This window comes from Medicago truncatula, chromosome 1 (assembly GCF_003473485.1).
Source record: "Medicago truncatula cultivar Jemalong A17 chromosome 1, MtrunA17r5.0-ANR, whole genome shotgun sequence".
NCBI classification, from domain to species: Eukaryota; Viridiplantae; Streptophyta; class Magnoliopsida; order Fabales; family Fabaceae; genus Medicago; species Medicago truncatula.
Window position 1 is genome coordinate 47,291,324 of NC_053042.1, and position 72,089 is coordinate 47,363,412.

At 32.5% G+C, this 72,089-nt stretch overlaps 4 protein-coding genes across 4 annotated transcripts in view; all 4 read right to left on the bottom strand.

The window, feature by feature from the left end:
* Positions 1-8,558: 8,558 nt before the first annotated feature.
* On the bottom strand, positions 8,559-15,335 carry LOC25484991 (tRNA nucleotidyltransferase cca2). The gene is made up of 15 exons (XM_013614089.3): positions 14,893-15,335; positions 14,655-14,785; positions 13,792-13,909; positions 13,391-13,446; positions 12,835-12,884; positions 12,654-12,752; positions 12,420-12,529; positions 12,172-12,299; positions 12,010-12,076; positions 11,778-11,861; positions 11,085-11,147; positions 10,828-10,969; positions 10,336-10,476; positions 9,028-9,122; positions 8,559-8,932 (listed from the first exon to the last, which is right to left on the bottom strand). Exons 1-15 carry the CDS (start codon positions 15,199-15,201, stop codon positions 8,828-8,830), a joined length of 1,698 nt encoding a protein of 565 aa, XP_013469543.1. The 5' UTR covers positions 15,202-15,335; the 3' UTR covers positions 8,559-8,827.
* A 646-nt stretch (positions 15,336-15,981) lies between these two features.
* Positions 15,982-19,459, bottom strand: LOC25484992 (alpha-(1,4)-fucosyltransferase). The gene is made up of 3 exons (XM_013614090.3): positions 18,769-19,459; positions 16,931-17,104; positions 15,982-16,844 (listed from the first exon to the last, which is right to left on the bottom strand). Exons 1-3 carry the CDS (start codon positions 19,264-19,266, stop codon positions 16,278-16,280), a joined length of 1,239 nt encoding a protein of 412 aa, XP_013469544.1. The 5' UTR covers positions 19,267-19,459; the 3' UTR covers positions 15,982-16,277.
* Positions 19,460-27,716: 8,257 nt separating this feature from the next.
* LOC25484994 (sucrose transport protein) lies at positions 27,717-30,893 on the bottom strand. Its single transcript, XM_013614092.3, has 4 exons — positions 29,554-30,893; positions 28,575-28,638; positions 28,435-28,478; positions 27,717-28,311 (listed from the first exon to the last, which is right to left on the bottom strand). Exons 1-4 carry the CDS (start codon positions 30,841-30,843, stop codon positions 28,132-28,134), a joined length of 1,578 nt encoding a protein of 525 aa, XP_013469546.1. The 5' UTR covers positions 30,844-30,893; the 3' UTR covers positions 27,717-28,131.
* A 32,366-nt stretch (positions 30,894-63,259) lies between these two features.
* Positions 63,260-72,089, bottom strand: part of LOC25484997 (protein PSK SIMULATOR 1) — a 9,727-nt gene continuing 897 nt past the window's right edge. Inside the window, exons 2-13 of the mRNA XM_024785796.2 lie at positions 71,992-72,089; positions 69,767-70,092; positions 69,532-69,624; positions 69,348-69,438; positions 69,039-69,132; positions 67,618-67,715; positions 67,207-67,276; positions 66,020-66,114; positions 65,382-65,498; positions 64,554-64,630; positions 64,214-64,258; positions 63,260-64,136 (exon numbers count right to left, since the gene is read on the bottom strand). The exon at positions 71,992-72,089 is cut by the window's right edge and continues 439 nt beyond it. Coding sequence (XP_024641564.1) covers positions 63,629-64,136; positions 64,214-64,258; positions 64,554-64,630; positions 65,382-65,498; positions 66,020-66,114; positions 67,207-67,276; positions 67,618-67,715; positions 69,039-69,132; positions 69,348-69,438; positions 69,532-69,624; positions 69,767-70,092; positions 71,992-72,089 — 1,712 coding nt within the window. The 3' untranslated portion in view covers positions 63,260-63,628. The remainder of the gene's footprint in view (positions 64,137-64,213; positions 64,259-64,553; positions 64,631-65,381; positions 65,499-66,019; positions 66,115-67,206; positions 67,277-67,617; positions 67,716-69,038; positions 69,133-69,347; positions 69,439-69,531; positions 69,625-69,766; positions 70,093-71,991) is intronic.

Genomic DNA, 72,089 nt, shown 5'->3' on the forward strand with positions numbered 1-72,089 from the left:
AAGCTTAACGTCATCTAGAACTTCTGACATGGCAATGGATGACGTGGATGAAGGAAAATTTGTAATAATTTCTTCACCTCATTGGATGAATATGAGAAAAAGAGTGATAGCTAAATTTTACCACATTAAGTTTGATTTTTCTTAATATAACTCCAAAATCTGAGAAAAATTCACGACTGTTGTCTAAACTAGAGAATTATTACTATGTGAAATTTTTTACAACGTATAGACTTCTCTCACTCTCACCTAATGCCCCAATACAACCACACTCTCACAAATCAAATATTTATCAAGTCAGATATAAGTTTAAAGTGCTACTAAGTGGTGTTTAATTAGCTAATATTTTTTTAGGGTTAATAGGTCTTTACCCCCTGTAATATAGGGCACTTTTGGTTTTGCCCCCTTTAAAAAAAAAATTAGATTTCGTCCTTGTAAAATGAAGATTCTTCACGATTGACCCCTAAGCCCATTGACTCAGCAGAATCTCTGAGATGGCAGTTACGTGGCTTTTTCTTTTTATTTTTCATTTTTTTTTTTGCTTGGCACGCGTAAAAAATAGTTTACACGTCATTTATATTTAAAAAAATAAAATAAATAAAAAACGATAATATTTTTTTTGAAAAAATCTGAAAAATAATATTCAAAATTTGAAAAAATTAAAATTATTTTTTTAAATTAAAAAAATCGATAAAAATCTTTTTTTGTCAAAATTTAAAAAACATTCAGATTCTTTTAGAAATAAAAAAGTATTTTAATTTTTTCTAAAAAAAGATTCTGGAAAATATTAAATTTTTAAAAATCTGGATATAAATGTTTTTAAATTCCAATTATATAATCTGAAGAAAAAAAATTCTATTTTAATTAAATTTTTAAAATTTTAACTTCAGATTTTTATTGAAAATTTCAGATTTTTTTTTATAAAATCTAGAAATATTGTTCCAGAATTTAAATCAAAATCAAAATCTTAATTTCCGTTTTTTTTCAAAAAATTTAAATTTAGAAATGAATTCAGATTTTTTTCGACAGTTTGATTTCTGAATTTTTATGAAATACTTTTCAAAAATAAAAAAAAATCAAATTGTTTTCGGAATTAGGAATATTTAAAAAAAATTATGGGACTTAATTTTCAAAATAAAAAAATTAGACAATATTATATTTTTCGAAGTTTTTTTATTTTATTTTATATTTGGATATTTTAGAATCTTTTTCATAATTATTTTATATTTTTTTGAAATATATTAAATTTGAGATTTTTTTAAGAATTTTTTTATAAACTAAAAGAATTAGTTTTTTCCTAATTAATTCATTTTTTTATAATTTTTCAAAATTATCTTGAAATATTGTTCCAGAATTTAAATCAAAATCAAAATCTTAATTTCAGTTTTTTTTTCAAAAAATTTAATATTCTGAAAAATAGTATATATTTTTCTGAAAAGAAAAATTCTAGAAAAAAAATTATTTTGAAAAAGGTTGTCAGGACAGTTCATCAAAACTCATAATTGAGAGAATACAAAATATTATGGAATGATTGCAACTTAAAAAGATAGCTAACCAACAAAATTAAAAATCATGTCATGGCATCTCATGTATCAGTTTACTTTTTACACATCAATAAATCTGGAGCAAGATGCATTATAAAGCATAATTCCAACTATAGCATAAATCTGGCACATCATACAGTATACACAATTTAACTGAATAATTGAGCCTATACACAATTTAACTGAATCATTGAGCCTATACACTATTTAACAGCATAATGGGCCATGCTGAAAAAACACCAACAACATCACCAAAAACAGGCGCTGATCAGCCATGCTGCAGTTGCTGAAAAGAGGAAAAGAACGAAGGGATTTTTTGAATCTTTTTAGGGTTTGCTTTGAGAATCAGGAGGGGAGGGGAGGGATTTTAATGGAGGGAAGAGGAGTGGAAATATTGTTACAAGTATTAATAAAAGAACGAAGGGATTTTTTGAATCCTTTTAGGGTTTGCTTCGATAATTAGGAGGTGAGGGGAGGGATTTTAATGGAGGGAGAAGGAGTGGATATATTGTTACAAGTAGTAATAAAAGTTGTTACGGAAAAATTGTTAATAATATGAAATAAAAGTTGTTACAAGGATAATATAACCTAGTAATAATAATAATAAAAGTTGTTACAAAATAATACAATCTTTTTCGAAAAGACAAGATAATACAATCTATAACCTAATAATAATAATAATAATAATAATAATAATAATAATAATAATAGTTTTAAGGATAATATATAATATAATAATAAAAAATAATATTAAATGTTGTTATAAGGATAATATAGAATTTAAATTAATCTAAGGATAACTTTGGCATCACAATAAAATTTTCTCCCCTTCCCTTCTAAAAATTGAACCAAACACTTCAAATTAAAAATCTCACCTTCCCTCCCTTCCCCTCTAAAACTCTCGAACGTCCAAACTGACCCTTGAACGTTTTTTCCTTTTGGATGGATGAAATATTCAAATTTAGGGTTAAGTAACGATGATTGGGCAAGGAAGACCTAATAATGAACATTTTTTAAATTTTAGTTCAGATTCTTCATATTAATAATAGGTTTTGGATTTGTTGAAATGCAGAGCTTTCAATTTGATAGAAAATAGTGGAAAATTTTGTTACATGATTTCTGCTAGATTTCTCACCATTTTTTGGGATAATCATATTCAGCATTGGAACTGTATTTCTATGCCCGATTCCAGGTTTGCTCTTAATTTTTTCTATTTGTTATTATTGTGTTCATTAACTTGAGAAGTAATAACCGGTAAATATATTATAATTAACTTGGGTCTTGTTAACCGGTGAGACACTAGTTAAGCGACTACAAGTAGAAAGAAATTCAAGTTTTACATTGAAAATAACATTTTTTTTGATTTTCAAAAAGTAGAATACACAATTTTCAAGACAATATTTCCTTTTATAATTCCTTAACCAATGCCGCCCCGGTTAACATTTACCTTAACTTAATTAACTCTTATTGAAAGTTATTTGCACCTTTTTGAATTCTACGTTGGAACTATTATAAGGATGAACTATTTTTTTTTGTAACATTTTATAAGGATGAACTATGAGTGAAAATACTTGGGAGGAAAATATTAAAATTGATCAAACTATTAGCTTGTGAGACTTGTGTGTGTTGTATCTCACTTTACACAACACTTATGAACCCTTCCAAAAATAATTCTCAATTCCTGTATTCTTTTCTCAGCGACTTTTGTGTTGAACAGGTTCCCTGGAGTTGCTAAGCATCATCCTGTGTGGTGGCGTGAAATTCGTGGGATGATGTTCAACACCAAATTAGTTCTTTTGCAAATTGGTTCACCAAAATTCATCGATTATTTGGAGGAAACGGTAAACCATAGAGGAAAAAAAAATCATCTCTAATATATTTGAGCATAACCCAAATATGGGTTAAATATGTTTTTGGTCCCTATAAATATGTCAACTTTTCGTTTTAGTCCCTCTAAAATTTTCCTTCAACTTTTAGTCCCCATAAAATTTTCAATCACTACTTTTGGTCCCTATTTTTAATTTAATTTTTGTACTTTTGGTCCCCATAAAATCTTCAATTTTTGTCTTACAAAAATATAATAAAAAATCTACCACTTTGAATAAAGCTATTACTTTTTTTATTTAATCACAATAGTCTCTCGGATTTCAATTATAAAAAAAAATATCTAAGTTCAAAAATTCACTTATATGCAATTAGTTTTGTCGAATGTTTCTAAAAAAATTTAAAATTATGAAAAGTACCATCTATTGGAACTTGTTTCATGAGAATAAAAAAATATTAAAAATAAAACTTCATGAATTAAAATGTATATTAGGATAAATAACATTAAATAGAGACAAAGTAAGTTATATATTTTTTTTTAATTTTAAGATAATAAAAGGTAGTCGTTTATTTTTTATATCTAAGATTGGAGAGAGTCCCTAAAAAAATATTGGAGAGAGTATTTCTCTCGGAAGCAAATCATCTCTAGTGAGAAAAATTTGAGAAAACAATTTTATTTAATCTCCTCTCTTCATTTTTTTTAATTAGAGATCAAGGGTCACAAATTAAAACAATCTAACCTAATTTCGTTATGTTTTAGTGTAGTTATGATTTCGAATTCATCATTTCCCCTTTTTTTCCAAGCAAACACTTCCTCCTTCTTAATGTTCCTAACTGAAATCCACAAACTAAAACCTCCATCAAACATGGGGAAGAAAAAGGTAGGAGATCTATGTCAACCCACTCGATATCATGCAAGTTCTTCAACTCCTCAATGGTGATCCTAAGAGTAATAAGGTTAAAAAAGTCTTCTGGTATGCTAATGTGGGATAGACCAGGCAACTAAAAATAAAGGTAATTGTTTTACCATTTATTAGAAAATGTATTTACTAAAAGGATTGCAGAAAAAAAATCTCCTTCATCAAAATAAGCATACATTTTCTTTAGTTCTTTTTGTCTCCATAATTTAACGGTTAAATTTGATTTTAGTTGATTGAAAAGAATTTTGTAACATCGTTTTCCAATCTCTAAAGAAACAAATAAAATGGTTCAATTAAATGAATAAATATGTACATTTTAATGGTATTAAATAATCAAGTTGATAGTTATAAATACTTACCTAGGAACAACTTAACTTTTGCCAACAAAATTGTCAGATTCGCCTTTTTAAATTTACCAGAAGATAGAAAAAAGAGTATGTTCAAACTGATATCTCTTAAAAATTAATTGACAAATAATTAAAATAATAATTAAATATCATAATGTATTATATATTAAAAATAAAAACAAATCGATTTCACCCATTCGAATTCAATTCAATGTTCTTGTAATGTATCTTTGTATTCTCCTTCAATATCCACCACAATTGGTTTAATTTCTTTCATTCTTCAAGGCTTACTTAAGTAAAAATTATTTTATTGAATCCTTATTATTTTTAGTGTGGGGAGAGTGCGGAAGCTAGGAAAGTCAATTGGGTTAAGTGAGATAAGGTGTGTCTTGGTCGAAATAGTTGTTGCTTGAGGGTTCGTATAATGCAGAATTTTAACTTATCTTTGTTACGTGAATAGTTTTGGAGGCTAATATGGATCAATGAGTTTGCATTTTAAAGTTTTACTTCTTAGAATAGGTTGGGTGAGTTCATGTGAAGAGATGGGACAATTAGGCGTATGTGTGGTAAAATTACTTCCATGGTGTTAAAATAGGGGCGGAGATGGTGATTAGAAATTGGTTTGATGACAACTTGATGATAGTGGAGAGTAATGAGAAAAATACTTTTTTTTTTTTGCAATGATTCGTGGTTGTAGAGTGGTCCTTTGTGTGATATATTTAGAAGAACTTTTGAGTTATATCAAAATGAGCAATGATATTTGAACAACCATTTGCTAACAACTTTCATGACAACCTCATTTTTCTCTCTTTTCATTGGTCAAAAACAATGGAGAGAGAAAAAGGATGAGAGAATAAGAATATAATGTGTATGAGAGATAAAGTTGTTTAAAAGTAGTCAAAAAATGGTTGTACAAATATCATTTCTCTATCAAAATAACTCTATGTCATTTAAGGAGATACGTAGGTTAGGGTTGGATGGGGTAGAGACGATGTCATAGAATTTTTCTTGAATGAGGTGTAGGGGATATATTGTTGTTATTTGTTGGACAGCATTATTTTTAAGGCTAACGTTTTTGATAAGTTTCTTTAAAGTTGATCATGGTAAAAGGTACCCTAACAAAGGCGTATATCATCTGATGATGCATGTGGAACATGATGAACCTATGGCTCTAAAAAATCTCATTAGGAACAAAGTAGCTCTTCTAAATGTCTCTCTCTTTTCGTGGAGGCTCTTGAATATCTGAATTCTAACAGATGACAACTTAGCTTGATGGAGTATTTAAAATATGGACTCATTTTTAGGTTATGGCATATGTGAAAAAGAGGAAAAATATATTTTTTATTTTTAGTGTGAATTCTTTGGTAGCATATGACATAATATTCTAAAGTGTTTATAATTATTGTGTTCTTTTCATTAATTATTGTGATGGTACTCTTCATTTCAGTGGTTCTCAATTGTTTCCAAAAAAAGTTCGTTTTAGTTTTCAGTTGATTTTGCTGACTTGCATTTGGATTATTTGGAAAGACAAAAATTCTTACATTTTTGTCACAAGAACCAGTTTATGGTGTTGTTAGATAAATTTGCATTTCTCGTTTACTGGATACAAAATGCTAAGAAATCATGTATGTATTTTGAGTTGAAATGTTGGTGGAATAATCTTTCTACTTGTCTTGGTTATTCTACCTCATGATTTGGTTCTTTTGAATCTATTCATCTTGAACTTTGTATTTTCCTTTATTGGGCACATTTTGTGCTTGAAGGGTTTTTAATATAATTGATTTGAGGTCTTCATACAAACAAAATTCACCCCAGTCAAGACACCAACTACATCAATATATAATTTATTTCATGTTGTTAGAAAGGGATGGGGGTTTGAAATTAGTTTGATGATAAAAATATGATTCAAATTACATTTCATGTCGTAAGAATCACTGAAACCATCATATGCAGTGTAAACGAATACATGTTTGTAGGGACCTAAGAAGATTTAAATATTTTGACTTTTGTGTTAATTGTAAAATTCAGTTTGTATTCGTTGTGTAATGGTCTATACGAACCACTGTTGCAAGCAAAATCAAATGAGGAAATCCTGAACATCATTCCCTTTTGGAGCTGCTCCTTGAACTTGTAGATCAATGTTCTTCGTATAAACGCACTTATTCGATCACCCTAGATAACAAAGATTAAAACACAATACTTTAAACAAAAAATACAAACAAACAACAAAAACGGTATGAAAAAAGTACCTTTTGATCCAATAGAACCAACTCCATAGAAAATGGTAGTTTTTTATTTTTGCAGTCTTGAACAAACCAAACACGAACAACCCTCACAACCAATGTCCACGATTATTTTCTTGGCGAAACATCAGAGATGAAGTCGTATTTCGTAGACATTTTTCTTTGCAATAGAATTTTTTTACATAAATTACTTAGAATATAGATATCAGAGAACCAGAGAACAGAAAAAGAAGAACTATATTTTGTGATTGTTGTGTACTCGTACCCATAAGCGCTACTATTTATATAGAAAAATATTATCATAACGGTTAATATCTATTAATTATTAATTTGACCGTTTTAAAATTAATATAATCAACGTATTTAATATTATAAAATGTGCATTAAACGATTAGATTCTATTTCATGTAACCTACAAAAAATTAACTTCATAACATTTGAAATTTAATAATATCTTATTAATATTAAGTAATATAATTTTGTAACGAATAAAAATTAATTATATAACCTTAAAAATTAATTACTACAATTAAATTTTTAATTAGTAGGTTACTGTCATAGTGTAACGGACCAAAATTCAAAATATAATTTATTCAAGTTATTTATTATAATTTTGTAACCTACCAAATTTTTAATGTATCATATAAATGTTAATCGAATAATAATTATATTAATAATCATTTGATTGAACGTACAAATTTTTAATGTAACATATAAATTTTAATCGAACCAATTATTATAATAATAATTATTTGATTGTAACTAACTATGTATTTTATGTACAATTTAATGATTAATAAAAAACAGTTTTTAATGATAATTATAATTATTAAGCTTGTATTAAAAATTAGGAGAAATTTTTGGAACAAATGCCAAGTGGGATTATGATGATGTGGACATCTTTAGAGGAGAGGATTTTGGAATAGGCTATTTCTAAAAACTCTAAATTGTTAGTATAAAGATTTGATTTAAAAAAAAAAAAAAATCTTATTAGTTTATCTTGTTAAAAAAACGACCAAACTGCACATGATTCTATTATTAATCTTTAGGTGGGATCAAATTTCTATTGGCAACATAGTCTTATGGACATGAAAATAACGGTTGAATCTCGAGACTAGACCCTAATTATCTCTATTTCCTAACGTCAATCACATTCCAGATTGTCGTTTTGAGGGCATTTATTCATCGCCATACAAACGTATGAAGATGAAATCAAGTTTTGGGGTCTGGGAATTGAATCATCAATACGTCAATTCAAATTACATTATGTGAATATACAAATGGCCAATTGATTCCTGAATTTTGATTAGAAATATCTATCTTCATGTTCCAATTAAGTTATAGATAACGATCAATCGTTTAGCAAAATTATAAGATCATGGTTGCAAATATTGTTAAATAAAAACAGGCCATGATATCTACTAGTATCATCCTTTCTTCTGCAACATTTAATGAAAAATTAATTAATTTATTGTTTCCCGATGGAAATTTACATCCCAAGTGTGTAAAGTTGCTAGTGGCGCAATTTCAAGCCAGCTTGTGTGCAAAGTTTTCCGAATATCATCACAAACTTCCTCAATCCAAAATGTTGCAGCGTGTTAAGAGGGTTGTTTTTAACTTGTTTTTACACCTTTCGGATTATAAAATCCAAAATGTTGCAAGACGCTCAAGAAGCTAATAGGGTGGGATAAGAAACTCGCAACAAAGTCAAAATGGTGACAGAAGCAGTTCCTTTTTCTTTTTTCTTTTTTTAATACAATGTTATTTTTCCCTAGTTACTAGTTAGTGGCTCTCTACTTACCGTATGGTTGGTTACAGTGAGAAGTTAATCAGAAAATTTATCAATTTTTCTCTACTTGCATTTCATAGAAGCACCCCATTGCTCAGTGGGTCGAAATTACTAGCAAAATTCACTGTCCTCTTTACCATATTTTTGCTTGCATCAGTGTGCCTCACTCCAACTTTACTCGCTTGGAATTGGCTTCTTCCAACCATTCAATGCATTTCTCTGCAGTTCCGGATGGATTGGCAAGTTGCCAAGCCATTGTTTTGTCCAGCTGCAAGTGAAAATGAAACAGAATATGAAAACGTTAAATTTGAAGGCAGATGAACACCACTTTGGAGAGATGATGTAGTAAGCAGAATGACTTACCCACTCCTTAACAAGCGGCCCTCCTTTAAGCTGTAGAACCTTCATAACATCTTTGCCATTGATCAATGGTTTTACATCCCATACTTTCTCAAGGCCTGTTATCCACCAAAACATGTTAATAAAAAAATAATGATGCCAAATAACGACATTGAAATCACCAAAACACACATCTCTCGTCAAAGACACTAACATTTGTGTCACTTTTTCTTTCGCTTTTTTCAACCTCGCAGATGGAAACTGATACCAAACAGAGATTTAATAATAATAACCTCCTTTCGTTGATGATAAAATAGGATTCCACAATAGGTTCCCAAGAAATTCAAGAGTCTTGGGTCTCTCCCTTCCAAGAATTTTAGAGTTTGGTATCTTCTAACCAATATCCAGTCGCAATTAATTGCCTACTGATTATTCCTTCAGTTTTCCAAATAACGTAACTGCATGTCTAATGACTGTGGCCTAATAATTTTTTTTTTTAATGGCAAATGTTAGTATGATTATTGTTATGCTAGTATTTTTCTCCCTTTGTCAGAAAAGGCTGGTGGCTATTGGTTTACTTTTGATTTCGTTTTTCCTATTCCTCATTCATTTAGTCCAAAACTACACTTATTACCGAAAGAACATCGGTTGATTAACATTCAACTAGAAATGAACTGCCCCTAATTCAGAAATCAAATGCCTGCAGCACTTGACAGCAATGTCAAGTTACAGAAATAAAAAGCTCCCAGTGACTTTTCACCATAACCTATTCATTGAATCACTCTTATTTTAGTGAAATTCTTGACGTGACTGCACTGCAAGTGCAAACACGGCTTTCCTACACTAGAGGAAAGCATCCCAATAAAAAGTAAAAATAAGGAAGAAAAAAAGAAGCATATTGACAAAGTTAAGATACAGCAGAAAATAGAAATACATGCTGAAATTGAAATACTCCTCAAACAAGGTAGTTGGCATAAATGAGGCTAATAAAACAAGGAGAAAATGTAGTATAATTTGAGAAATTTTAAGTAACAATTTGAGAAATGTAGTATAATTTGAGAAATTACTACAAACATTACGGAAACGAAAGCTCCTTGTAACTTTTCAGCATTGACAGCAATGACTCAGTTAAGCTCTCTTTTTGAGTGTAAAAATAAGGAAGAAAAGAAACATATTGATTAAGTTAAGATACAACAGGAAGAAGAAAAAAAATGCACGTTGAAATACTCTGCAAACAGGATAATTGACACAAATAAGGCTAATAAAACAAGAAAAAAATGAAGTAAAATTTAAGAAATTGCTACAAACATATAACTACTACAAAAGTCTCACCTAATTTGGTTATAGAATTCTCCACGGCATTAAACAGATCTCTTTGTTTTCCCAACTGATCCTCAGAGTCAATAGGATGTAATATAATGGATATCAACAGTGCAACTCGCCAAAAATCTTTAAGCTCTCTTAAGAGAAAACCTAAAATAATAAAATATAAATCTCAGCCATATCAGAAACGATTCATAATGCTCAATAGCTAAGCAACTTCTAATAGAAACAGATTCCGAAGAGCAGGTATCTTATCCCAGTCATTGGAAAAATGTGACTGCAAAATGAAATAAGGGAAATGTGGCTTGTGGTTACACTCCACTAAAAACCAACAAATTAATTGAAACTACAGCATATAGAATCATGATAAACTACTGTCTACCGCATAATGTGTCAATATGGAAAGAGTATAACTGAAAATTAAGGTCAACAATAGCTTAACTACAAGAAGCAGCCCGTGCTGATATATAATACCAAGGTAAACACGCAAAAACACTTCACCTGTTATTACTCGGGCTCTAGAAGAGACAGGGACATCAAAGTCTCTCATCCAATCAAGATTTGAAGCTTGAATATCCTCACCAGATGCGAGATAAGGAATCAACGACAAGAATTTATACGACAAACGGTGTAAGTCAAGAACCTGGGTTTTTACAATAAACAACATAAATATCAACCAAAGCAATGCCGAAACTATTTACGTTCTGCGTGTTATAATGTATCTGTTGAAATTAAACAAAGACTCAGAGGAAACTGACCGTTTCTGCATCCTTAGTTTTTCGCTTGAGAGACTCGCGAATGATATGGTTGACAACAGGAACCTATAATTCAGAGTTAGAAATTAGGCTATTGAACTTACATACATGTCATTAGACATGATGACCACAAGACTACACATGGCACACAGTGGTTTCCATTATCAAGTCAAGGGTGCAATTGAGCCAAGAATCCACGACAAAACAATATAATTGAATGAGAAAAACAGGTGTAAGTGAACCAAAATTGTTTTATTTGATCGCATTAGCTTTCTCAATTCAGGTTTCAAATTCAAAAACTTAATAGAATCTGACCGAAAACTTTGCACCATATATAAACAATCTTAAAATGTTCCTTATAGATAGAAAGTGTGGTGAATGATGGGTCATTATGGGTAATTTGAAATGACATTTTTTTCTTTACCTTTCAGAAATAATAAAGCATGTCTTCTCCCTATCAAACAATTACACACACAATTTTCTTTTAAACTGCTACTTAAAATTACACATCTGCCCCGCTTGTATCAATGTAATTTTTTTTCTTCCTAGAATAGGTGCTCACAATAGGAGGCCTACTGCTAACATATTGTTTACCAAGATTACCCTTCATAAGACAGAATTAATTGATTCTTAATGTATTTTCACTTTGATATTGCAAAACCTAAATAGTAATACATAGAAAAATGAGTTGTGTACCTTCTTAGCCTTCTTCTCACTATAAGTGGTATTTCTGAGTGGAAGAAACAAAGCAGCATAGAGTGAGAGTCTTCTTTGTTCAGCCTAAATACACATAAATTGTGTATCAGCCAGCACATAATAATCAAACAAGCCTATAGTGGCGCAGGAACAACCGTACAATTTTGTACTTTAAGAATTGATGTAAAAAAATGAGTATTTAGTAAAAATGAAAGCTTAACTCGTTACTTACTGTAAAGGTTGACTCTCCAAGTAAATGGATAAGGTTTGATGCATTATCCAAGTAAGAAATGCAAAGCCTGGATAAAGTGATTATTCATTAATTCACAAATAATGGGATTTGCAATAACTCTGCACCTTTCAACACATTAATGAATTTATGTACAACATATACCTTTCACACCCATCCGAAATGACAGGTTCATGCTCAGCAGGAAGAGTAAAGACAGTCCAGAATAGTGTAAGCTCACAAATATAAGTCATTGCTTTGACAGGTTGATTTCCAGACATCATTAAATCAACCTACAGACAAAGACATAAACATGAGAACATAAATGGCCAAATTTTCAGTTCAAACATAATAAGTCCCCATCAAAGTTAACAATAAGAGAGAAAAAAAAAGGGGGAATAATTAGAATGCACCTCTGTTCCGACGCGCTCTCTGCTAATTTTAGCAGCTAGAGCATTTTTCACATCATCACACGCAGCAGCTCCTTTTAAATCTTCATCTAGAGTAAAATCAAATCTAGCACCTAAAAGTAATAAATTGTGTCTCTTCAATATAGCAGGAAAATAAGCTCAAACTTCACGTAAAGCATAGACAAAAGGTTCATAGCATGTACAAAAATTTACAAGTCATGAAAAATTAAAACCTACCGAATCGAATGGCTCGAAGAACTCGCAATGGATCATCAAGAAAGGTGGCCTTTGGGGGTAAAGGGGTCACTATCTTTCCAGACTTAAGGTCTGAGATTCCTGCAAAGTACCAAAGAAGTTATTAGATGAACAAACAAGTAGCTCTTAAAATACTTGTTTAGGTAATAAAATCCACTCTGACCTCTGTTAGTCAAATCTTCAACTGCGCCGGTGTTGATATTATAGAATAAACTGCCAGACAAATAAATTAATTTATGAAACTATCATCTAAATTCCGAGAATGAAAGTGAATATTGAAGCACACTTAAGTCAACAAGTAGAACAAAAAAAATAACTTTTCCATTTGGGCAAGGTGAACTCTGCATGATTAGAGAGCACTATAATTTCCTATCGTATATATGTCAAAAAAAAATCATTTGAACATAAATCTTTCTTAATGGCTTGACCTATAGTTTTTCTAAGTCTTCGAAATAATTGAACTAATCTCCATGCTCCATCTGATCTATTTGGGGCTTCAACGAGCCTTCGCTACTCATGCCTCAATCAAGTAAGATGAGATTCGGCCATATTTCTTAATTGTATTGAACCATGTACATAAACACTTAAAATGTATCGCATCATGTACATAAACACCGAAAATGTTAACGACGTTTATGTTTTAATTTCACCTAGTTTTGTATTTATTTATTTATCTTATCTTATCTGACAATGCTTTAAATAAAAGTACAGAAAGATACCTGTTAATTGTTAAATCCCTCCTATATGCATCCTGTTCAGCTGTGCCAAATGTTTGCTGTTAAACAGGAAGTAAACTTATTCTGTAGAATTTGACAAGGATATAGGAAAACAAGAGAAGACCAAATATGCCAAAATGAAGCGAGAAAACATGTTCATATGTGCATAAAATTAGCTTAAATTAAATACCCAGAAAAACTACAAAACACATAGGAAACTTGCCTTAAAAATAATCAAACTTCTTGGTTCTTAAGCATGTAATCAAAATTTTATAAAAGAAAACATGCAATTAAATATCAGAAACAATACAAGCTATCTTTGAAGAAAACAGAAATATCTTATATGACCAAAATGAACCGAAAAAACAATCAAACTAATAAAAGGAGACTGGACAAATATATACCTTAGAAGGAATGCGGCTATTCTCGGCGTATTCCTCGCTCCTTAGGTTGACAAAATCAATCCACATATCAGACAAGCGCATCCTGGCTGTTTCCAAATGTTTGGACTGGTCAGGGTTGCTGCAAAAAGAATAATTAGACAATGTTCTATGAAAAGAATGTAAAAAAATGCAACCAAACATAAAACATATGAATGTGCGTTTCAGTTGCCAAGTTTTTTGAAAAGGAAAGTATGTCCACAACACTAATTAAAGGGACAGTTTTGAAAGGAAAAATAAGAATAAGAAGAAAAAAAATTAAACTAAATGGTATGACATTAAAATTACACACTAGATGGCTGCTGGAACAAGCACTGCAACAAAACAAAAAACCTGGATTCATGAAAAGAATAACTTCATTTCATTCATGTTCTTCATTGATCAGAATTATAACTTTACTGTAAACAAAATTTGAAAACCCAAGCACTGTGACTCAACCAGTATTAGCTATCAAAATCTTAAATTAGTTGGTTCATTAACAACAATACAATACTCATCAAATTTAAATAATGAAAATTAAACTCAACTTTCATATAAATTTTAATGTCGATGCTGCCCCCTATTCTTTGTCATGGATATCAAAACAAGAACTTCCTACTTCCTATTAGGTATTTTGCTATGGCAAGGAAAATAAGTCAATTTGACAAATTACAAAGAGTGAGCAATACCAGTAAACCACCAAATTAGTCCCTAACTTCATACGCGATCTCAAATAGGTCTCTGATTATGGATATTTCAAAAAGGTCCTTGACTGTAAAATTTGAGATACTAATTTGGTGGTTTACTCAAGAAACAATGTTGTTGCAAAATTGATGAATGAAAGGTACCTCTCAATAACACAAACACTTGGCGCATCTTCCTTAATGAACAACAAATAATCTCTGACTTTTTCCACAAACTCAGTACCCATCATATCATCAAGAGCAATATCAATGTCATAACAATCTTTTCCCAAAAGCTACAAACAAAATCAAACACAAAATAACCAATTAACATTTCAAGAACGTAGCAGTAAACAATTAATTAGTGCAAAGAATGATTCGAACAATTGAAATTTGCACAAACCTTATCTCGAACCCAGCCACCGGCGATACGGAGCTGAGTTTGGAGTTGAAAGTGACGGAGAGTGGCGAGAAGCCTATCGAAGATGCTCTTCTCGATGGTAGTGAGTTCGATTGTGTCGCGAACGTGGTGCTGCGTCGACATTGGTGCGCATGCAGAAGTGCGAAATGACGGTGTTTTGGTAAGGAGAAGGGTTTTGGCGGGACGGGGAGCGTGAAGAGGAAGAAGATGAACGGTAGGTGTTTGTGAAAATGCGGCACTCGTAGTGAGTCTGGGAATCGCGAAAAGGGTGGTTTTCAAAATCAGTCTCATGGGTTGAGTCCTTATTTATTGCGTTGTGTTTGCGTTACGGTTGTTAAATCAGATTGTTTCAACTTGGGTCGGGTCAAGTGGGAGCCGGCTCAGAGTCAGAGGGGTGGGTCAAGTGTACTATTGGTGGGTGTCGTCGAGCTGCTTGTGTCGTGTCTTTGGGAATGAGTCGGGTTATTATTGATCTAGTAATTTTATTTTATTAATTTACTAACGGATAACATTACATTCACATTCAATTCCGATAAATAAGGAACAATTGAGTTATTTGTTTATTTTATTTGCAAAAATTGAAGGCCATTTTTCAAAATCAAACCTTATGCTACGAAACAACAATGTCACGTGAGAAACCAACAAGCGGTTATTTCATGGTTAACAGGTTGACAACGAGCGGCAGGTTGATGGTGGCAAATGATGGGAACTTGGGGGGGATATGAAGGCAAAGAACTATCATTATTTTTAGTTGGTTACACGACTTGACCTAAAACATCTTATTCATACAACGAACTAGGTTCATCCAAAGGCAAGTGACTTTCGCGCATCAAAATCAGACAATCCAAATCCGTTTACCTATATATATCCCATACTCATCACAGATTTTATAGGCATGTGCAGATTTTGTGGTCAACTCCAAGTATAAATCACATGTATAACACGGGTAGTAGTTTTGGACCTCTTGACTCTGAGTATAATAAAATCCATGATCATACTAAAATGAATCCGTAGGAGATGCTATTAGACTCGTATTAGTTCGTTTATGTTCAAATCTCAAGGAACCAATGATTGGCGTTAAACAGGAATGACACATTCTATGTTGTGTGTTCAACTATGATATCTTGACAATGGTGTCTACTGTCTATATATAAAGTCCCCTTTGCAGGTTGACATACATATGCACGCATTTCTTAAAATTACTTCACCAAGAATTAACTAGTGTTATGTCATCCACAATTTGTAATCAGATAAAAGCACCCCAAAAAAAACTAATGGAATGACCCTATAAAGAAGTGTGCCTCTATACAAAGTTATAAACTCAATTTCTCTAATCTCTGTAAAGCAGGGCTATCAATTCACCCTAGCTAGCTTCTTGCATTTCTTCCACCTTTTCTGCTAACAGCCTCGCATAACCGGCATGGCAACGTGTCAAGGCTCATAGCTCGTGTTTTCGCATAGTTACCCATTACACCGCACCGTCTCCATGCATGGTATTCTGCATAAGCTACCGGGTCATTAGCTACCGCCTTCACGTATGAAGCCAGTTCTTCCACTGATTTGAATTTTCTACCATCTATTATAGAATGAGGAGGAACAAAATCCATGACATTTGGTGCACCAAAATAGATAGGAACTGCACCCGAGTCCAACGCGTAAAATAACTTCTCTGTCACATAACTCTCGGTGAAAGTGTTCTCAATTGCAAGAACAAACTTGTAGTGAGACATCGCACAATGTAAATGATCCCACCATTTTGGTTTAGCATTTTCATCGTTTTCACACTCAGGAAAGAACGAAAGAGCCATGTTCTGACCACCAACATTGTTTAGGCACTTGCCAAATGAATGATGCGGCAGCAAGCCAAGAAGTTTCTTGGCAAGTTCATTTCTTTGAGGAAGACACCGCGACGAAGACCAATAAACAAGAACATCCTACAGATGATAAATTGGGTTAGGTTACTATGAGTCCCTCTTTCTTTACCTTTCATTTAACATCCCATTAATGAACTATTACTTACACTGCTTTTCGTATTAGAGACATGATAATTTCGGCCGTTGTGAAACAGAGCACCGGCATAGGTTGACTGTACATCATCTTCAGCATGGTAGCTAATGTATATATCCTCTCGACCTGATCTTTTTCGGCCAGCTTCAAGATCCATGTATGCACGAAGAGGTTCTCCCACATGTCTCTGAAATAAAAAAGAAAAAATCATAAAAAGTGGGTCAAATCCAACACTACAGCGCATATTACCGGCTAAAAACTCTTGAAAGCCTGACATACATTTTGCACGACAACCATGCAAGAGAAGCATTTGAGAAGGGTAGGCAATAACAGCTTATTTGAGAAGGGTAGACAATGACAGCTTATTTAAGTACAAAACAAAGAAGGGTGGACCATCCAAAAGGTGTTTACAGAGTTCTACTAAAACGTCCCTGACATTATTGAAGAAAAATTGAAAATGAGAAAAAACGTTTGTTTAAGCTAACAATTTCAGTACTTACCGACTTGATATTGAAAGAATGTTACTAACCATGTTTAAAAGGCTTATCCTAGTACATACCTTGAACCATATGATACAATGCAGATATATGCCACATTCATACAACCAACTGAACCTTTTCGTGTTACATATAAATTATGTTTTTTTCCAACAGTTTGTATGTTCAGGGGTCAGAATTACGTTCTGTGATTAATTAATTTGATAGTGATTGAGCCTAGAGGAATCTAAGCTATAGACTTTCTAAAATTGGATTCTCTGACAATGAAAAATAGAAACAGAACCGGCGCATAGTTTAACAAATAAAAGAAAAATGGACCCAACCACAGTCAAAATGGCCATAAAGCTCATAACCTTTTGAAATGAACAAAGGGACATCATCAGCAACAGAACTTTCTGTCATTTTTTATTGGTGAAGTAACAAAGAAATTTGTTTTTCTCCTAAGCCGTGGAATGGATTACAGCAAAGATGTAAACATGAAGGAACGATAATGAAAATTGCGGTCATTTGGCCGAATAAATCCCTCATATAAAAATGGATTGTTGTTGTTATATTTCACTGTTCTTATCTATCAAGAATTCCCAAATAAAATACACTTCAGTTCCACTACATGACCAGCAAAACATTCTAGAATAACTACAATTAATCAGGATAAAGAAATGCTACTACAGATCCTACCCTAGCAAATAGTCCTGGTTATGAAATAATTATACCAGATATCTGATATCTGCATTACATGCTAATACAAGTTTATTGGATCGTGGAATTCTAATAAAAGGCACTCGAGCACAATTTTTGAAGCTTTACTCAAACTCAAATGCAAGATCCATTAGCCCAATCTTCACACAAAAATCATCCAATAGTTCCAGGTAAAACTGCCTGTGAAATATGTCATCACTTAGCAAATATTCTGCTGCCCATCAATCTAGGAAGGCATGACTAATGGGAGATTTTCCACATAGCAATGTCATCAACTAAGATTAGTTTCTCAGCATTTGCTGAAAAGGATAATTCTCCTCATTATCCAACCTCGAGCCTTCAACTAAGATCACTAGCGCCAGAAACAAACTAAAAATGAATAATTAAATGAAACTCTAACTACCTATTGTTTCAACCATGCAAACTCAAACAATAAATGAACATTTATCGAACATGAAAAGAATCAATTGCAAAGCATGGATCATAAACCAAACTCTCAGTAATGGCAGACTAGATTCAATCATCTAAACAATCAATCAAAGCTTTCCAAAACACCCATGGCAAAATCAAGCATACCAAAATGTTTAACTTCAAACGCATTAACATTTCCAACAAATCCAACAGACTAAAGAAACACTTAAATAATAAAATCTACCTGAATCGGAGGCGTAGATGATTCAAACATCAAAGCATCAGGCTTATCAGCAAGAACATTGGATTTAGTCCACAAACAACTCAACCCACAACGACAAGAATACAAATTATCCAAATTATCAGGAATCCACGTCCACCCTTTAACCAATACACTAACATGGTTCATTTTAAAACCCTTACAAACTTTATCCCCACCAAATTCTTGCAAAGAAACAATCTTTGACTGATTCAACAAAACCCCGTTTGTTTTTTCTCTGAATTTCGCACAACCCACTTGCGAGTCCCATTTTCTGAAGGAAGAAACCAGATCGGTGAAGGGTTTGGAGGAGGTATTTGTAGAAGGGAGCGTGAAGGAATCGTGGATGGGACCCGGGAGAGAGGGTGAAATAGAAGGGAATTGGAGGAAACCGGTGAGGAAGAGGAGGAAGAAGGTGAAGGCTATCATGATTGTGATGGTGATTGTGTTGAAGGGTTTGGGTGGCTGTGGCATTACAAGCATGCTGGTGGAAGGATGAAGGTTTGGTTTGGTGGGGGTTCTATGTCTTTATTTTAGAGAGAGAAAGTAGCGAGAGAGTGTACATTGGAATGGTGAAATGAGAAAGGAAACACGAAACTGTTTGTCTTTGGTCTTACGTTTTCATTTTGGTTGATTTTGGACTTGGTTTGTCTCCTCTAGCTTCTACTCTAGTATGGTGAAGTCCAAAATGTTCCCAAGGGTAGGCAAGCCTACAAGTCTTGGATCTGGATTCCTTGCTTTAGATGTTCTACGCAGTTACATGGTGTAGTGTATCTAAGTCGGGGGTTTCAGATCGGATGGTTCATATTTTAAATACGGTTTCAGACAGTAAGACAATCTCAACTATCGATCTGAAATCGAACAGATTAAATTGGTTACAACATCATGTTGTAATGCGGGATATCCAATTCTGTAAGTCTCTTACTCTATTACATTATCAATAATCAATAAAGTAAACAGATCAATGATTTGTATTATTTTTCCATAAAAAAAATTCACATCTAATTTCGAAAAATAATTATATAAATGGTTTACGCGATTGAGTAGAGTTGACCAAGATGAAACAACTATCGTTGAGATTGATGCTGGAGAGGATACATGCGAGCACTTTATGCTAAAATTAGTATGAGAGTAAAGAGTGTGAGGTACTTAAATGATAACAATCGTGTGTCCTGTGTTGGTGGTAAAGATCTGAAGGAAGCCTTTTATAGGCTTTGGCAAGGAGTAGCTCTGGAGTTGGTGATGGTTCGTTGTTACAATCACCGTTTTATCAATGTTGGATTCTGACGACTGTTATTAGTGATTGTGGCATTACATAATAGTTGAATATAATGTATAATCGTTGAGCTATTTTATAGAGGTTGCAGTTGGGTGTCTTTGACTTTGGTGTCTTTGGTGTCCTTGTTTCTATTTCTCTCTTAACCATTCGTTCTCTCTCATTTAAATAATTTATTCATCATTCTTTCTCATCTAAAATGAACTAAAGGCATCCAAAGACACCAAAGCTAAAGGCACCCAAATATTTTCCATTTTATAGGACGTTGGGCATGCAAGATTGTTTTGTGTTCCTTAAAAAAAAAAGGTTGTTTTGCGTGTCTGGCTTGTGTACGCAGGCCTTGAATAACCTGGATTGTGGGTCTTGAGTATGTTCGGGTCAAATGATTAATACATGTTAAAAATATGATTCATTAGGTTGAATAGACAATCTTAATAAATACTCCATCCGTCCTAATTTAAAAGCAAAAAACATTAATTCACACTTATTAAGAAAACTAACACTTAGTGATTTGAGGTATAATTTTTTGTGTTCTCCTTGAAATAAGTTTCATGGAAAGATGTAAAAATAATTTTCATTGGTTAAAAATTATGAAGAAAATAAAAAGGAGAACAAATTGAATGCAATTTGCATTTAATTTTACATTGGAAAAGATGATTTGTTTGAAAAAACATAATAATGACATAAAAGTTGATTTTTTTCCTTATATTTTGAGACAAAGAATATGAGATTTTTTTGCTTATATTTTAAGACGGAGGGAGTATAAGAAAGTGTAAAAACTCCTTAATCATCAAGGATTTTATAGATGATTAAGGTGGCACACTGCCACATAAGTTTATTATGATAGTATTTATGTGAGATCCATGTAGAAAGTCATATGTTCGTGTCACGTTATAGAATCTATCAACAAAAGTGGACATATGAACTATTTTGAGTGATGCTTTACAATTGTATGATGTATTATCAGACTCATAAAATTTAGATGATATTTTAATATAAGCCTTTTAATATATGTTCACATTTTCAAAGGTCACTTTGTTTATTGACTTGCTACCGGTTACAACCATAGATATATTCTTTTTTTTTTAAAGAACCATAGATATATTCTTATTTACTTAATATATATGCTAATATATTGATAACTTGTTTGTATAATAGCCCTTCTCAAAGATGTTGATGTTTCTAATGCAATCATGAAACAGCCAAATCCCATGCTTGTGTGGAGGATACTTTGCTAGCTGGAATGGTTGAATAGATAGTTAAGTCTCATGATAACATAAGAACTAATATTATTGTTCACATATGTAAACACAAATTACAATAGATAAGTTATTTAGTGGAGCTCTAAGAATACTCTAAAATGAATAAGGTAAAGGATATAATGTGTAGGCTAGAATGAATATGAGTTATTTAGTGGAGCTCTAAGAATACTCTAAAATGAATAAGGTAAAGGATATAATGTGTAGGCTAGAATGAATGAACCCCTCTTGCTTTCCAAGTGCCATCTTTTATAGTCATCACTTTCTTGATCTAATGGGCCTTTCTATGGATGTCAAGGCCCATTAGCAGAATTGGCTACTATTTCTCTATGAATCTCATCCGTACATGACACATGGCGTTGGAGCACGTGCAACTTATGTCACTTGTCCGTGCAGGACGCGTGGCACACCATGAAACACTTCTTATGAGGACCACAACTTTCAACTTGGACAGTAACGTGAGGAAGAAGTGGAGCTCTAGTTGACATGAAGAGTAGAGCTGAGCTAGGCATGCTAAAGGGTCGAGTTGAGCTGGGCATGCTGAAGGGTCGAGCTGCGCTGAGCATGCTGAAGAGTCCAGCTGAGCTGGCCATGCTGAAAGGACGAGTTGAGCTAAGCATGCTGAAGGGACGAGCTGAGCTAAGCATGCTGAAGGGACGAGCTGAGTAGAATAGTTAAAGCGTCAGAAGAGATGGGAAGAAGTTGGTCATCAAGTGCTTTTGTTTGTAGCCCCAAAGATGAAGTAGAAGAAACCTCTGTAGGTCGCTTCTTCTCATGTGGCTTTGGGGTGAAGGAGAGGTTTTGGAATAGACAACAAAACACAGAGAAATCCATTGAAGTAAAGTCCGAAATCTTTCTTCTTCCCGATGGTATTCTTGAAATGTGTTTGGATCGTGTTGCATGCGAAAGTCTCGATAATGCTAGGCTTGTGTGCAAAAAATGGAGTTCCTTGATTACCATTGCTAAAGTCCTTCAAAAGAAAAAAGAATATAGATATCAAAATCTATGGTTTTTTGTCTTTGGTACCTGCTTGTAATTGCACTCACAATCCTGCCTGCTCATACAGTGATGTTAACATAATACATGCACTTCATATATCTCGCAATCAATGGCATAATATCCATGCCGATTTTCTCAAAGGAAAGTACCGGTTCTCTGTAGCTAGCATACATGGAGGACAAACAATTTTTCGCAATCGTCGCAGCTGTATCACACACAAAGAGGTGATGTTTTTTAATTCTATCACAAAATCATGGCATAATATGCCATCTATGGAATATGCTAGATATCTTCCCGTGTTAGGAGTCACTGAGGATCATGTTATTCCTTACAAGTGTTCATCTTATATTAATAGAAAGGAATATGTTAGACAAAGAAGAAGTGAGCATTCAACTTTAAGCTTAAAGGGCATTAAAAAATCATTTTTACTGATTCATGGCGCTCTGGAGAAATATACGATTCTTTAACAAATAAATGGACTGAAATACAAACACTGCCTGTGAATTTTGGGATAGCTTTATCTGGAACTGTTTGTGGCAGCATGTTTTATGTTAACTGGGGGCCTGAAGGGAGTGAAAAGCTTGTAGCGTATGACATAGAAAAAGATTTTTGGATTGCAATACAAACATATCTACCATTCATTCCTACCTGATTTACGTGGATATCGCACTTATTTGAAATGGGACTTTATGGAGATAATTGTTACAAAACCTATTGTGTAATTCCCCCTCTCACCAAATGCTCCAAATAAGCATAGTACATGCACCTGATAAATGATTTCTAGACCAAAAGAAGGAAGATGGCCTTGATGCAAATATTGCTTTGCTTGGAAACCTTGTTTGGAAAATGCATCACAGTCCAGATAAATTGTATGTTCAAATATTCTAAGATATATTAATGTTTTCAAATGTTCTCGTATCATTCGAGCCATTTCCTGCAAAACTCGTATCATTCGAGCCATTTCCTGCAAAACAAAACATGACTTACAAATGCAGTCATCCGATCTACATGAAAATCAAACAAGACTACAAACATTGTATATAATTCACCTAAAAATGCATGCACATATTAAATAAAACAAGATGCAAATATGGATGCATCACCAGCTACCTTGGAAATATTGATTCCATAATTTTTTTTCCATTAAGTTACTTGAAAACTTACTGAGCTTCACAATAGTAGAATTGTTTTCACAAATCAAACTCAAATCTCAAAACTCTTTCAACAGTTGTACTTGTATCTACTTAATCATCATAGTTTAGCGATGTAAAATCTTAAAACTCTTCAAATCTGAGTTTTACGCGAACCGAAATGAGCTTTAATACCGTAATGTTAAACCTTAGTCTTATTGAGATCTCTTTGTTGTTCTTATATTCTAAATGAGATGAAAAAAAAAATTATATACAAATAAACTTTATTAAACTAGTTTACAAGACATTTAGTCATTTAAATCTTCTGTATGCCTATACACAAAACGACGTATACGTTCTATTCTTCTTACAGATTTCAGGGGAGTTTATACTATCTTGGAACCGGAAAAAAAAAAAAAAAAAACTATTAAATATGAATTATAACATAATTTAAGTAATTTTCCTATCAAACCAAGATCTTTATACCATTTAGTCAAGTTTATATAAAACTTTCTTTCTTTCATACATTTATATTTGCACATATTCATTAGCGTAAGTCAAATTTTATTTTTATTTCTGGTAAACCAATGTACTACATCCAATTTTGTAGACTAATCTTTCAAGAAAATTGAGATCAACCAACTTCCATAGTTAATATATTTTAAACTTAAATGGATGAATATAATTAAGATTGCATGGATGAATACAATTCAAAGTTAGGACTTGGTTTTTATATTAAGTGTAACACATCCATACAAGTTAAAAGAACATGAATATATAAAACTTCTTTATAAATTCATTTAAGGCTTTATCTTTTTCAACATAGAACTTTGGTTTTTCCCAATACATCCCTCACACTCATCACTATTGAATTTGATGCATGAATATTGAGAAACTGATTAGTTCTGAATTAACTCAATTGTATTCCACTTTAATGGTGATCAATATACAATAATGAATGAAGTACAATGTATATACAAGTCAAGGTTAAGGAGCTAGTAATCCTAACTAACTTAAAATATCCTGAAACTAATTGATAACAACCATAAAAAACAAAATTGATACAAACTATTATAGTGACTAGTGAGAAATACAAAACTTAACCATGGTTATCTTTTAGGTAGTGCCTCTGTCTGTACTTCTATGAGACATGAATAGACACATGTTTAGGCATGTTCAACTTAATTCTTCGTACCTCTTTGGCTTCTCTTTTTATATATGGAAATCAATGATTGTGTATTCATTTAATCTGTATAATTGTAAGACAACATTCATTTGATTGCTCCAACATCAAAATAGTACTGTAATTGATATTTACATTTTTTGTATCCACTTAATTTAGCAATTTTTGCTACAACATAATGTGGTAGAAGTACTAGTGGTAGGACTTTTGCCACATCACCAAAAATAAACACGTGGACGAGATTATTTTACAAATTTACACTACAAGTAATCTCAAATGAGATAGCTCGCAAAATGGATAATCTACGACCGACTTTAAGGTAAGAGAAACATTCAGCTGTAAATGATCCAAGTAAGATATTTTGATATTCTTACAAAGCTATTAACTAATTACTACAAAATTTCTTAAAATAAGTATATTTCCAAGAATGTAGGCTAAGTAGGAATGTTTGGCTCTACAATCTCTTATTTAACTAGAATCTAATTTCACTACTGTCAATAAAAAATTAAGCCCGTACAAATGCAACTTGGTTAAAGTATATTCTTTCTTACATTCTTATTGTGATAAGCAGTATTAATCAATTGGTGTCAAAATTGTCTGCACCAGTGATAGCAAGTAAAGAAATACAACTGGTTCAAAAAGAAAGGTAAAGAAATACAATTGCTTTGTATAACATGTTAGAAATAATTGATATTAGTAAAGTTCACATTATTATTCTGATAGTTGATGAAAAATATAAGTGAGTTGTGCAAAGCATCTTAACCATATATATAAAATAGAAGTGATTATTTATAAAAGTTGATAACAAATAAAAAGATTGGCAAATAAGCATAAGTCTTCCTTTGACTATGAAAACAGTAAAGAAGAAGACAATGGAATGTGAGTGGGGAAATAGGAAGAAAAAGTAGTCTTAGTCCAACTCAGCATTTTCCACTCCCAACAACTATTTCTAATGGATCAACCACCCATGTTTGCTTATTTCGTAAACAAAGGGATGTGTCATGCTCTAAAAGGGTTATTGTGTCCAGCATCATCAAATTAAACTTTACAATATATTAATTCATAACTAAATTAAAAATGTGCATGGTTTTATAAAAAAAAAAAAGGATCTAGACTCTGATATCAAGATTTTTTGTTTTTACGACGGCTATGCAAATGCGGATTGAGGTCGCACCAATCATATTTAACTGCAATTTTCTATAATGTCAACTTGCAACCTGACTTTTACCTCGACCGTGATTCAAAACCTTGCATATGTGATCGCAATTGATCAATAAGTCACATTAAATAAGGTTCAATCATGTGAAATTAAGTTACTAATTAAGTAGGTACAATTGTTCAGCTAAATGGATTATAGGATTGTGATTCTCTCAGGTATTAGAGAATATAAATCAAAAGAGTAATGCTGAAACACATCCATAGAGTGTTAGTATCTTTCCCTGCATTAACCCTTTTTCACTTCTCTTTTGCTTGCTTTTGTGTTTGCAAAGTGTTGTTTTTACTTTTAATTGTTCTTCTTTCTTTTTTGTTGTCCTTTTGAAAAAGAAATGGATAAGAGAAAAGAACTATAGAACTTGCTTGGTATGTTTCACGGAAAAGCTACACTGCTGTTTGGAAATTGCATTAGTTACTATCACCTTATTGAAAAGGTGACCTCAAGTTATAGATAACTAAGAAGAGCGTATCTTACATTGCAAGATAAGAGCACTGATTATGTGTTAAAAGTGTAATAAAAATGTTTTTGTTATATCAATGAAAGAATCAAATCTGAAAAGGATAATTCTAAACAAGAGTGTTGAAGAAAAAAGGAGAAGGAAATTTGTGTGTGCAGTTACTTTGAATTCTCTCTAACTACCACTAACTACCATCAACAGGAAATAACTGAATAACTGAAAAATACGGAAGATACAAGATCAGATAACACCCCCTTTAAGCTGAAATGTTAAAGTTGAGCATTCCAAGCTTGACATGAACTCAACAAGTTTTTGGACCGTGCCGAGGCCTATTCAGCTGATGGACTGGATCACTTGGGTACACGCAATGACAACATACCACAGTGAACCTGTCGATCTTCTCATCACCGCGTGGTTGTTATCACACGTTGATCAAGAAATCACCCGTATTCCTTGAGCTCGTCCTATATAAGGACACCAGAGATATTCATTTTTAATCAGAAAACCTTTGACCCTCTTGATTAAATACTTGCAGATACAACACCTCCAGCCGAGGAACAACTGCCGTCTTTTGCCACACTTCATCAACTCCGGCTGTCGATCTAGGTCTACCTTGGATCATACTCTATCTAATCATGAGCTGAAACAAATAAAGAACACTCCAGCTTGAATCTTTTCAATAATAGGTTAGATTGCTTGGAGAAGAACAATTGATCCTAACACCACAGATTATTTCTAGGATATCGATCAATTTGTGTTGAGTTTTTCTTCCATATCAAAGGGAGAAGCTGATACTAAACTTGGCTAACTAGTCAACGAAATTCTTCCAAAAGCTACATTAGTCTCACTAGCAGAGATGACATATTGGTGATATGAGCAATACCTTTGTTGGAATCACACGTTTATTATGATGGTTGAAATTAAATATTCTTATATATGTTGTAGTTATCACTTAGTTTTTTTAAAGAAAAATGAATTCTTAGTTCATATAATCAAAAGAAATCACAATGAGGAAAAAAAATATTTAAAACATCTTTTATTAGTCTTTTTCGATTGGAACAAAAACAACAGGCAAGCAAAGGAATGAAATTCCATGTTGGGTCCAAATAAACGTATCGAATTAAGAAGCTAAAGTCATCAATTTTGTATCAAACTATTCTTCTTGGTCTTTTTTGTTTTTTCTGGTTGGGACCAACACTCCAATTATATCACCCTCACTGGAAAAATAATTGAGTTGATCAACACAACTTCAGAGCCATAAAATAGTAGTATACAGGTTATTTATTATTTAACGACAAATAAAGTTAAGCCATTATTTCTCTATGATGGAAGGAAATAAGAGAGATTGTTACAAATAACAATTGCCCTAGTAGCAATAAATAGAAAAGAAGACAAAAGAAAAGTGAAAAGGGGAATAGGAAAGTAATGTAGTCCAATTCAGAACTATCATTCCATAAGTATTATTAATGGATTAACCAAGCATCAAGGTATGCTTATACATCATCATCACTACGTTATCTTCTGAGCATCCAAAATGTACCAAATATCACATAAATAAAGAAAGGGCTGAGTCCTGCTAGAACAGGATTTCTATACAGCCTCTCATCAAACTTTACAATTAAAAATGACTGGTTATTACTTAGTCATTCATGCAAGCCATAAAATGGCAATTCTAGAGCATTTTGTTGGAATCTAAAAGCCTTCTACACAACGGCTTAAAATTAAAATTTAAAAAGAAAAACATTCTCGTTTTTTTTTTCTTTCCCTTCTTCCATATTAAAACGTGGGACAAAAAAGATAGACACATGAAGAAAATGTTCCACACTGTTTAATGAAAGCCTCCTCCTGTAGCGGTTACAGACTTGGCCAAGTCTGGTGGTGGAGATGGAAGTAAGACTACGGATAATATGCCACTTGCTAGAGCCGCCACGGCACCCACCACAAAAGCTGGCAGGTTACCACCTCCAAACAGAGCATCCCATGGTCCACTCAGAACAGAGACAATCATCTACACATACATGTTGTCACACTTGGTCAATTGTTTAATTCATATTACTAAATAAGATTAATTTAATATATAAAGTGAAGTAATTAACAAGTAAAAACAAAATGAAGTGTATTAAATTCTAACCTGTGGTATGACAATAGCAAGATTGAGAACTCCTAGAGATAACCCTGAAAAAAATTGAACAAAAAGCAAAACATTAAGCACTTTTGTTTAGTAGTAAAATTGTTTAATTAAGTGGGTTATGACTTGTGATTGTGTTTTACCTTGGCCTGCCCCTGAGGAGCTGGAGAATATTGATGCTAGAGCAAAGGGTATGCTGTAAGTGATCTGAACAAATAATAACACAAGATTAGTGTTAGTTTAACTTGCATTGCATAAAGTTTCTTGACTTTAATTTTAAGCACTTTTAGTAACTATTCTCTCTTTAGGAAAGAAATGAATAATAATTGAAGAACATTAAAGAAACAGATTTGGACTTCAAAACAAAGAACATCACGAGAAAGCTAAACTGCTGTCAGGAAATTGCAACTCAAAAGTGAATGAATTAAATTCAATCACTGTAAATAAAATAGAACCTCAAACATTGGATAGTATCTTTTACATATATTATTATAAGGATTAAACTAGAATATGGTATATAAGCAACTACATCATCTCATCTGCACCTTTATTCCAATATTAATTTAATAATTACATAATTAAAATTGACAGTTCATAATCACAAGGAATCACAATCAGAAAACATCTAAAATTTAAAACATGTTATTATGACAGAAATTCAAAACAAGTTGTTAATTGTCTTTTCCAGTTCAAACAAAAGCAACAGACTATCAAATATTTATTTCCAAGTAAAATCCAAACTAAATTTGTCCAAACTCTAAAAGCAAAATCTTCAATTCTTATGTAAAATTCACTGCCTTATTTGTATCTACTTTAATGGACCCAAAGTACAGCACCATCATCACCCACAAAAAAACTAATAGAAATCTTTGGAGATCGTAAAATTCACATGTCCTATTTCATGCATGGCAACATCAATTTCTTCTAAAATTATACAATAACAAATATATCAAAGTTGGTAAAGTATTTTATCGTTTATCTTTTCCTCTCTCTCACTAATATAGGAATTACTTTTAAAATATACATCTTTTATCCACTTTTTCACACACATCAAACATGTAGTCAAAATTAGTAACCAAAATAACTAACATAAATAATGTTAGTAACGGATAGAAATATTACCGCGAGAGGAATTCCGAGAACGGAAAAGAGAGCCAACGCACCGGCAGTGATGCCACCGGAAGGTGGAAGAGGATCGGTATGGCTAGCATCCGCGTATACTCGCGAATGCTGAGCCAATTTAGTAACCAAAACAGTCATAGCCAAACAAATTGCAAGCAGGAAGTTAACAATACCCCATAACCTCTTCACACCACCAACACCACGCGCCAACACATCAACTCCTAGTGACGTGGCACCCAAAACGACAGAGTTTAGCATAAGACCCAATGCACCCGCGCGCACACCTTTATCATACGCATGACCTTCCCCAACCGTTCCTCCATAAACCTCTTTCCCCATCCAATCAGTATCGAATAGTAAGAAAGGAAACCACGCAATCCAGTTGAGACACGTCACCAATAGTAAGATCCACATGGGACGCTTTAGTTCGCGAAAAGCACCGGATAATTCCCCGAAACATGGGTTACTACTCTTTGTAACGTTACCGTCTTCGTCGGTTACACCGTTACCGGTGACTTTTTCCGGCGAGAGTGGTATTTCTTTCACGTAGATCAGTGCGGCGGTTGCTACGGCGGTTAAAAGTGCGATTGAGAGGAAGAAACAGCTTTTCAAATTTGCACAGTAGATATCACATGCTTTTGTTTTGGTGAACGGAAACACGTGAAAGAGTTTGCTGTAAGCACCGGCGGCGTAACCGAGGATGTTACCGACGGCCATAAAAAACGAGAAAAACGCGTTTGCGTTTCTTGTTTTTTGGTGGTTACCGGCGCAGAGGTCACCAAGAAGTGCACGGCAAGGACCTTGAAGCATGTTGTTAGCGACGTCGAGGATCCAGAAACCAACGACGAAGATTCCTATTGCACGTGGACGGACTTTTTTTGATAAGTCATCGCCGAAGCTGTGACCAAGGTCAGCAGCATAGCCGATAAGGAAAACGGCAATAGCGACGGCGAATGATCCTGCAGCGATGAACGGACGACGGCGACCGAAGCGTGAAGTGCAACGATCACTGTGATAACCGACAATCGGTTGGACAAGCATCCCCGAGATTGGGCCGCAGAGCCAGATGTATGCGGCCCAAGTATGGGGGATACCGAGTAACTGAACATAGGGAGTTAAAAGTGAAAGCTGTAGGGCCCAGCCAAACTGAACACCTGCTGCTATGGAAGCAACGACTATGATCTTACGGAGAGGACTAGGTTCAAGTGGTGGAGATTCAACATGAAGAGAAGGTTTAGTTAGAGTGTTGTTGTTGTTATGATTTTGTTTAGTGGAAGAGAAAGGCTCCATAGTGATGACACAATGAGTGTGTGTTTGTGTTTGAGTTTGCGTTTTAGATTGTGTTGTGATGGAAGTTATTTATAATGGAATGGAGGGAGAGTTGTTGCATGTAATGTAATGGAAGAATCTATGAGTGATGTGAGTTTTAGAGAGAGATTGGATAATTACGGATGAGGTAAATATGTGTGTGGTGGGACTGGACTTATTTGTTTGAGCAAGTGAAATTTATTAAATAAAATGCTCATTTTTATTTTTAATTTCCTTAATAAGTATCCTGAAAATACGGGTTAAATGATTCATTTATTAAAGTGAGGGGTGCGTGGACTTGTGTAGTAAAGTGGGGGAGGGTTAATTAATGAGTGTTTCCTCGTTTGAAAGTATGACACCGTAAATTCCACTTGTCTTAATATTTGGAGGCTACTTTTAAACTCATCTAAATGCATTTACTATTTTAAATTTTGAATTCAATGAAGGCATAACGTACTGGGAGATTCTTGCACTTGCACTTCATGCAAGCAAAGGTTTCTTGAGGATAAGGGTAGAAACTCGAGACTATTACTAGCACTTCAATTTGAGGATGATTGAAAAAGGGATGATTTGGAAGAATAGCTGATTGGCAATTGAAAACAGATGGATAAGGATAGACTAGTAGTAGTAATGCAATGCAATTCAATGAAAGGTTTTATGAATTGGTGAATTCAAGGGTGATTGTAAATTTTCTATCTGGAGGTTTTTAATGATATTAAGTGTGCACATATATCAATCAGTGCTCTTTATCCATGTTCAGTTCAAGGAAAATGAATTTGCATGTAACTCAATAAAATTACCAATGGTATTTGTGGATCTGACTTTAATTCCTTACCGGTAAAACTTACAAATGCATTTCTTTAAGTGTTTGTTGTATGGTTCTTAGAATCTTAACTATCAATGTTATACTCAAATTCATATTTTCTCAAGGTCTGTAATTATAACAACACAAAAAATGTATTACGAATCATTAGTATTATACTCCATCCGTCCTAAATTATAAACAAAAAAAAAAATCACATTTATTAAGAAAATTAAGACATAAGAATTTAAAGTATAATTTTTTGTGTTTTCTTTGAAAAAAGTTTTATAGGAAGACGTAAAAACAATTTTCATTGGCCATTGGTTATGGAAAAAATGAAAGAGAGAAAATTGAATGTAATTTACATTTAATTTTATGAGAATAAACAAAAAAATCTTGAAAAAGATAAAAGTTTGTCTTTTTTGCTTATATTTTGAGACAAAGAAAATGTGTTTTTTTTTCTTATATTATGGGACGGAGGGAGTATATTAGAGCTAAGATTTTGGAAAAATTCTTCAAATCTCAGTATTATTGTTTTTTTTTTTTTTTTACAAGACCTCAATATTATTGTTATACTATTCTGTACAACAACATTTTTTTTTTCATAATTTACATTAATTAAAGCACACTAACCGTGCAAAATAAAATTATCCATGCATTTAATTGAATGTCAAAGGGCAAAGGCTTGTATCTCAGTTGCGGGGACACGATCGCGTTAATACATATCTTTTTGAAAATATCGATCACACATTAATACATTTTTCTCCATGCACACATCTTTTGGTGTGTAAAAAAAAAAATCGTTGCGTGTAATTTTTTTTTCTTAAATAGTTTAGTGGTTAGAACTCACACAATTTAATTGTGGAGAAGTGGAATGTTCGGGGTTCGAACCCCGGTTCCTGCATATAATATGCAATATCTCTACGAACTGAGCTAAGCTTACGGGGATTCGTTGCGTGTAATTTATTGACTTAAAATGTAAAAAAATAAATAAATAAAAAATTGTGTCAACCAAGATTAGAGTGCAAATAAATTGTTAACCTACCAAACAAAATATAGGTTGAGTTGTTCTACCTCCGTCCCTAATTATAAGACCGTTTTAAAAAAATTAAGATAGTGGATATTTGTATTAAATTTGTTTGTAATTACTATTGTTTTTATAATTTTATCCTTTAAGAGAAAAGATTGATTTATGTTTTCAACATGTTATTTATTGCTGATTGATGAAAAAGATGTATAATAAATAGAGGCATGTATGTAAAGAAATAATTAATGTAATTGAAAATAGCAAAGAAGTCTTATATAAAAAGGGAAAAAAAATCTCAAAAGAGTATAATTAGAGATGGAGATAGTAGATTAGATCACTTTCTTTAAAACGTTCTTTGACTATCTATCAACTGTGCATCAACTCTTTCCTATCTTGTCGTGATCCGTGGTATAAAACAAGCTTCAACATTTTAGTATAAGTACCCTATACATAGAGAAAACTAGCGAAATCAACATCCCACAATACTACCAAAATTGCTCGGAATACTAAAGTATGAAATCATTTATTTTAGAGATCACACTCTACTATTTTGAAAATGTTTTTCTTCTATGTGTTATTCACCACCAGCTCATATTCTTGCAACATATTTCTGTTATATGTGTCAATAGTATATAAAAAGATTACAAACCAGATGGTATAGAGAAACAAGGTAATGACTAATGATATTAAAGTGCAAGTTAATGGTACTAATTTTGTGGCAGGGAGTCAAATTTAGGACCACCGGTTCTTAATTTTCACAAAATGGCTTTCAAAGTAGTGACATTTTCCTTTGTTCTTTTTTTTTTTTTAAGGAATTTTCTTTTGTTCTTTAAAACCATTACTTTAAGAGAATAATAAAAATTATTGTGTTGTAACTACAAAACATAGTAATAAGGAGCATGTAATCAATACATCAATATATTGATTCTATATAGTACCATAAATCTCTCAAAAAAAAAAAAATATAGTACCATAAAAAAAGGATTTCTCATTCACCACGAGAATTGAAATGTGTGTTTTGCGAAAGAAAACTTTACTTTATTAATGGAGTTTCTAGAGATTAGAATCTATCTTACAACTTTCTTTACCATAAATTATTACTTATCCATGACAAATAATATGTAGGAAAAATGTGAAGATCCAATGATTCTAAACATAAATTGATCAATGATTTAACAATCTAGACTTCTCCTATACATGATCAGAATGAATATCATGACGGTTTGAAATCAAGTACCTGAAAACGGTAAATGCATTTCTTTTTTAATTTCCATGAAAATATCCATGTTTCCCTCATCTATATTTTGATGGGAAAAGAATTTTAATTTGAAAAATAAAGAAGGAATCAGATTCGGGAAAAATAATAAAATGAGAAAGTTGGATAAGAAAAGACGGTTGTAAAAGACACCGACACCCTTTGACTAGTGGACCCCACAAACCGTCTAGAAACTTTGTCAAACTAGACGACGACGTATTGGTGTGATGGCGTCACCTTTCGTCCAAAATTAGTGTCATATTACATTTTTTTAGGCAATATACTGAAAATTGGATCATCTGCAGCACTTTCTCTCCTGCACTCCCTGCTGCCCTTTTATGTTCCTATCTCTAACATGATTTCTCTCTCTCTCATTATTACTTCTTCCCTTTTTATTTATGATTTCTCTCTCCTCACACACAAAATCACAACAGTAGCACGTCCTGCCGCTGCAGAGGATCCATTGAATAAAAATTTTAATATTATTCTCTATGTATTACGTGATGACGATGAGATACGATCAATGGAAAACTTTAAAAGTTTAAAGAACACGTTGTAATTCAAGATATGATGATATACTATTTTTTTTTAAGAAATCAAAATAGAATTATATAACACACCAAACAGCAGTTCCTAAGCACATAAGCACAAGGTGTGCTTAGGAAACCACTAAAAGTTTCAAGAGTTTAAAGAATACAACAACCAGAGATAACAATAGTTAGCCAAGCTTAAACAAGCAAAAGGGTTTGTCCACCATCTCTGCGTACCATAAACAAACACAACATTTTGAATACAATCATGGATACAATCATAGGAATGTATCATTGTTAAATATTTTGAGGAAGAGCTTATCCTATTTGATATATTAGTCTTTGTAATTGCGTGCAAAGAGAATTTGATTATTCAACTGGTTTAATTTAAAGAATAACGATTTTGAGGTCATGGGTTCAAAATGTCTCGATAAAATATGATTAGATGACAATGTCAAAATACTCCATATATTAGGTTAAATTAATGTGATCTTGAGCAAAGTTCACTTGTTACATACAAAAGCATGGTAATATGTCGGAGTTAGAGTTTGAATTCTTCACTTAGAGAGGTGCCACGTGTATTATTTAGGGGGCCACGTGGCACCTCACTAATGGACTGGGGGTCCAAAACTGCCAAAAAATCAAAACATATGTGGCTATTTTGTATTTAAATTAGTTAGGGGGCCATAACCGCAACTTTTGGAAATATAGGGGTCCAAATGTGCAATTAAGCCAAAAAAATATAACAAAGTTGAAAGATATGATAAATATATGTTCTAAAAAGAACTAATAGTTTAAAGGCTTAATTGCAGTTTTGGTCCCCCTATTTTCACTCTTTTGCAAAATTGGTCCTCCTATTTTAAAATTCGACTGTCTTGGTCCCTCCATCATATATTTGAACTATAAGAGTGTGATGTGATAAATTTTAAATGTCGTGGAATATGATATGAAGATAGAAAAATATCAACATCGATGAAATTGTAACAAAATTCCCTTAAAAACTTCATTAAAAACATATAGTATCACAATATTTTAGACAAAATATGTAATAGAGGGATCAAAATTGTCGAATTTTAAAATAAGAGAACAATTTCGCAAAATGATGAAAATAGGGGAACTAAAACCGTAGTTAAGCCTAATTTAAAAAAAATGAAATGGTAAATGCTTTGAGAGATATCTTTTTAACACCATAAGGAATTAAAGAGAACAAAGGAGGGTAATAAAGGAGGCAAAAATCTTATTAGAATGAGTAAAATCTATGAATACAAATGGTACTCTACATATGTGTAATGAAATATAAATAGATCAAACTATCCTTATCTCAATTATAATAAAAGGCTCAATCACCTCTTAATCAAGAATCTTTATCTTAATAATATACAAATGCAAAAAAAATTTTAGCCCCCACTAGGACCTTTTTTTGTATAAAATATGAAGAATTAATCAAAAAATATAAAAAGAGGGTGCCATGGGATTCGAACACAGACTGCACAACCGCTGCAACACCAACATATAAGTTGTTGTATCATACCTAATATGATATTTATATAAAGGTTGGGGGTGCAGTGGCACCTGGGGGTCTCTAAAGAGATCCGCTCCTGGATGTGAGGCTTGGCAAATCTCAATTGGGATATATGCAATCGCTACGACTATTTAGGTTATATTCTTAATTATATATGATGTATGATGAAACCAATGTGTGTAAGGTTCGTTGATGTGAAAACTGAAAACTATAACTTAATGTTAGTCTTCATAAATTAATTGATGTTATTACGGTGGATTAAATTATTAAGGGATTGTCTAACATGCGCTTTATTGCACATGTTAAAACTGCTAAAAGTAACAATTTTTTTTATTTAAAATCAACAATTATTTATTAAAAGTTATATATTTAATATAAAATGCAAAAAATTTAATACAAAATTATTATTTGTAAAACCTTTTTTATTAATATATTAAACTTCTTAACATGTGTAAATTTTTACATCACATAAAAACTCAATTATTCAATGGTTCATCAACATATATAAATTCTTACGGAGTAAATGAGTAAATTAATTCTTTAAGTTGAATATTATTTTTCATTTGTCAAAAAAAAAAAAAAAAGTTGAATATTTTTTCTATAAGCAATTGTAAGTTGAAATATGCGAATACAAGGCATACGAAAAATGCTGTCGATGGAAACAAATTAACGATCATAATGTTAAGGTCTGTGACGGTCATAAACCTGGAGAGATCATAATTTGTTGGAAACAGTTTTTTGTTTTCTTTTTTTAGAAACGCTTACTAAATGACATTCTCCGTTTATTTTAGATAAATGGAGAAGATCTTTCTCCTTGTTTACCATATGTTCTCGTGCTAGTATAATCATATTCAAAGTGTCTTATACGATAGATGTAGAAACATTTTTCCACCAGATTCAAATATTGATTTGTTACGTCGAGTCAGTCTAATCTTTAATGCTAGACCAAAACTCGTTGGTAGTTTGTGTCCTATTGAGCTCCACTATATGAAGCCGAAAAACACCCAAATGGCAAGAAATACAAGAAGAGAACATGAATGGAGAGACTAACTGAACTAAGAGGGGCCAACCATGCCATGCGAAGTCATTGTTTGAGAGAGACAATCTGACATGAGGAATGTTGTGATCAATAGTGAAAGTACGTGCCTTTTCTACTTGAACTATTATTCAAATTTGGCATGTGTGTTGACTACACAAAACCTTTGTTTCTAGTGGGGGACTACTAGGGCAATACAATTTCACTTTTTTTCTTTCCTCCTTAATTTCATTTCATCCTAATACTCTATTATTTATTGTTTCATGGATCGACAAATAATAATTGACTATTGGTAATTATAATAAACTCCTTTTAAATAAGCAAAGTTAAATTGTAGGGGAATTAAATAATCATGAATTGCAAAGGCAAGATTCCATTTTATTTGATAGTTTCTTATAACTTACGGATCCATTTTTATGGTTGACTTGGTTTCATAATATATGGTCCTTCATTCCTTCCTCACTCTTTATTTTTATCACTATTTAGTCCATATGAGTTTGGTAGGGAAGAAACTTAAAAGAGTATGACAGATGTTGTGTCGATATTTGGTGGTTTAGACTTTAGTATAGTATTTGATGAGAAACAGTGTTATTATTAACTTCATCAGTTTTGATTTCATTAGGGTTCTTTATTAAGATCTTCAACTCTGCTGTTTGATATGATTAGAGGATGCTCTACGATTTCCATATTGATATAATTGTCCATTTCATTGTTTGAAATTGTGTGTTAAAAAAATTTAGACATACAAAAGAAAGAAATTTTAGGAAGTGGAAGAAGAATATGTATATAAATAAACTATCATAGAATCCAACACTTTATGCTAAATGATAAGATTTTTATAGACATATAAGTAGAAATTATACAAAACGAAAATGACATGAAAAGATTAAAGACGAGATCCTGAGAAGAAGGAACTTAATTCACATTCTTTCAGCAGTCTTTAAATGTTCGCCATGATCTGAAATTCATTGTTCTTTCTATTCATATACACAAATATTATAATCATTGAAAATAACATTTCTTTTTTCCATTAATTCTGCTTGCACATTTCTTAACCTTCTAGGCTTTTTATATCCTCACACAACATGGACAAAAAATCAAACCAGAAATACCAATAAAAAGTTGTTTGTGCTGGTTCTTTAATTTATCCATCCACAAGTATATATTTTTATTTTATTTTTTTATGTTCCATCGCAATAATTTATATGCTGTATTTGATCATTGATAGCACAAGTACTTGATTCCCATTAAAAATAGTGTAGAATATTTTTTGTGGTCATATCATTGGCTACTTATTAATTATATTTCCTTTTCATTACAAATTTCAGAATGACGTGAAAAGATCAAAGAAAAAGAGGATGGAAATATCTGAATTCTTGTTTTTAATTTTCACCTTATTGATCACTTGTCTATATATATTGTTCTTTCTCTTGCAATTATTTCATCCTCTTAAAATACATTTTTATTTCGCTTTCCACCTCATGCTGATTTCTAGTATCTAATTCAAAGACGATAACATAAAAAATATATTCTCCTAGTATAAATTTTTCAACGAGGGTATACATGCAGTTAATTTAATTCTGTCTCATCATCATTGGAGATGATCAAATCATACGTGATGTCTTCCATGAAATGCAATATATATTTTTTAAATAAACTATGATTCAGTCTGAATAATCTTTCCAACAAACACTTGGAAAAGATTAATTAATATAATTTCTAATGATTAATAATATTCTAAATAATTAATAGATTTTTCAGATAAATTAATCAATTTGTGATTTGCCCCTATATCTTAATTAATTAATTTGTTAAATAGTGTAGTGACTGAAAATTTATTTTAAGGTGAATAAGTGAAGAATTCGAGATTTTAACTCAAACCCTATTATATATAATGCATTTTTTCCTAATAAAAAGTAACTTTTTAACTTTCAATAAAAAACAACTTTTCTATTAAAAAACAACTTTCAATAAAAAATCAAATAATAATCCAATTTGGCTTGTATCTAACCTTGCTATCTTAACTCACCATGCATTCAATTTATTATAATAATAATCAGTATCCCAAATTGACTTAAACAAATGCAAGCTTGCAAAAATATTCTTTTCTATAAAAGAATCACAACATGATTGTTAAAAACAAGTGCAGTGGACAAATAAGAAAATGAAACTTTAGCTATATATACCTGTCACGGGTGATGTTTACATAACAATTCCATGTTCTAACCGGAACCTCGAGCCACGAGAGAACATAATATGTACATCACTATACAGGTCCACAGTTGAAATTCGAGGAAGCTGGATTCTCTATGGCTTCATTTTGATACTGACTTGCCCACTTCGTTTTGCATATAATTATGGCACACCTTGACTTTATTCTTAGCCTGTATGCATATCAACTTTGTGTTCACGGTTCTCTTTCAATGTCACACAGTGGTATATAAAATTACTAGAAGGACTTGTCCAACATTCACTTAAAAAAAAAAATTAGTTAATATCACTTTGAAAATCATAAGTGTCAATTTTTCTTGTGGTTTTTCTTAGCTAATAAGTTAATTATTGTGGCATAGGTGGGGTAAAATATTGGTTCACTGAACTCAAGTTGAATTTGAGTACTTGCATTATGAACTCCAATGAGTGCAAATGTACTTAACAGTGTTTACTAACAGCCTCCACAATGAAGACCTCTATTTTTTTGGTACTTAAATAGGTTTCATGTGTACACATCACTCATTTATAATTTTTTAATTGTAGTATTTAATAAAAGAGTTCAATCCCTCCAACCCAATATCTTACACAAATTTTTTAAACGGGACCAACAAATTAACTATCAACAACTTTATATCATTGCATATCAATTTTTCAATATTAAAAAAATGCGAGTTCCACTTAAAATTGAGGGTCTTAAGTAAGACCCTGGATCATATGAGACATCCAAAAAATTTCCCCCAATAGAGATACTATTAGGTACCGGGTTCGAGGATGATCTAACATTCTTTTTAGTTTAGTAGTAGCAGTTTGATGATTTGCATGAAAAGTGATAGAGATTATTATTTTTTGAGCAAAGTGACAGTTTTATCAACCTAACTACCTAAGACTAAAGAGTGAACATAGGTGCATCCAGTAATTTAAAGATTATTATATGTTGACATACAAGTCAAATCTCTCTCAAAGTTAATTAAGGTATTATGTATAATTGTAATTTGTATTGCAATTTGCAACCTTCATCTTGAGAGACAAATATTGTGCGGATGCATGCAGTTGATCAAGCAAATCTAATCCTTCAAAGGTCCCCACCATGGAGTTTTTGGACAGAGAATTCACCGCAAAGAAGCAAGCATCTGTGCCTAGTTAGGTTTAACTAATGACATAAAAAGTGTGGTCCACTCTCCTGCAATAAAAAAAGTCCAAGTTCATCATATATAGATTCTATATTCTCTGAAAGAGAATTCCAAATAAATAATTGAGCTAAAAACAAATTCAATCGGCCACACTTGTAGTTTGTAAAACAAAATTGATTTAATTATTTCGTAGATTCTTAAATTATTTGAGATTTTTTTTTTTTTTTTTTGGTAGATAGACGAAATGGCAAAGCCATTATAAACTCACACACACAAGTGAAGGTACCGGGGTTCGAACCCCGGTCATGGCATCCGGCCTAACAATTTCGGCATTTTGCCAGTTGAGCTAGGACTTCTGGATTTATTTGAGAATTTTTAAACTAAGAGAAATTGTAATCAAATCCATAAATTAATATTTTTTTTTTTATAATTAACCTAATTACATAAAGTATAATAGTTTAGGGACTTCATTAAAACCTTTTTGGTTAAGTGACATATTTGAAAATTTTACAAAAATATTTTAGAGACCTACATTATAAGCCTTTAACTGTTGCGACCCAGAAAAGTAGAGGAAGGCCTCATAATATTTACTGGCACGACAAGTACTCAACCTTCTTTAAATTGTGTTCTTACATTATCAAATATGGAAACGTCATAACAAGACAAGTTACACCAAATAAAACACAAATGATAACCAAATTCTTCATCAATATTTTTGTTGAGTCGTGGTGTATATTCATCTTCAACGTAGTATTCGTAAATGTCCTTGATTCCAATTCCTTCTGACGGCACTCACTCAATCCATGATTGTTGTGGTTTTTACTTATTAGGTTGAAATTGAGAGGCACATAGTCTGATATTAATCGAATAATTACATCTATAATCAATGTCAGTGGACTACACATAATGAACAAAAACAAACATTATATCAAAATAAGAAAACATAAAAAATAAAAAGATCTGAACAGTGATAACATTTATAAGATGTATGAATGAGCACATGATACACAAAACCAAAAAAAAAAAAAAAAAGATATCAACACAATGTTCTTACAACCCCACTCTATTAGGATACATCTTCGTAATTGTGCGCAAAATATTCTCGTGGCATTTGAGTTCCACTTGAGATGAAAGACCCAAAATGCGATTGTGTGTGGCCTTATGTGCACGAGGAAGCTATGGATTACAAAATTGGAGTTTTAGGGTTTTTTTGCAACAATTGATCTCTATTTAACATGGAACATAAAGAAGGTAACATGCAACATCTGCTCTTATCTACGAAGATAAAATACTAGAGACCAAAAAATTTAGGCTTAATTGCACTTTTGGATCCCTATCTTTCCAAAAGTTGCGGTTATGAACCCCTAACTAATTTAAATACAAAACAGCCCCCTATGTTTTGATTCTTTGGCAGTTTTGGACCCCCAGTCCATTGTTGACTCGGTCAACGCTGATGTGGCACCCTAAGTGAGGTGCCACATGTCAAATATTTTTATTTTTTTTGCCTTGGGGGTCCAAACTGCCAAAGAATCAAAACATAGGGGGCTGTTTTGTATTTAAATTAGTTAGGGGTTCATAACCGCAACTTTTGAAAAGATAGGGTCCAAAAGTGCAATTAAGCCAAAAATTTATATATAACCTTATCTACTTTAACAGTTTGGCTAAGGGAATTCACTTAATATGTAACATCGTATCGTAATATCCTAAAATCATAAAATACTGAAATGGAAACAAACAAAAAAAAAAGGTTAAAAGACATAAACGTTATCTAATATTAAGTTACAAGACATTTAGAGTAATTTTACCTTCCATTTATACCAGTGTTGCACAAGACTTTTTAATGTGATGGGCGTTCAATGTCCACGCGTTCAATGTCCACTCTGCAACTTTCATGAAGTCCATTTTCATGTATTGATTATTTTTTCTCTATATATTTATTATATTTTTTTTATATGTTCATGTAGCATCAATTAAAGAAAAAAGTGCAACATCCCCGTCAGCTTAGCCCGGTTGGTAGGGATATTGCATATTGTATCACTGCCTACAATTTTTTTTGTTACTAAGATATTGATGCGAAGTCTTCACCGCTGCTTAGCAATGACAATCTCTGTCAGAGAACATATGAGGTACACAAAGTGGGTTCTCCCCTCTCAACTGGGTTGTATTCATAAACATAAGTCAAGAATTGAACCCTTGACATCATGCTTAAACAGCCAAAACACAACTTTTGCCATCAATACAATTTGTCTAAAATACAAAAAGAGACTTATGCCCACAATAATTGTATAAGACAAAAAATTGTACAATACCATAAAGGCTTGTTATGTGTCGTTTTGTCCCTTACTTGCTTATTAACATAGCAAACACATCCTCGCACTTCATTATATTTACCTTTTTTTTTGTCATGCGGTGTAATGACCAGAGATTCATATTTTTTAAGATGAATAAATGAGGTGTTTAAAGTTCAAACCTCAGTCTTTATATATATTACGTTATATCTCTATCAACTGATTTAAGTTTATGAAGACTTATTTTCACTTTTATTGAACCAAATAAAGGAAGAGAGTAAGACACATTCTTTTTGTCCATTTTTTTTATCAATCGACTCATCAAATCTATTTTATTTCTTATCTATTTCTCTCTTCTCACATTATTCCTCACCTATTTCTCTATTATCATTTTCTTCCCTCAACCAAACACACCTTAAATGAATGTATTCAACGTTAAGATTTCCGTATCTACAATGTATCATTTCATAAATTGAATTTCTAAAAAATGGAAAAGGAGGCTCAAAGGGCCCTTAGACTCCATTAAATAGAACCTCAGTCTAGAAGAAGGTGAGTAGAGGAAGAAGCTAATATAAGTCAGCCAACTAAGATATTAGTCATATTTCCACTTGGAAGTTTTGAGATCCTTCCTAATTAATAGCCCATTACACCTGCGCATGATATAAAAAATTTGTGGGACCCAAAACAAAATATATTTTTTTCTTTCCTTAGAAAAGTGGAAACAGAAGAGAAGGAATTGAAAGCTTGAAACTCAGGCTTGGAGGACCCACGTCATACACTTTTGAGTCGTTCATACGTGGCGAGGACCGACAATCAAGGCCTTTTATGAATTTGTGGTGGGTGATTATTCACGTGTTACAAAATCACTATTGAAAAATACTACTATATTATTAATAAATGTAAATAATAAGTAGATTAATAATATATTTTAGAAAGGATAATGAAAAGAATGTTGGTGGTGGGTGCTAATAGTAGTAGTTGATAAATCCTCTTTTCTAATTTTACCCATTTTAGCCACAATTCGGATGTATTTGAGTTTTAATATTTTCTCAAAAGAAGTAGATGATGTCAGTTACCAAGAAATATATATAAATGGTATATGTCCACAAATTCTATCTCAAAGAACAAAAAAATACCAAATTTACTAGATTCCGTTGTGACGGGTTTTAATCCTAATTCATTCACTTGCATGAGTTCTTTAATGATTTTTATCATTTCGTTTATCAATAAGAAAAAGATATAGAAGGTAGATAGTGATTCCTGTCAATAATTAATTATTGTCATTGTTAATTTTTTAAACTTCCTTGTGCATATATCTTTTGATGCGAAGTTTTTAATTATTTTAAGAAATGAAGATGATTTTAATCCATTATATTTGCCGTTGCGAGCCAAAATAATAGTTTGGTAAAAGATGAAAGAATGGTTCGATATAATCCCATGGGTAGATCTCATCCTGGGCCGAATCATTCAAAGATACCAAGATGGTAAGAGTACACAGCATGAAATTCACTTAGTTAGACTCATAACAATCACTATAATGGAATTCACAAATGCTCCCAATTGGGGAGGCACGTGAAGCCATTACAAAGAGAAGAAGATGTGTAGCATGTTTGCTATACCGGTGAAAATGAAAAAAAAACCACGTTTGTTCAAAAGCTACAAAAGTTAACTTCTTTGTTTTTCACTTTTTTCTTGCCTTGGGAAGCGATATTTCATGCCATCGTGATTTGAAAATCTAATCCAAACAAGCTTGTGATCACATACGGGACATGTTTATAGCTTTAGTGCCTATTTTTTCTTTTATGTTTGGTGTGTTAGTATCAAACTCAAGGCTTAGGCTACGGTAGGAGACTTTAATGGATCTCCTACCGTAGATGACTACATTTTTTTTTTTTTTTGTTTCTAAAATGCTTTTTAGTCATTGGATTTGGAAAGAAGTTTTTAATGGCATAGATCTTTAGATATGTTGACCCACTAGCAATGTATATTACTCCCTCCGTCCCATATTAAATGATCTAGTTGACTTCGACACGCGTACCAATGCATATGTTTTATCTTTGATATCTTCAATTCTCTATTAAAAAAAAATTATGAAAACTTAATATTTTAAAAATATTCATCGAGACGATTCCAACAACATCTTATAAGATATTATTTATCTTTGTGAATTAGTAGAAAAATATGGTCAAAGTATATTAAGTCAATAATGTATATTGTCAACTAGGTCATTTATTGAGGGACGGAGGGAGTATAATGTTTAATTTTTGTCTTTAATAAAGTAATGAGTAAATAGTCAATTTCCCCCCTGAAATTGTAAGTTTCATCAATTACCCCCCTGAAATTAACAAAACTTCAATTACCCCCCTGAAATTTCACATTGTTAGTCAATTTACCCCCTCCGTCAAATTTTTATGTTAGTGAACATGACGTTTTGCAAATATCCCCCTGAAGTTTTGCACTTATGTGCAAAATGCCCCCCAAACTAAAATTTATATTATTTTTTTCTTAAAAACAAACAATTAATAGTTAAATATTAAAGTTAACTATTAATTTTGTAATTTGGAAAAACCACATACATATATACATCAAATTATTTTTAAAGTTACATGTGATTAATATATTACTGATGACCTGCAACAACAGGTAACTAATACTGGCTTGACCTACAAATGCAAGTTATAAGACCAACATAAAAAATAAAAAAATAAAAAAAATTGTAAATGCATGTCCTACCATACATGACCCATAAGGATACCACAAACGGCGCCCAAACTCAAATCACCAAAGTTGAAGAGTAATTTTTCAACCAATTTAACCCTAGAAAAACCATCTGCTTAATGTCTATCTAGAGTTACGTACAATTAGGTTACATTTCATGAGTTCCAAAACATTTGAAGTTAAGAAATGCATCGGTACATCTCGTCATGTCGAATTCACGAATATACCGTACTCATGTTTTGACAATTTGTACAGAAAAAGTAAGGCATAAATGCAAATATATCCTGTGAAATTAAATATATTATCTTCAAAAAATGCGCTGACCTCTCATAAAGAAAAAATGCGCTAAAGCTAAACAAAATAAAATATGCTAATTTGATTCCTATGAATAATATATTTGTAAATAAATAGTAACAAAATTACTTTAAATTGAATGTAAGAAAAGACATTGATGTAGGATGGTTTTATTAGTAATTTAGTAGTATTTATTATTTCAGCTTAATTTTATTATTTGTTTGTTTTATTTTCAGTTTGTTATTTTTAGGCTCATTATAGTTTGTTATTTTCTTATTTAAGCTTAACAGTTGTAGCCTAATAGATGTAACTTTTATTCATTCAATAATATTTTAAGAGAAGTTTTCTTAATTTCTGGTAGATTCTGGATCTCTATTTTCACAAATTTGTCGCTTGCAAACTTGTTTTTTTTTCAATCTAGGTTTAGCGCTTGCTAGCATACGTTTTTCGTACTGCGTCATAGAATGAATATTCTTTTGTAAAAAAAAAAAAACTAGTGTTTATATCTTATCTTGCATAATCTTAAAGTGGATATCATTACCAATATCAATTAGTCCAAGTGACAAGAGCTAGAATCTTCCCTTAGACAATGCCATGTGAATGAGCAAAAAATGTTGTTGGAAGAGCCGTGCTATTATGTTTTGGATTGATATATTTTGTAATCCCTTTGTTTGAATTAATATCTTATACTCCTTTATTTCAAATATTTACAAGAAAAATCTATTATTTTTGGATAAGGTCCGGACAGAAAACAAAGTATACATACATATATTGGAGACATATGTTCAATTTAAAAGAGCCTTATCCATATGAACGTAGTATTTTGCCTGCAAAATGGTGGTACATTTTAGTTGCATGATCTTAAAAATTGATATTTTTCTTAGACTAGTATATTCATGAGTTCATTTGGGAAATTCATACGAATAATTTTTCTTTTTAACCCTTTGGTTTTTATGGAATGTTTTTTTTTTGGTCAAGATGGATTTCTTTTAATATATATGAAATAAAAATTGTTCTAGTTCTAGATAATATTCAAAACTCCGACTCTTCCCAATAATTCATGTTTAGTTGAAGCACATGGATGACCTTATTAACGAAAAGATTCATATAAACTGTTTGAGACAACACATTAATTAAACAGGTCCAGTATGTTCATCAAAACAAAAAAGTTTATTTATAATCATATTATATATTTATGTTTATGTACATGTGTACATATAATATATAGCTACAAACCCTAAATGTACGTTAGTTACGTGACGATTGAAGAGCCTCTCTCACAAAAGGTCATAGACGACAGTTATGTGTTGTTTTCAAGCTGAATCCTCAATCTGGCAATCTCCAAACACTTCTTGTCAGCATTGATTTGGATATAGTACCACACTGTTTCCTATTATGCCATCATCAAATAGATTAATGTTCCTTATAACCCTTCTCATCCATCACTATCTCTTGACCACTTTGCTTGCTATGGTCGGTTAGTGGATAAGGTATAAATCTAACACAATTTCTATGTGGGTTTTTCCTTGATTAGGTATAGACTCTATATGCACTATATATATTTATGTGAGAATTAAAATTTATAGATAGATATATGGCCCTATATATATAGCTACAAAGCGTATGGTACAATTGTATTTATTTATGGATTAATGTGTGTGAGAATTTTCTTTGTTGTCAATGAGTCAATTTATGATCAGTGATCATATAAGAACAATATCTACTGTTTGTGATAATGTAATTTACTTCTCATTTGGACTTTTGAACAACAAACATGTGAGTGTGGTGTGTGGATTTGATAACTTTCCCTTTTGAATGTAGTAGTAGGTATATATGGTTTTGAAAAATAGGGTCGGATGATAATTATAGAAAATATATATTGTCGGTAGAGATTAGTTCATGTTAATTAAGAAACAACACTTTATCCAAAATGAAAATATTTCCAATTGAATTGCTTTTGAAAAGATCATCATTACCGTTATTTAATATCATGATTGTGAATCTTGTGATTTGCTTACATTGTAAAAAGTTTCGCACGGACAATGCAAATTAGGAAAATGTTATGATGTACTCTTAGGACATATATTAAATAATTATATCTAGTGATTTTGTTTCAAATATTGTGTATTAAAATTCTTAAAATTATAAAGGGGTTTTTGTTAATGAGTGTTTTAGGGTACTCTTCAAAAAAAAATTAAATTAAAAAATTATTCTTTAAAAAAATCAAATATTTCAATTTTTAATATTTGAATGTACAACTTTCATAAAAAAAATCATTTAAAGTTATTAACATTTTTCATATAAAGAGTTTGAGATGTAGTATGTCTTTAGAGCACAAGTTAGTAAGACTCATCAATAAACTCTTATTTTAATAAATGTCTCATTATTTCTATTTGAAAATGAGAAAATATTTATTCTATTGGACGATGCCTTTAATTGATGCACCAGACAGGGAATTTAAGCCACAAGAGTGTACACAAGAGTATGTAGTACCTAGCTATGACAAGTTCTTTTCCTTTGGGGGAATGGGGACAGAGCAATTAATATAGGAATTCAATTCCAGGTATATATCAGTATATGGTAAGAAAAGCCCTAGAATATCTTACAAGAGGGATAATTCTAAATTATGGGAATAATGATAGATGGACATAACCATAAGGTACGAATATGTGCGCCATGTTTCTATTGATTGTGATCTGTTACTCCCAAAATGTAATTTTTACATTCGAACCCGATTTTTCAATGAAAAATAACACATTTAAAAATAAAATTTCGTCAAGAAAAGTAGAAAACACATAAAAATATGATGGGTTTTAGCCTTTTAGGAATACTAGCTATATTTTTAAAATCCTTAACAATAAGTTATTGGATGAAATTCATATGAGTATCACACTTTAAAAATGAACTAGTATATAATTTGAGAAATGTTGCATCTCACGAAGCAATATAATGCGACAGGATCACGACACACACAAATATGGATGTAGGACTTCTTTTTTTAATTATAGTGGGACCCTTTTTGCATCTGTCACCCATGTTTTCAAATAAATAACATATCTAATGGTGGAAATTATTCACGACAGCTCGTGAATTTTGCTCTCGCGTTAAATAGCATCACCCATATAATTTTTGTAAATAAACGTGCTTGTAGTAGTTTTTTTTTTTGTAGTGTTACAATGTAACGGGGCGAAAAGAAAAAGAAAAAAAAAATGAAGTTAAGTTCCAAGCTTATTCCTCAGAATAAGAGATTCCATGTCAGACAGAGGGTAATTCCAATGAGCAGAGCACCTTACATGTGATCATTCCTTAGCCATAAAATCTGCAACCATTAATATATTACATTTTTCTATTAACTATATATTTGCCACAAAATTAACTACATTTTTTGTTAAAATTCGGAAACGACTAATTCGAGGGGCCGGACCATCCCACCATCCATTTGTGGAGGTCACGTTTAAAACCAAAACAAAATTTTGTATGGATTTGTCCACCGGAATCAACACCAGAGAAAATCAGAGACCTCAAACCTTAACAGAAACAAACTCGAAGATCTCAAACCAACCTTTATGCCAACTCCAAATGGATTAATTAACTATATATTATAAAGGGTTAATTAAGTTTTTAGTCCCTATAAATATTCACAATTTTGTTTTTAGTCCCTATAAAATAAAATCACACTTTTTAGTCCCTATAAAATTTTTCAGCAGCATTTTTAATCCCTGTCAAAAATTTCCATCAACAATTTTGGTCCCTAAAATGCTTAAGAAAAATGTCACAGGGACTAAAAAGTGTGATTTTATTTTATAGGGACTAAAAACAAAACTGTGAATATTTATATTTATAGGGATTAAAAATTTAATTAACCTTATTATAAATCACTTTTTTAGTGATTATACATATACACTAAACAATTACATATAATACGTGACTATAATCATGTGGTATATTTTCCGGTAAATATATAGCTCGGTTAGTAGTGTTAAATATATTTTCCGGTAAATTACACTGTGTTATGGACACCGTTACTAGGAGTTTATGTATGTTAGAATTTTGGATTCTCCAGTTTTTATAGTGTGTGGATATAACCATTAGGATATTTGATAAAAAAAAAAATATATATATATATATCTAGTATTTTTAATGTTTTTAAAAAGAAAGTATTTTTTAGCTTAATTTAAGGAATTTTACGTATCTCTGAGTATGTGTGTCGTATGGTAGCGGTGTAGTATCTCTGAGATTGTGGATTAAAGGGGATTGTCCTTTTAGATAAAGCCTTTTATTCAATTGATCTAAAATTGATAGTAAATAAATGTTATAGCTCTGAACATTATTTAAGCACATATCGTAATCAGAAATGAATAGAATGGCTGTAGATTAATGACTTCTGTGGTATCTTCTTATCATCAACATCAACGAAATCAAATTGTCAGAGCAATTTGAAAGACGTCAATATTACTGTGCACGTAAATTATTTTTAATTTTTTTAAGATGTTAAATTAATTCATATAAATTGTCACGGAAAGAATCGAGTGCGCATATGTTATTAATCACATATATAAGAAAGTTACAGGATAGAAGAATAATAGTCTTGACTGAGTTAGATATGATATATTATATGTTGTAATTTTTTTTTAAGATATGAGCTTAATCTTTTCTAATGTTTGGTATGCCATGTTAATCTTTACTTAAACTACGTGTTAATATTGATGAAATCATTCATGTTTCATTTTGATAATTAGTATGGCATTTCAAAAAATCCTGCTTTATATGGTATCATATATTTTAAAATCTAGTTTATAATATATTTAAATATGCAAAAAGAATAGTTTTGAGATTACTGAAAATTTGATTAGAAAATTTAAATTTAATATAAAGTATAAAATATAACAATAATTATAATAAAATATATGTTATTTATATTTACTTAAATAATTCCCCCTAAATTTATCCAAAAATAAATAAATTGACCTAATATGCTTATTAAAAGGCTTTATATGGTTTGGTCTTTTCAAACAAATAGGCTTTTGATAAAAAAATATATATATATATTCGAATTATAAAAAAACATGTGAGAGGAGAGAGAATGAGAGGTGATTTCCGATGACATTTCACGTTTTCTGGCGGCCACTCCGATGAAGATCAAGGAAGCTCGTTTTTCATGATTTTTCATGGGGTTTTTCCTTCCCTCTTCTTCCTGAGCTCTATCCTCTCCTTTAATTTCGTTATTCTTTCCTTATTGTTCAGATCCAGGTTGTTGTTTTGCTATTATGTTACTCAATGTCGTGAATGGGGTTAGCTATTCTGTATTGGGTCTCCTTCGTAGAGCTCATTTTTGCTCTGGCTCATGCTCGCGTTGTTTCTGAGCTCTTCTCTACCTATCGCCGGCGACGTCGCTGTTTTCTGGTACGATGGGTTTGAGGTGAAAGTTTCCGTTTTGTTGTTTTGGTTCTTAATTGGGTGCTGATGTAGTATTTTTGCATCAAACAATTGTAAGTATTTATATCGTCTCCTCAGGGACTAGTGCGATATCGCGGACCGTTCGACACCAAATACCATTCCAAGTTAAAAAGATAATCTGTTTGTTTGTTTTAGTAACTAAATTGCTAATGTAAAAGTTGAGATTAACAGGGCGTAAAACTTGTTAGGATTAGAGTTCCTTGATCGAGCGTCACACGTAACCTAATGATCATACATGGATTCTAGCTTTTCTTTGATATTATCATGTATCCCTCGACAACACCATTCGTGTCCAAACAATATTGTGAAATCAATTGTATCATTCAATGGTCGATGTCTCAAACTATTGAATGATTCAAGAGTCGATCTTATCGTTCAATCGATGATTTCTCAATCTATTGAATGATAAGAAAGCTTTAGGTTTGGATACTCAAGGTGATTATCAAAACATCGATTCCATGTCTAGAACCTATGTTTTGATAGATGGTTATTCTAAACCTAGATTCAAAAGTATTTCTCAATCACAATTAAATCAAGCATAAGCATTAAAGTGCAAGAATAACATCAATATCAAATCAAATGCTAGAACCATATATTTATAGATCAAAAGATTACATGTTAAACTATGATCAAGTACCTCTAATCCCAACAAAGGAGATCTAGCTACTCATTGTCATGGAAGCCTTGCAAGAATGAATTGAAAGAGAAAGATCCATTACACACTTGTGATCTCTCAACAAAGTGATGTAGAATTCAATTTCTATCACTCCCACTCTATACAGCACAAGCCCTATCTCTCTCTCTCTAAGAATATTACAAGTGAAAAGTATGAAAAACTCAGAGAAAACTAAGTATCTATCTGAAATGGTTGAGTGGGCTATTTATAGAATTCTGAATCTACATTCACTCGCCTCGCGAGCTACTTCATTCGCCATGGCGAGTTGAAGTTTCTTCCCCATTGGGTTTGTGCCACGTCAGCAGTGAGAAGCTTAAACCGCCCTAACTCGCCTCGCGAGTACTTTCCCTCGCCGTGGCGAACAAACTCGCCTTCTACTCGCCATTGCGAGTTGGTGGCGTGTAATCTCTGTTGGCTACTGGAATTGCTCGCCTTCTACTGGCCATGGCGAGTTAGAGGCGAGTAACCTTCATTTTTCAGCCTTTTTGTACTTTTCTTCATTTTTGCTCTTTGCTTGATGTCTTGAGTTCAAATCCTGCGCAAATGGGTGAAGTAAGATAAATAAAGCGTAAAAGGGCAATAATTACTTATTTCTCGGCTTTTCCCTTAATAACTTGCAAAACAAGTAACAAAAGTGCCTAAAATATATCACTTAAAATACAACTTTCTAGCACTTATCAGGTGCTACTTTTGGTCATTCTCTTATAGTTATCTTCTGGGTTGTCATCCTATCTCCAATGTCGTCATCTGGCTCCGGTGAATCTGTTTTTTCCGGCAAAGTTCTCTAACGGTTCTATGATTCGATGTTGCTCATCTGTCTTTTGGTTCGTTGTGGTTGGATTGGTATTCCTGCTTTGGGTTTGATTGTGGCTCTTAGAGTTGATTGCTTCTTACTTATTGTTGAAGCTTGATCTGTTCTATTGGTTATTTGGTTGTTGAAGTTTTCCGGCTCAGTTTGTGCAGTTGTTTTGGGTGTTTGATTGTTGCAGCTCTCTGTTTAGTTGGTTAACTGGTTTTGCTTTCGTCTGGCTCTTTGTGCTCTTTGTTGTTCTCTGGTTCTGTTCTTGGTTTGGCAGGTGGGCATTGTATCAGTTTTGTGCATGTTTGTTGTGTGTGGACACGGTTTGTCCCTGGCCTTTCATGGCATCCTTTGATGCTCCAGTGGCCAAGCTGGTGGCTCCTCAAGAGGCCGGGAAATCGTTTGCTCAAGTCTTATCCAATCCCGACGAGTTTCAACTTGCCAACCCTCCTCCGAAGGTTGTGATGGGGAAAATTGTGTGTGCCCGTATTATCCAATCTGAATATGAATCAGGCTTACAAGATTGTCGAAGCAACATTCATGGTCGATTGATTTTACGTAAAGGTGATTCGCCCCTTACCACTCAAGCTCTAAAGTTGAAATTAGGTAAACTTTGGCCTTCTGTTCTTAGTTGGGAATTGACTCCACTTGGTCGACGCTTCTTTGAGTTCCATTTCAACACAGTGGAGGATATGCGGAAAATTTGGGCTATGGGGACGGTGAATTTGAAGTCTGGGTTGATAAGGTTTTTTTGCTGGTCGAGTGACTTTGATACTCAAACACAGGTTCAGACTCATGCTTAGATTTGGGTACGACTTTTACGCTTGCCCCAAGAATATTGGCGCAAGACAACTCTCTTGGAAATTGCTTATGGTCTTGGAACGCCTTTGATTATCGATGATGCTACTATGCACAGGCGCTTTGGCCTCTTTGCACGTGTTTTGATTGATGTGGACTTATCCGAATAACTATTTAAAACTATTATTGTGGAACGGGAGGGACACGCTTTGTCAGTTTCGATGCAATGCGAACAACATCCGTCTTTTTACTCTCATTGTAAGATGCTAGGACATGATGTCCACAATTGCTTTAAGCTGCAGTCCTGTATCTTACAGGAAGGTATTCCCAAACCCGCGCATCAGGTCTCTGCTGGTCCTCATCACTCTCAGATGCAGACTAGAAATAGCAGGAATGGTAATACTCTTATTAGGTATGTTGGGACTTCTGCTCAACAGGGACAGGGCTCTATGCCTTTTTCTTCCTCGGCTCACTCTCTCATTTCTAAGGCTGCTCTACAAGACCTTGTTTTTATGGATGCAACCTACTCCAAACAACAATTTGTTCTAGTGAATAACAACACCGGGAAAAGCAAGAGGCATGTTACGTTCCAAGGGGCTCCTTCTTCTAAATCTGTTATTGCACATCTTATGTCTCAGAAAGAAGTTTCTGCTCCGGCTTCTAGTGTTTCTGACAAGTTGGGAAAAGCCACTGATTGGGTATTTCTGGATAACTCTGACCAGGAAGGGCTCAATAAGGAAGGAGGTGATGTGGATGTGCCTAAGATTACAACAATCCAGAAGAGTATTAACTTTTCAACATTATCTCTTCAAAATTCTTTTGACTTATTATACGAAGAAAATGAACTTCCTTCAGGGGAGGCTCAGTTAGTAGATGTAATACCACGTTTTCCCAACTTAAAAATTTCATTTAATTAATGAGAGTAATTCACATAAACGGAATGCTACACTTCATAAAGATCATAAATGAGATAAATAACAATTTATCCTTCAACATATTAATTCAAACTTTGCAGCGGATTAAATTCATCAACATAAAAAGTCTTGGCACATAGGCCTCATCAAACATCTCATAAAATTCAGTTTAAATAACTTAATCAATCGGCATCATAAATGAAATACGTAAGGAACAGAAAATAGTCACAAAAGATCTCATCCTGTTACGTATCAGAGCACCTAAACGACTCAGTGAGGGATAGCCACTCACGACAGCAAAACACAGCAACCTACTCTCGATCACCTGCAAGTTACTCATACGAAGAGCAACATTTGCAAGCAGAAGGGGTGAGATTTCACAAAACAATAATATTAAACATATAACTCAACAATTATATTTAACAACATGAAAACATCATATATTCATCATAGATAGTAATCTAATCATTAACACTTCATATTCAACGTATTACATACATCATCACGTAGCACATAATAATCAAATCATAACCATCATCATATGACATCGTAAATCATCACATTACAAACATCATCTTATACATAAACGCATAACATAATCATCATCTCATAATAATATAAGCAACACCACATAAACAACAATGATTAATAAATATTAACACTTCACTTAGTTCTTTATTAACAACTCATTGACAAATGACAACTCAACGACAACGACAATGCAACTTCTACAACTTAAACTCAACATATGCAACTTCAACTTCTTAATCATGCATGTGGTACTAACCAAGGTATCAAGCCCCCAACGTATTGAGCGTAAATAGACTCATAGAGCATCAAGCCCTCTCCCTTCACATATTATGTATAAATATACATTACAGAGCATCAAACCCTCACCCAACGTAAATGAGTATGCAATAAACTCAACATCTTAACAACTTAAAAACTTAGACATCACTTATGACTCCAATAATTTGGACCAACATCTTATAACTTAAACAACTTAACCAACATTAGCATCTTAATGATATTAATACATCACATCAACAAGGTAACACCATCAAATAATTTACAGCAAGTCATCATCAACAATAATCATCAAATAAAACCATTACAACTTCATATCAGCATCTTTCACAATATATCAATAATCTCACATTAATCATCAAAGTAAATCATATTTATCACAACAGCAAGACAGCATCATATAAACATATACAGCAAGTAACCAACAATAATAATCTTCATATATAACATTTGCAACTCCATATCAACAACTTTCACACTATATAGATCTTTTCACATTTAATCATCAACTTAAATCAACAATATTAAATCATCTTAATCATCCTCTCTGAACCTCATTAAAATCATTTAAGCTTCAGTCCTACCCAAAGGTCCACTCACATCAACTCGTGCAACATAGGTCACGTTATTCCTAAACAAGGTGTTCTGTCAGACACAAGCTCGCGAGGCGAGAGCCTCTAGTACAGGTGTAACTCCCGAAAATCCATTCTTAAACTATTACAGGTTAAATCTCAATCTAGAATCTTTTCTAATCATAAATAGACATGTTCAGGCACTCAAAAACATCTAAGGTTCAACTTAAAAGTCAAAATTACGAAATCATGACAGCTCTCTGGTCACACTCGCTAGGCGAGTGAATCTGCTCGCTATGGTGAGCTGCAAGGTGCAACTCACGAGGCGGGTAAAAGTTGCTCGCGAGGCGAGCGATGAACTTCATCACTCGCTATGGCGAGGATCATTACTCGGGAGGCGAGCGATGAATGTTAGCTTGGGCAGAAGTGCAATTTTCACGAAAATCCATCCATAATCATGGTTTTAAGCCTAACATTGATTCCAGAATTCATCCTACATATTATCTAAGGTCTAGGAACAGTTTCTACATCAATCTAACAAGTTTCCACCGTTTAATCCGTAATTCTACAATTTTGACCTAGTTTTCAATTCCTCTAAAACTCATCCTACATCATGTTAAATCCAACCATTGAATCATAGACTTAATAGAATTGCAAAGTTAGTCTCACCCTTACCTTAGAAATTGAAATCGGAGCTCTCTAGGTCTTCCTCCCTTCTCTTGGCTTTTTCTCCCTTTTCTCCAAAAACTGATCGTACGTACTAATTTTTCTAAACTAGGTCTTCTCCTGTTTATATCTCCTCTATTTACTTTATCTTATTCCTCTTATTCCACTAAACTCTTCTAAATTCCAAAACAGCCCCACATCTCAATATTTATTTTATTTTCAAATCTTATTCTATTAAATACTAAAATAAGCCTATCAATAAAATATCAACACATCACCTACTCATATAAAATCACATAAATCATCAAACTGGACTCTAAACTTAATAAAATAATTAAATAATTAAAGAGGGCGTTACAGTAGACAAGGATCCTAATCAAATTTCTAAGGTCACTTTGGTTGATAGTGTTGAAATTGTTGATAAGGTATCTGAGGCGATAGTTAGTTTGAGTCAAGTTGCACACTCTAAGGATTCTGAAGCTGTGCAAAATGTTTCCAATGAGTATGTAAATTTGATCCCAAACAATACTAAGTTGGTGCTTGATGCTGGGATGCCCACATCAGCTCCAACATCTTCTGTGCAGTGCAGTAAGGCTGAGAGGCTGTTATTCCTTGGCGCTGCCACTGTGTCTAGTAGCTCTGTTCGGGATCCTACTCTTGATATGCAATATGCTCCACCTGCAAAAGCTACACTTGGTGATTTTATTCCTTCACCTATTACCACCACTGATGAGAATCTTGGACCGGATAAAGGTAAAGTTATACAATCTGCTAATGTTGTTAATAACTCTAAAGCTTGCAGGAAAAGTGAGAAAATTCTGAGCAAATTTTGGGCAGATGATTTGGACACTGATCAGGCATCTGATAGCACCTTGGAGCTTGACACTTTTACTGAGCAGCAACAGGCTCTGTTAGAGGCTCATCCTGAAGTGCACAAATTCTTATCACACACTACTGGCACTGCTAAAAAGAGCAAGAGAGTGAGACCTAGAAAGCCCAAGAGTCCCATAACACTATCTCGCACCAAATCAAAACACAAAACCTCTACAGATCTTATTGAGACCGGCTCTGATACTGTGAGTACAAGATTCAAACATGGTGTTATTAAAAGCAATCCCAAATATGGTGATTAGAGGATTAGGAAATTTTGATATTCATCTTTTTTTGTTTTACAGATGCTATATCTTATTAGAATTCTTTAGGGACATGTGCAGCCATATGCTTTCTTGGCAAGCTACACTTAGTTTTGTTGCTATAGGATAGCCTTTGGCTTCCTTTTCCTCTTTTGTAAACAGGTTCAGGCCTTAATCCTCGTTTGCATTCTATTTTCATTGCTTTAACCAAAAGAAAATAAAGTATTCTTTTATTTTATTTTTTTAAAAGTCTGACCTGAAATTGGCTAAACTGTAAACCTATATCGAGTGGTCCATCATATTTCCACCATTATAATAGCAAAGCAAATTGAAATTCAACTTGTGATGCGAACAAGTTGTTAACAATGAAGGCACACATGCATGATCAGATGCTCTACGTAGTTTCATTATTACTTCAAAAAAAAATTATTATTGACGTGAAATTTTGAGTCAATTACCACACACACACACATATATATATATATATATATATATATATATATATATATATATATATATATATATATATATATATATATATTCTGTATGATATATATCGAAAGGAAATTGTTGTATGAATATCATATCATATGATTGAATGCATGCATTGGAATCTCTTACACGTTGGCAGGCATGATATCTATATATATAGAAATATATTATATGAGAGTGTAATTTGGAATCAGGTTCTGATGATGGTGAAGTGGGCACGGTCCATATATGGTTGCTTGATTGTCTTGTCTTCAATACGAAGACTTGATTGGAATTCAATGCTCTGATTTGATTTCTTAGCATGTAAGGTAAGGTTATGTTATCTTATGTTACGTTGTTGGTACTATTTACATCACTTATATCTTCTAGCTATATATGCTTATGTTGGGAAAGGAATTCAACCTATTTGGATATATTATATCTTATGGTCCTAATTCAGCACGACATTAGGTTGATGGGAATATATACAGTGTCACTTCAACGCTAAGTTTTTATTTTTGACACGATGTTATTATAGTATTTCATCATGTTAAAATGATAAACATGCTCTAAATAGATTAAGATCGCTGAGTACAAAGGACACAAATCTTTATAAATAAAGGGAAAAAAGTGATAAGTTTGGATATGAGAGCATAATTTAGACCTTAATAATTTGCAATAATTTTAATGAGATTTTCAGCTAGAAGAGAATAAGGTGTATTTTATCCGTTATGGGAGGAGAAATATCTTGTCGTATTGCAATTTGCAAATTGTTATTTGTTGAGGAATTATGCAGAGAATAAAGAATAATGACTGGACCTGTTGGGTGAGTGGGCTGGCTAAAGTATATTTGAAAGGCTTAGATCAAAGATTAAGGAACAATTGAGGGTGATGTGAAATCTTTGTGAGGTGACTATATTAGAATAATATGCATGCATGGTCCATTTGGGAATTTATATAAGTTGTTACCACCTAAAAAATAATTACCTGATAGTTGGTTTTTTTATTGATTTTTTTTTATCATTAAAGTGATGTGAATGACTATTTTACTCTTGATGTTTGAATTTTGACTCTTGAAAATAGCAATAGCTGATTTGGGAAGCTAGTTTAATATTAACTTTGTAAATGAAATTTAACTAATGATGCATTTGATCAACTGACTTAGTCGAATGATGAAGGTGAAAATTTAGTACTAGTAATTAGGTTAAACATTTTACTTCACTTGCCAAAGACATGTAGGTTTTCAAGACATTCAAGTGAAAGAGGATTTTGAGGAAAAAGAAGAAAATTTAAAGAATTATAATCGAACCCATAAAAAAAAGATGGTTATATTTCCAAAAGTAAAGAATGTGTTTGCATGGGGTAATTAATTTTTTTAGAAAAATTGAATTTTAGACAATTCAAATATTTCAATTGATTTTCTTTCATTTCTATTTTAGATAGAGTAACTAAATTCTCAATTTTAAAGCTATTTTTATAAATATTAATTTATTTTTGAAAGAAAAAAAAAAGTATAATGAGAAGTGAGCTGAAAATTAGAATTTAAAAAAGTTTTGGGACAAATTTGAAATTTCAAAAAGTGGAGCGGCCAAATTTCAAAATACTAAACAATTTAGGGAAAAATTCTTAAATTTTGAAAGTTTATAGGGACCATGGTGTATTTTTTTGAAAAAAATGTAGGAACCAATTTGAATTTTTTTAAAAATACGAACAAATTTACAAAAATAAAAAAAAGTTATTAAATACTCATTTTTCATATAAAAGTTATCACTTTTGATTTTTTAATCAATATCGTAAATACACTTTTTAACATGATCTTTTACTTTACTCCCTCAAAAAAAAAGATCTTTTACTTAACTCTAAATTATACGGTTCAAGGGATATGCTTATATTATAAATAGTTAAGGGATCTTGAACTTATGTATTGAGAGACTATGATCTCTTATTAGACATTTGATAAATTTTGTTATTCTTAATACCATTATTTAACATTCTCATACAACACCCTTTGTCATTTATTATTTCATTTCATCTATTTTTCTCTCTAAAAGAAATGAGGAAGATTGTACCAAAAAAAAATAAAAATGAGGAAGACTATTATTGACAAATCAATTATTAACGCTTCATTGAATTTTAATGTCTAATAAGAGTAAGTAAAAACAAAAAATATTCTACAAATGCAACAATTAAAAAGGAATGATGCATCTTTTCTTGGCTGTCGTAGAGGAAATTTGTTGATTAAGACTGGAGAGTTATCAACCTCTATTATTAAGCTCCATCAACTAATCACATCCGTAAGCTTAGTTCGGGCACACATTCCATATAAGATTACCCAATAATGCCAGTCATTCATTGGAGAATAAGTGTATGATTTGTATACAAATGGGATAGGATTAGTCATTATTAGCTCCCTTAATTATCGTCATAGCATATCACAAGTTGACTTTCGATATAAAAAGTTATACTCTCTCCTCTGTTAAAAAAATATCTGTTAAAAAAAATGATATGAGTGATGATATGAGAATTCAATTTGGTTTATGATAGTTTCTTGTGATCCAATTCAATCTTGGTCATAAAATGATATTCAAATTAGTCTCATTTTTATTGGAGAGACAAATTAATCTATGTTATGAAAGTATTGATGACTAATTTAGATATTTTTTTTGTCTGAGAGTAAATTGGATTGCACGAAAATTGTAAGACCATATGCATAAGAGACTCCATTTTGGGTGCTTAAGTAGATCATGCATATACAAATCATCTTTTTTTTTTTTGTTTTCAATGATATTACTTAATAAACATTCAATCTCTCCAACCCAGCACCTCACAAAAAAGTTAATAAATATATCATATTAATAACTTAATGTCATTGTATTTCAACAAAGTTTATTGATTTGTGTACAATTTATTACATATGGCCCACGAAAATTAAAGAGAGAGAGAGGGTGCTTATATAGTCACCCTTCTCTATAAAGCACCAAATATTTTCTCTCCATAATGAGGGTGCTTATTAATTTCGGTGCTAAATAGGTTACGCATCCACCACTGTGGATGCTCTAAGATACCAAAAAAAAAATATAATAATACTTAATTTAGATATTGTTTTTATGTCCTTATATTCACATCTTGCTTATAAGTTATAGGGTTAATAGTGTTTTTCACCCCTATAATATATGTCATTTTCAATTTTCGCCCTTATAAATTTTTCAGTTTAATTTGCACCCTCGTAATTTTTTTTTCCAGAATATCCCCATCCAACTTAGCAAATTCGCTTACGTGGCGCTGAATTGGCATTTTTTTTCATTTTTACTTTTTTTTAATTGGCCACGTGTAAAAAAAAGTTCCACATCAGATTTTATTTTTAAAATATTTGAAAATTAATTTTAAAAATTAAAAAAAAATCCAAAAAATATTTAGATTTTTTTCCATAAATTTGAAAAATCGATTTTTTTAAAAAATTCAGAAAAAATAACACTATAAGATTTAAAAAATTTAGAAAAATAGTCGGATTTTTTCCAAAAAAAAATATTTTTTATAAATCTGGATACAAATTTAGAGGGTTTTGCCATCGTCGTGGAAAAATGACTTTTTTACCAATATTTTATAAAATTGTGGAATAAAAAAATCTGAATTTTTTCAAAATTTGAATACAGATTTTTAAAATTAAAATTTTTTCCATAATTATTTTTTGAAAATTATATATATACTATATCTAAAGGGGATGCGTTATTTTCAGTTTTATTCTTCATTTAATCTATTATACTTACATTTCTATCCCTTTTACTTTATTATTCAAGTTATCAACAAAAATGTTAAATCTCATTAAGGAACTTCAGAATATTGATGAATTTTTTTTATTTTTTTTTTAAGGAAAGAATATTGATGAATTGTGTGTTAACATTGAATTGAATTGTATTCCAAAGAATGTAGTACATCTATATATACATTGTATGAGAGAGTAAAAATGGAGGGAAATCACCTAACCAACACTAATTAACTATAGTCTATAAGTAAAGGTAGTTATTAGTTAAAGCTAGGCTAAGTTACAAAATAGTGATAGCTTGTGAAACAAGTAAGCTATGTGAATGACCATAGTTATAGCCAAGTATCTAATAGAAAGTGTTTCGATAGGTGAAATTGAGTATTATAAATCAGAAAATTTAATTGTGTACCGTCAAAACTAATCTAAACCTACTAGATTATTTGGGACTTTGATGTGAAACGTAAATAAGAGTTAATTTTCTCTTAATGGTAAATGTTAGTTTTGTTATTATTTTGTTAGAAGGTAATTTCTCATATTTTATATTCACGAAAGTATATCTTGGAGTGACATAAATTATCAAGAAATGTACTCATGAAAGATATAAAATTAGTGATTTTTTAGATGTATATACACTCAAACTCGTGTTGAAGATGGGGGAAAACTTACTTTCTATCCTTACATATCGACAATAGAGGCTCGAAAAGCATAAATTAGCCACCGTAAAAATAAAATAAATTGATTTAGCCAACTTGAAATTGTTTACCCTATGCCCCTATGTTTATATTTTTACCCCTACAAACTATTAAAAATATCAAGTTTACCAATTCAACTATTTTAGATTCAACGTATGGTCACCCCTAAATGAAATTTTCCGGAAAACTCAATATAGCTTTTTCGGAACAACTTAGGAGCCATATTTTTTTCTTTTTTTTGAGAGAACTTAGGAGCCCTATATGTTCTGATAGGTTGAGCAACTTAGGGACCGTTAAAGCAATCTTCGACCTTTTTTTATTAGTTTGTTGTCATTATTTCTTAATTGTGAACAGAAGAGGTCGAAAGGCAACTAAACTGCTAAATACCATAAGCAGATATCTTGCTATTAAAGTGAAATGCAACCTAAGATAGGAGTATGAAAGACATGAAAATTTAGTTGATCATTGGTTAAAGGATATGGATTGTCTCGTGTAATTTCACATGAGCAGATAGATAGAGTGAAATCTCCTTATCATCCAACAATAAGAGAGAAAAACAAATGAAAAAGTTTAGATAAGTGAATATGAATAATGGGAGTTTCCACTTCACTTTTTTGGGTGAAAATTACCTCAGATGATCCATTCTCCCAATTGAACATAATATAAATCTTTGATAAGATACCGCACTCTTGAGAATGCAGTCTTACCTCTAACTCAACCATAAGAACACCACATACTCCTAAGTTGCAAGCAAAATCTCCCCTTTCCCGTGCACACACAATTCCCCGTCGCTGCACAATTTCCCGTCGCTTAATTTCAACGCTTTTTACTTCAATGTTATCGAATTTCCAAATTCCAACAATTTTATATTCTTAATGTGCATTTGTTACACAAAAACTGTAACAAAAGTTTGAGTATCAAGATTAAGCAAGAGAAAATATTTATATGACCATTTGATCTGTACATATACATCTAATGAAAACTATGACCCCCTTTGTCCCCCCCATGCCACAATCATCTACAATACATCAATCTCAACTATTGCCTTCCACATCACATTACTCTTGCCCAGCAAATCAACCAACATTTTTCATGGCTCGCAAGAAACAAAGGGGAGCACTCATCTTGAAGAAGGCAACATATTCATTTAATTATAGCATTACCCCTTGACTTCAAGATCAAAGACATGCCCCACAATTATGAACTTCAAATGGTATCCACCCTATCAATGACATCCAAAGCCTTCATTCGGTCAATATCAAAGTCGATGACAGGAACAGAAGGTAGCCGCCTTGTCGAGAATATATCGTTTTTAGTTTCACTGATAGGGGAATGATTACTACTCTTGCTTAGCCTATGGTGTTTGCTCAACCTAGTCTTGGCAGTTGCAAATTCCTGGCTCTTACTGATGCCTGGCGTTAGTTTCCTCTTACCAACGTCTCGAAGCATTTGTTGATCTTCGATTGTTAACAAGGGGGAAGTAGAGCCGCCTTTTTGCGTAAACAGCTGCGCCGTCTTCTGGTTTGGAGAACGAATCGGAGATTTGACCGGAGACCTTATTCCTCCATTAACAATTCTTACTTGGCTGACTAGGTGATGTAACCAGACAACCAATTCAAGCATATACACTTCTGTTTTATCTTTATCAGCATGATGTAGTGTTTCGATTCTCAACAAGTCCGACTGGCCCGCAGGTTTACGGTTGACATCAGACCTATAGAAACTTGACTTAGAAAAACGCAAGTAGAGCATAAACATGGAGGAAAGAAATCTAAAATTATGACCTCTTACCCTGTATTTGCCCATTCTCCAACCCATCCAAAGCCATGATGAGCTCTGAATAAATGCAATTAAAACAGAGATAATTAAATTTGAGAACAGAACATATAAAAGTTAAAGGCAATTAAATAATAAAATAGAACACATGAAAGCCAACAACAATATGGATAAACCAAATATGAAATGGTCCATAAACAAAACAACCTGATTTGCTCTTTGTGAACAAAGTGATGGGCATTGCTATTTATGGACCATAATGAAAAGCAGATTTAAATAATTTGCATTCACCATATAGAGAGAGCACTAGGAATTATAGGAATTTCTGAGCAAAAGGGATAGCAAATATATATACTTTGTTGTGTTGGTAGCAATAGGAACAAGCCATTGCAATGTTTTCTCCATTTCAGCTTTGATTTGTGGGACAGTAAGCTGCAAAAAGCAAAAAGTGTTTTCAGATTTGCGATTTAAAATTTGGTCATAATCAAATTAGGCAATGAGGCACAAGCTCAGCATAACTGCTTTGGCAGAAACAAAACTTATTAAAAGATGAAAGCTAAACTGCACTTTTCGCCCCCTATGTTTCATAATGTTGCGATTTTGGCCCCCTATTAAAAAAAATAGCAATTTTGGCCCCTTTCATCCCAAAATTGCTCAGAAGATGCCACGTGTCCCGGAAAAGGGGTCATAATCGCAACTTTTTGTAAAGATAAGGGGTCAAAAAACATATTTCCCTTATGTTATGGGTCAAAAGAGCATATTTCCCTAAACATAGGGGGTCACTTTTGCCATTTTTTTTAATAGGGGGCCAAAATCGCAACATTTTAAAAATTAGGGGGCAAAAAGTGGAGTTTAGCCAAGATGAAATTAAGAAAGTCATTAACAAGTATTGAATGAATTAGGAATAAAACTTTGCTGTCAATAAAAGGGGGAAAAGACATTAATTCAAATCTATTAATGTATTAATTGGTATATGAATTCGAGAAAATGACGTATTTTATATAATTCAGATCTTGCTTGGAAGAAAGTTCAGCCTTGAAAAGATTAAAATGCCATTTAGATTTAATCTTTCTAAATGAAAAATACAAGGGGGGCATGCTAATAAGTAACTATTGGAAGCTATTAGTGAATTTATAGCATGCATACCCAGCTAAAAGAAGTGGGAAAGAAATGGGATACACACCTCTTCTTTAACCTGAAATGACTGTAACCTTGAGCGCAAAGCTGATTTTACATTTGGCGGCAGCCCTTGATATAAAGCATCCCTAGTATTAGGAGGCACAGAACCTGATCGAGACACCTGATTAATTTAAAATGTCAACACTCATGGCTACCTTCCCATTGCTATTATATTTCAAATGCAATAACACCGCTATTGTGGCTAGCATTGTTCTTTGAAAATAGGGAGAGAGAAAAGACTTCTATTTTACAACAGACATTTTCTTGGAGTGAAAATAATATCAGCTATGAATTATAATAGATGCAAAAACTATAAACTGCAATTTTAAAGCTATAATTGTTCCACATTGTGTTACTTTTTCTTGATAAGTCATAATAGTGATGTCAGAATCAGGATGGGCAGTGCGCCCAAGATGAAGTCAGCCAAAAATTGAAACACTGGTACTGCAATGTCATTTCAGAAAGTGGAACACTTTTTCAGAATGGACAGAGCCACAGAGGTTTAGTAAACACATAATACCAGCAAAAAGAAATAAGTTGTGAAAATGAAGATGCAACTAAATGAATTCTACAAAGGGGCGGTCAGTAAGTAAACTATGATCTTATTTAGGCAACATAACTTATGTAAGATCTTTAACTAACCAGAGTATCAATTTGAGTGATAATGTTTGCATAATGCAAAGCAAGACCAGCAGCCCCCAACGTGCTATGAGAATCTTTCACTTGCTTATATGTATCTGCGAGGTTAAACAGGAAAACAAGCATAAAAGACAAATCCTGTTTAATGTGTCATTTCAACAACCCCAAAGGAGAGTCTATATCTTGTTGAGAAAGAGAAAGGAACCACAAATAAATTGAGTGGGACTAAAGTACAAAAAAGGCATAGAAAGGCTACTGATCAGAAAATTCAATTGCATAAAACAAATCAAATACCTGGTGATTTTAAATACCAATATAAGATGAAATTTTAATTTTGTTAGGTTTATGAGCATAACTTCAGATAAAGCACATGACCTATGTAGTTATTATAATAATATACCGAAGAGCGGGCCCTGTTGTTGCCTGTTGCTGAATACTATATCCAAAACTTTATGTCATAATGACGGATGGAGTTCCTTTCATCAATAATAAATGGCACACCCTTTCTATAAACTTAGTCCAGCAATCTTGTGGTAGGATAATAAAGGGGAGTCAAGCAGTTGAGACTCTTGAACTTAGTTAATTAGTTTGAAGGGATTATAAATAGGAGAAAACCTTTGGAGGGGACACCCTTGGGGAGAATTCTATTCTCCGTTTTCGTTCAGCTCTCAGTAGTATATTGTCATTCAGTTGTTTCATTTCTTTCTATCTGTCTACCATTTCAATTCTTTGTTTCCTACCAAATTATTTTATTCAAGCCAAGGAGATAACTTGGTACCTCAACTCTGTCTCATCATCGATACTTGGGAAACTAAAAATTAACCCCACCCAATTAGATGTTACTCAAATAGGTACTCGGTTAGAAACTGTTAGGTTGTGTTAAGTATCGGGTTAGGCTATACAGAGTTTTTTTTTTTTTAAATAAAATAAAAATAAAATAAAAAATAAAAAAAAACTATAGGGTTAGGCTGTGATGACCATGATAAGAGGAAGGAATTACAGGGAAGCTATCATGTCATTTGAGAGATTTGGGGAATTTGGGCTATTGAGGAGCAGACCCTCAAAGTTCTGCAAGTTTTAGCAATAACCAGAGGAGACTTTCCTATTTGTTCTAATAAAATACCAGGTTTGATAAAATAAAGCAAATTGCTGATCTTAATCAAGTATCCTTGCAATTCTTGAAAGCATACCAGCACTGCCAAATGCTTCGTGTATCTCCAAATATAGAAAATGGACAATATCTGCAAGCTTTTCCATCACCTGAAAATAAAACAATTATATTTTATAATTGTCTGATAAGAAAATTGCTTGTGAAAAGAGGCTGAAAAAGTAGATAAAATGCTATTCATGGAAGAAAAGGGATAGCACAAGCGAGTGAAAATAATATTGGTAAAATGAAATGACAAATAAAAAACATCTTACATATTTCAAAGAATTCAGGAATAATACTTTTCAAATACCAATCACCAACAGACAACAGTAGAAGGCCAAGACCAAAATCTAATCATAAATGCCTAAATTAAAACTCAAATTTCTATTATATTGAACACTCTTGCGAATACTCGTGAAAATATTAAATAAAAAAACTACTGTCTTCTTACCTCTTCCAAAATCTTGGACCATAGTGACTTTTTCTTCAAATTTCTTACATGCTTCTTTTGACTCTTCAGTTCAGCTTTTAAAATTGCAAGGCTGTCTCCTACATATTTTATTTTACAAATATTTATCAACTAAAGAATATTAAATTGTAGTAACATAAACTAATAGTCATAATTAACTTTCCTATATTGTAAATGCTTAGTCAGATTTTTGAACATCTGGAAAAAAAAATTCTGTTCCAGAGATAGAGTTACAGCATATTGAACTCATAAAGGTAAATAGCTAATGGAATTCAGAGAGTTGCGAGACTAAGTTACAAACTGAAATGTATTATTTATGTGAAAAGATGAAAATGAATTGTAAGACTAAATTACAAGATGAATAGATGAAAATGAAACTAGAAGGACGAAGATGAAGATGAAAATGAATTTTTGTGAGACTAAGTTACAAACTGAAATCTATTTATAGAGCACTGGGACAGTGGAAACTGTCATAACTGAAGCCAAGATCTAACTGAACACAGTTCAGTTAGTTACAGTTTACACAACTCTCGTGAGAAATAGTATGGTGCAGTAAGGTGTACAGTAAAGCTGACTAATCATAGTCCAATAATAGCAAACTAATCAAATGCTTCCCACTTTGAAATTGAAAATATTACACAAAATAGAAGGAAACGTTTTTCCTGCTAGTTCTTAACAAGTTCTTGATTTTCTATCTCTCTATTACAAAGAAAGAGCCTTTTGCTGTTCTTAATGTCAAACTTAAGGAGTTTAAAGGGTTTGGAGGAATCAAGTTCTACAAAACTTAGAGATGGTGTGCAGTTTCGACAGCTCTCTTTTGTTTTTAGTTGGAGTAGACTGCTTGTACTTTCCAAAACTCTTAATTGTCCTTACCATTGTTACAGAAGAACTAGTTTTTGTGATTTTTCTCATGATGAACCAACTCTCAGATGGGAGCAGGGATTCGATAGGTATTGATGAGATTATTTGTTTCGTTGTTTTCTTAATCTTTTTATAATTTATCATCACTCAAGGAGGAACTTTTGAACACTTGAGGTGCTAGCACGGTGGTAAGAGATTAGCCTTGTAACCCCGAGGTGTTGAGTTCGAATCCCCTCGGGGACAGTTGTGAAATGGTCATCGATGCCACATGAAATAATAAAATTTCCCCCTTCCCCATTTTATTTCTTTTTTAAAGAGGAATTTTCGCTTGTACCCAATTTTCCCTCTAGTAGTTGATCTCTCTTATAGATGAAAGCATAGAGTTTAAAACAACTGTAGACACAATCGATCAATGCACACTTTTACCACAAGATGACCATAAAGAGGATATTGATTCTAAACAGAATAATTGTATTCAATGCACAATACAAGAACCCAGGATTGGCTAACATCCACATAAGGAAATGCAGGATAACATTTACCTCTCTGTGTGGCATTTGAATTGTCCTCTTCTTGAAGCTTGCGTCGATAATCTTGATCAAACCTGTCTAAGGCATGCAATTCATGATATAATTCCTGCACTCGAAGAAAAATGTTAAACTACTTCAGGACTAGTCTTAATGAAATATTGGTGTAGCTTATAGAACTAATAACTCACTTTTTGTAGTATTTCATGATATTAAACATGCACATAAATGAAGAAGGTAGTCAAGATATAGAGTTGAGTTCAACACAAAAAATTAACGAAATAGACATGCATATGCGGAGTTTCTTATAACAGGTTTACTCACGGCGGTATATTGAACAAAGGTCATTAATTGTTGCATCACCATCTCTGCCTCCTCTTTCAATTGCCTTTGTGGTGAAAGCTCTGAACCTAACCTAAAAACCAACAAAGCAAACCATAACTAACACATCATTAGATGTTACAAGGAAAAGTACAGCATAAGTTTAAATCAATTAAACTACAATTACTTCTCAAAATAGCGTTCCAGGTTGTGCCACTGGGGATCTTTGCATCGATTTCCAAAACGCACAACTTCACCGGAAAATATTTTCAATTCTTCTCTGCCAAAATAGAACAAGATAGTGAACGTTCAGATGCTAAATGATGTGAATTGAAGTCCAGATCAGTAACCAAAGAAAATAAGCCGCAAACCAAAATATAAGGTTCCTAAGTTTATCGCAAAAACATTAACGTTTAACTTACCTCTTGTCTGCTGCAGCAATTCTAAGGAGTTCAGTCATATCAGTAGATACCAAATTTTGCACTCCTTCAGATGGTAGAACCACCTCTTTTAAATGCTTAATGTTCTCTTTTGAAAGGGATTGCATTAGATTGGCACCCTTAACTATTGTGTTTGCAACTTCGAAGGCCAAAATTGAAATCTTATTTCCTTTTGTTGTAACTCCCGATGTAAAACCACTACTGATATTCAAATTTGTCATACTGCTACCTAGTGTGTCCAAAACATCTACTGCCTTGCCAAGCCCGGCTGTACCAGCTCTGCCCAAAAGGGAACTCACTTCTGATACCTGTAATATATCAAAAGAGAAGATGAAAAGAAAATCTAACCCTTGTTTTATTACATAGGAGGCCTTATAGACCTGAAAAGGGGATATGATATGATATAACCCATGACATTAAACACATATTGATCTTTAAGACATATGTTCAATACCATGTGAAGTATCAGCTCATTAGCAAAAGGGCATGTAATCAATATAACTATTAACACAACAAACACAGATCTTTAAGTACAAACTCTACCCTTTTTGACTAAATGATTGTTTCTGTTGTAACAGCTTAGACCAACAACTATTCAGAGAACTAGCCACGCTATATATATTACCAGTGGGGTGAGGGAGGCTAAAGAAAGGAAATATTACAGGATTATACATTTTACTGAAATAGTCACAAAGTGGAAAAAATATATATCCACCAAGTTTACAAAAGACCAATGTCAAAAGCCACCAAAATAAGCTATTAAATTCCATCCAAAAGGAGGCCAAAAACATAAATCTGTATCAAACGAATTTTGATGGCGGTGAATGCGGTCTTGAAACACTATCAGTATATGCTAACCTTAAACAACAAACACCAGCAAAAATATAATGTACTTATTCCTCCCATTCAAGGTAAACAGTGTATCCTAAAGCTTCCAAAAATGCCAAGAGTGTAAAATCAAATATGATTATAATCTCTACATTTTGTTGCGGCCAATTGGGGTAGTCCACATCTTTTTTTTTTGAATGGCATATATATATATATATATATATATATATATATATATATATATATAAGGGATAAACTGTACAAGATACACCAACGGAGCGGGTAGTCCACATCTGAAGCAAATCATTTACATTATTTCCATTAAATAATATCATAGCTCAAATAGATATCAGTATCTTAGAGGATCTTTTACTTATAAAAAAAAATCTCAGAGGATCTTTCATAAACAATTATTAAAATCATGTTCCAATGAACTCCCTACTCCCTAGTGACCTTCCTGTCATTGTCTGATTCTTACGAGATCTTGTTAGTCAAACCTGATAGATTAGTGTGGTTGCACACAAGGGTTATCAAGTCAAGTTTATCAGGTTTAGATAGTGGTACTTGATGAGCTTAATACCAACAACCTGTTGTAGACTGTCAGGCCCCACAAGTTATTTCTTCTCATATGTGTATACTGTGGCATTTCAGTTGAAACAAGAAGGAAGCTACTTTACACAGGAATAATTAGTTTAATATCTAGGACAAACATTGCCGATCCCGTTCACATCAGAGCAGTTTCTCTTGGTTCAGTTAAGAGGCTTTTGCAGAATAAAAGAGGTTAAACATCAAAATGTTGTGGCATCTAGCACATTTTGCAGTTTTCTACTGTACTTAAGTGACATCAAAAGCATTAAGAGCGTCAATGTAATAATAACTTGTGCTTCTAGAGGTAGTTCTAGACATTGTATCAGAGCCTCTATAAGAAAGTAGTCAGGAGTTTGATCTTTGATGTCCAGATTCTTCAAGATAAAGCTATTGATAAGCTAAAGATGTAAAGGCAAATCCTAATATTCCACTTAAATAGCATAATCTTTTGGGAGAATTGACTTTCAATAGAATGAAGTGCATTTATTTCTAAGGGTGTCTCACTACAACTGAGTTTGCTTTGAGATTTTGAATATGCACACAGTTTCTTGCGTTGCATCGAGATTTCATAGATGTTTTCCTTTTCTGAATGATATTTATCCTCCCCCCTGTTGTACTTTCCCTTTTTATCTCTTTAGTGGAAATCCTTTTTCTATTGAAAACATTACATGAAAACAGTTTTTTAACCAGAGTCCTCTACTTAAACATTTTGATCATACACTTCCACACTGCAAAACAAGCTAAACCAAACACAACAAACAGAAAAATCAAACATGAGAACGGTAACTTAACTTAACAGTCTTTCTAGATTTATGCGATAATGACCTCGGCAGGCGAGGAATCCCATCATTAATATCTTCCGCGCCCGGCCCATACGGAACCTTTTCCG

Excerpts from the sequence above, each read along its gene's own strand:
- LOC25484992 (XM_013614090.3), bottom strand. The coding sequence starts at position 19,266 with ATGCTTGTAATGCCACAGCCACCCAAACCCTTCAACACAATCACCATC. Across the intron at positions 17,105-18,768 it reads CATCTACGCCTCCGATTCAG|AGACATGTGGGAGAACCTCT; the intron begins GTAGATTTTATT and ends TTTTTATTTCAG. Across the intron at positions 16,845-16,930 it reads TCTCTAATACGAAAAGCAGT|GATGTTCTTGTTTATTGGTC; the intron begins GTAAGTAATAGT and ends TATCATCTGTAG.
- LOC25484991 (XM_013614089.3), bottom strand. The coding sequence starts at position 15,201 with ATGAGACTGATTTTGAAAACCACCCTTTTCGCGATTCCCAGACTCACT. Across the intron at positions 12,885-13,390 it reads AGGGATTTAACAATTAACAG|TTTATTCTATAATATCAACA; the intron begins GTATCTTTCTGT and ends TTTGTCTGGCAG. Across the intron at positions 12,077-12,171 it reads ATTTCGGATGGGTGTGAAAG|GCTTTGCATTTCTTACTTGG; the intron begins GTATATGTTGTA and ends CACTTTATCCAG.
- LOC25484994 (XM_013614092.3), bottom strand. The coding sequence starts at position 30,843 with ATGGAGCCTTTCTCTTCCACTAAACAAAATCATAACAACAACAACACT. Across the intron at positions 28,479-28,574 it reads CTCCTCAGGGGCAGGCCAAG|GGTTATCTCTAGGAGTTCTC; the intron begins GTAAAACACAAT and ends AATTTTTTTCAG. Across the intron at positions 28,312-28,434 it reads TTGCTATTGTCATACCACAG|ATGATTGTCTCTGTTCTGAG; the intron begins GTTAGAATTTAA and ends ATGTATGTGTAG.